This window comes from Phaethon aethereus (genome assembly GCF_964289735.1).
Source record: "Phaethon aethereus genome assembly, chromosome: W".
Taxonomy (NCBI): domain Eukaryota; kingdom Metazoa; phylum Chordata; class Aves; order Phaethontiformes; family Phaethontidae; genus Phaethon; species Phaethon aethereus.
Window position 1 is genome coordinate 21,544,200 of NC_138581.1, and position 72,089 is coordinate 21,616,288.

At 43.7% G+C, this 72,089-nt stretch overlaps 1 protein-coding gene and 1 pseudogene across 2 annotated transcripts; both read right to left on the reverse strand.

The window, feature by feature from the left end:
• Window positions 1-34,276: 34,276 nt before the first annotated feature.
• On the reverse strand, window positions 34,277-38,201 carry LOC309415097 (molybdopterin synthase catalytic subunit-like; annotated as a pseudogene). Its single transcript has 4 exons — window positions 38,081-38,201; window positions 37,125-37,276; window positions 35,553-35,676; window positions 34,277-34,345 (listed from the first exon to the last, which is right to left on the reverse strand). The product of its transcript is annotated as a molybdopterin synthase catalytic subunit-like (transcript).
• Window positions 38,202-39,319: 1,118 nt separating this feature from the next.
• On the reverse strand, window positions 39,320-57,376 carry LOC309415169 (molybdopterin synthase sulfur carrier subunit-like; the record flags this gene model as incomplete). Its single annotated transcript, XM_082012607.1, has 3 exons — window positions 39,320-39,443; window positions 56,833-56,954; window positions 57,365-57,376. The coding sequence occupies 3 exons, from the start codon at window positions 57,374-57,376 to the stop codon at window positions 39,320-39,322; spliced, it is 258 nt and encodes an 85-aa protein (XP_081868733.1).
• Between the last annotated feature and the right edge of the window lie 14,713 nt (window positions 57,377-72,089).

Genomic DNA, 72,089 nt, shown 5'->3' on the forward strand with positions numbered 1-72,089 from the left:
TTTTTCGAGGTTTTATTTTGCCAACAATTCCTTCCAATTATACTCGTTTGGAGTACCCATTGTTGTTTCCTATTACCCTTTCCCATTGTTTTCCAAACTTGGGGATTACTTATATTGCTCTCCATAGCTTCCCATGGCCATCGTTCACCTTGATTTGTTCCACCACAAACATCAATGTTTTCAGAAAGATTTACAAATAGATTTTTAGCAACTGTGGGAATTTCATGTTTCACTCCTGTTTCTATTACAGGAGTAGCCACAATAAAATTCCCACAGCAATTTAGTACTTTCCACTCCTTCACTGGACCTCTCACTCGCGACACATGTGTCCATCCTTTTTCAGCAGTTCTCACAGCTGTTTCTGTAGTTAATAAAACAAGAAAAGGTCCTTCCCAGAGGGGAGATAGGTTTCCTTCTTTCCATGTTTTTATTAGAATTTTATCTCCTGGTTCTAACTGATGAATTGCAAATCCTAAAGGTGGTGTTTGGGCCACCATCCCAATCTCTCTTAATTCTTTTAATCTTTTTCCAATGGTAATTATATATTGTTGGATACTATGATCCTCAATTACATTGTTCCCTAGAGGCATTCCTTGAAAATAAGGCATGCCATATAACATTTCATATGGCGATAATCCAGTCTCACTGTATGGTTTCGTTCTTATGTTTAAACATTTCGTCCAAGGCATTTGTGTCTCAATCATTAATTTAGCCAATTGTTGTTTTATTGCTTGATTCATTCTTTCTACCTTCCCCGAGCTTTGTGGGTGCCACGGAGTGTGGTATTCCCACTGAATACCTAATGATTGACATAAGTAAAATGTGTGCCCTGGTCAGAATCAATGCACTGGATTATCCCATATCTAGGTATCAAATGTTCCAATTTTGTTTGTTCTTCTGGGGTAAACTTCTTCTCTCTTTCCTCTCGTCCTTCTTTGCTGGTGTCCTCCTTTGTTTGTATTACATTAATTTTGGCAACTTTAGTCCTCAAGGCTGCTTCCTGGGCCTCTTTATCTGCTAAATTATTTCCTCTAGTTCGGTAATCTAATCCCTTTTGGTGTCCCCTCACATGTACCACTGCTATCTCCTTTGGTTCTCTTAACGCCTTTAAAATTTTTACTATTAATTCTTGATGTATTAAATTCCTCCCTTGAGTATTAATCAAACCTCTTTCTTCCCAAATTTTTCCGAAAGTGTGGACCACCCCATATGCGTTAAATATAGTCCCGCTCCTTCCTTTTAATAATTCCAGGGCCGTACACAGGGCATACAGCTCACAAGCCTGAGCTGACCATGATGGACTCAAAGGTCCTGATTCCACAAGTTCTAAGTCCTTATTAATTATTGCATATCCCGATTTTCTCTTCCCTTCTACCACTCTGGAGGAGCCATCTATAAACAGCGCTTCTCCATTTTCCAACTCAGCATCTCTTAAATCTGGTCTCACCTTTGTCTGGGTCTCAATTACCTCTAAACAGTTATGTTGTAATACCTCTGATGGTTCTCCAAACAAAAATTGTGCTGGACTCTGAGCAGAAGTCACCGTCAGTTCTAAGTCAGGGGAGTCTATTACTATTGCTTCATACTTTAGGATTCGGCTGTCCGTTAACCATTTTTCCGCTTTTTGTTGTAAAACATTTCTGACATTGTGTGGGGTATACACTTTTAAAGGAGAACTAAAGGTATTCTTCCTAACTTCTTCTATTAATAATGCTGTAGCAACCAAAGCTTGGAGACAAGCAGGCCATCCTCTGCTTACTGGATCAAGTAACTTAGAACAATACCCCACGGGTTTTTTGATTCCTGCCCAGTCTTGAGTAAGAACTCCATATGCTGTCTGGCTTGATGTATTCACAAAGAGATAGAAAGGTTTTTCTAGATCTGGGAGGCTCAATACAGGTGCTTGTATTAATGCCTTTTTAACTTCCTCAAATCTCTGATCATCTTCAATAAACCACTTAAGTTGGTTATTAGTTAATTTTTCATATAGGAATTTTACTTTTTCACTATAATTTTCAAGCCATGGTCTACAATATCCTAATAATCCCAGTATTTGCCTAATTTCCATTTTAGTTTGTGGGGGTCTTAAGGATAGAATCCCAGATACCCTATCAGGATCTAACTTCTTCCTTCCCTTACTCAGCCAATGTCCTAAGTATTTTACTTCTTGTTCTACAAACCGTAGCTTTGATCGGGACACCTTTAATCCCTTTTCCCCTAGAAAATTTAACAATTTAATGGTGGCTTTTCGGGTCCCCTCTTCAGTTTCTCCTGCTACTAATAAATCGTCCACAGACTGCAATAATGTTACCTCCTTGGGTATTGTGAAATCTTGTAGAATTTTCTCTAAAGTTTGTCCAAATAGATTTGGTGACTCTGTAAACCCTTGTGGTAACACAGTCCATCTTAATTGTTGTTTTCGTCCTGTTTCGGGGTCCTCCCACTCAAAGGCAAAATAATCTCTGGATCCCTCATCCAGAGGACAGGCCCAAAAAGCATCTTTCAAATCTATTACACTATACCAAGTAAGTTTGGGAGATATATGACTCAATAAAGTATAAGGATTTGCCACCACAGGGAATTTAGTGATTGTTCGCTGATTTACAGCTCTTAAGTCCTGCACCATCCTGTATGACCCGTCCGGTTTCTTTACGGGAAGAATGGGCGTGTTATGAGGTGACATATATGGTTCTAGGGTTCCTTTTTCCAAAAGTCTGTCAACTACAGGTTTTAATCCTTTTCGACCCTCCATAGGTATAGGGTATTGCTTGATTCTAATTGGGCGGTGCGGATCTATTCTTTGAACCCTTATGGGGTCCATTTTTATCTTTCCAGTTTCCCCTTCCTTATACCACACTGAGGGGTTAATAGCTTCTTCATCCTCTTGTGTTAAAGTGTATAATTTAATCTGCAATTTGTCCCCTTGACTCTGAATGCTCAAGTTTAACTTCAAAATCAAATCCCTTCCTAATAAATTGTATTCCGCTTCAGGGAGCAAAAGTAAATCATTAAGACAAATTTTCTTTTCTGTTTCTACCTCTACATCTTTCAATATACTTACTTTAAAAGGCTCTCCTTTTGCTCCTACTACTGACATGTAACTCTTCCCTTTTTCCATTCCTTTTGGAAATTTTTGAATGGTTGACTTTTTGGCCCCTGTATCCACTAAAAATAAAACTTCCTCTTTATGGGGACCAATTAATAATTTTATCAAGGGCTCTGTTGATGTTGAAGTCCCCAGAAGATAGAGCCCCTGACACCCCTAATCTTCTTTGAACATCTTCTCATCTTGTTCCTGCTTCTTCTGAACATGTCCCCTCTTGTTACAGTAGTAACAGACGGGAATTGTAAATCTTTCTCGATCTTTTGCTTTTTGTTTTTCTTCGTCCCTCCTAACATGGACTTTCTGGGCTTCTCTAAGTCTTATATCCCCCCAGGATTTAGCTACAAATTGTGTTCTAAGGAGTGCGGTCCCAGCCACTGTATTCGGCCTCGGGGAACCTCTTCCCTTATTCCCTGTATGATTATTTAATGTGACTGCCACAAACCCGATGCCTCCCTGATTGCCTCCGAGGGGTACTTCTCATAAGGGATATAGAGAAGCTCCCTCAGATACAGCAGTCCTACTTCTCGTACATGCAGCCGGAGGTCGATCTAATTCCGGTGCTTTTGGTGGTGGAGGTAGGGGCAACGGTGGTACAGATAGAGTTACTACGGCCACCGGAGGAGGAGCCGCCGCCGAAGATGGATTATTAGGATATGGAGGCGGTAGGTTATCCAGTGGCTCCCATTTATCATCTTTTTCTTTTTCCTTTTCACTTTTCTCCTCTTCCTCAAACTTTTTATCTGTTTTTAATGTAAATAGTGAGGCATAATCGCTTTCCTCCTGACTAAAAGGTTCCTTCAAATTAACAGAATCACAGAATCACAGAATCACTAGGTTGGAAAGGACCTTCAAGATCATCAAGTCCAGCCATTAAACCAGCGCCACCATGTCCCCTAAACCATGTCCTGAAGCGCCACATCCACACGTTTTTTGAACACTTCCAGAGATGGCGACTCCACCACCTCCCTGGGCAGCCTGTTCCAATGCCTGACCACCCTCTCAGTGAAGAAATTTTTCCTAATATCCAATCTAAACCTCCCCTGGCGCAACTTGAGGCCATTTCCTCTTGTCCTGCCACTAGTTACTTGGGAGAAGAGACCAACACCCTCGTCGCCACAACCCCCTTTCAGGTAGTTGTAGAGAGCGATAAGGTCTCCACTCAGCCTCCTCTTCTCCAGACTAAACAACCCCAGTTCCCTCAGCCGCTCCTCATAAGACTTGTGCTCCAGACCCCTCACCATCTTTGTTGCCCTTCTCTGGACACGCTCCAGCACCTCAGCATCCTTCTTGTAGTGAGGGGCCCAAAACTGAACACAGTATTCAAGGTGTGGCCTCACCAGTGCCGAGTACAGGGGCACAAACACTTCCCTGCTATATAAATATATATATAAATATAAATAAATAAAAATATAAATAATAAATATAAATAATAAATAAGAAATAAGAAATAAATAAAATAAAATAAATATAAATATAATAATATATATATTAACATATATATTTAAAGCCTGGCAGACCCAGTCTTCAAAAGATCCAAAAACAGGCCAAAAGACATGTGGTCTCAAAGGTTCTTTTGGCCATTCTACCATACAATATTGAGCTAATTTTAATTTACTTTTCCTTTTCTGGGGCCCCTATCATTCCAATTTTTAATTATTATTCCTAATGGACTCTCCGGAGGTATGTCTAGTAATTTGCTCCCTTTCTTCTGGTCCTGGGTTCTCGATTTCGTCTGACCCATCTAGGAATTTTTACTGTGGCAATTCCTACAGCCCTTGGCTACCAGTAAGAGTGTCTTGCAGGGGGTTTAGGACCTAACACCCACCCACAAATCCCATAGGAATCGCTTCGGTCCTTCACCGGCCAAGTCCCTCACGGGAGATTGGAACCGCGGTTAGAAGACCTCCACAATCGCTTCGGAACTAGGTTCCGTCTCAGTCACACTCTTACACACACAGGCAACCGAATCCCACCCAACCGAACGGTATACACCTTAAATACTTACGACTCCGTCATCTTCGTTCGGATCTTCGCGCGCAGAATTACGGGCAAAATAAACTGCTGCAGCCGGCAAGGGAGCTCATAAAAAAAATCAAATTCTTTGCTTGCCCCTATCCAGGTTCAGGATGGCGTTAGTCCCGACCCGACCCGATCAGGAGCCACCAAATGGTGAGGCGCCCCTCCTAGATCAAGTCAGAATTCAGGAACCAAGACCATCCCGGACGAGCCCCCAATTGTGATAAATGATTTAGTCCCAAACAGGATTCCAATTCAAGTTTACAATTTATTAAATGAATAGAGGCAAGCAAACAGCGCTGGGTGCACCGGGAGTCTCTGCTCCACCAAGACGCACACGGTACAGTTCCTGTTCTTGGTTTATATCCTGTCTGCTAATACATATTCATGAATAGGCGTGTCTTCTTCGGCGCATGCCCTCTTCTCCTTCTAGAGTCTTCTCGAATCTTCCTCAGCGTGATCCTGTCTGCTAATACATATTCATGAATAGGCGTGTCTGCTAGTACATATTCACGAATAGGCGTGTCTTCTTTGGCGCATGCCCTCTTCTCCTTCTAGAGTCTTCTCGAATCTTCCTCAGCGTGCCCCCAGGATGACCTCAAACTTTATGCATGCACTTTACAAGTTTCTCTTTACACAATACTATGCGGTCAGTGGTCAAACTGGTATGAGCTGATATACCAGCAATGTAGTTTACTCAAATCTCCTGTAAAATACCCCTTTTTATGGTGCAGGAGAAATCCATAAAAGTACAGAAGGTTACACTTCATCACACGAATCAGATGAACATATTTCATATTACCAAATTTAGGATTTAAAGATGTCTTCTTACCAGAGGGTCTTTGTCTGTTCCTGCCGTGATCCGACTGAGAACAGGAGTCTCTCTGGAAAAGATCTCCAGGGGTACCCAAGAAAATCCCAGACTCATCGGGTCCCACAGCCAAGTAGAGGAGGTCCCACCAGAGTCGCCAAATGATTCAAAAAAGTCAAAGAAAATTAAACTCAATAACGTCAAAGTGTTATTAAGCAGACATCTTTATTGCAGCGCCCGACGCATGGGGGAGATCTCCTCCTAACATGCGTGCGCTGAAACAAAAGTTCATCCTTTATATACCTTAAAGACATGAATATTCACACATTTTCCAAGAAATCTCCGCCTCCTTGCTTATCTACTACATTTACGTAATGCTGGCCTTGCAAAACTACACTACGCATGCGCGGGTGTCTCGGGTGGTCATTGGTGGTCGTTTGGGGAGTTAGCCCCCTACTCCTTTTTCCCCTTGTATGGTCACAGGTCTCCTGAGGATAATTTCTTCTCCTTGGATGTTTGCCCCTTCTGTTGTTTGGCCAAGCAGTTCCTTCTTATCCTCCTTGTTTGAGCACTCCTGCCAGTCTGTCTCTACGCTCAAGGTTAAGATATCTTCTCTGTTCTCTTTAATCTCTCAGTCCTTGCTCTTAACTCTTCTTTGTTTTAACTTTCATGAGGCCTGCTTTCCTTGTGATTAACTGTTCACACATAGTTAAAATGTTAGCATTGAGGCGAATATAGCCTAAGGACTATATTTAGTATAGTATATATATACACTATATATATACACTATATATATATAGAAAGAGTAGGCTGTTAAATATAATGACACAGTTATTAGGCTAAAGAATTCTATAATAAAGAAATGTAATCAATAACCTTCCATATATTAAGAAATTTGCAAAACTTGCAGTTGATTAGTGACACATGCTAAAACCTTATAATTGTTTTAGATCCTTGTTTCACTGGGAAGGGCAGTTTGTAAGGAGAGCCAGTTGGGTGGGCAGGGGCAGAAAGACAGGCAAAAATCCTTTTAAGACTGATCTTTATTTCATGCCACTGAAACCTCTTCTCTTCAGCCCTGGAAACCCCCAGTGATCTGGGATGCACTGAAACAGTAATTAGTCTGTTACTGTTCCAAACAAGAATATCTTCAGTTACAGTTTAACTTAAATTAGAACTGAAACAAAAATACACCGGTTTGACTCTTGGATCAAGATAGGATATTTTACTTTTCATGAAAGAAAAGATTTGTTTATCTTTCCCAACTACTAAATTTCTAGGATAAACTATATGCAGTTATATTTGATGCACTTGGTCAGCAATTCTTGGTGGAAAAAATGCTTTTGCATCCTAAAGCATTCAAAAATTTGTAAACATAAACTGTTAGAAAATAAATAGCAATTATTCAAAAAATGACAGAAATGTGAAAAAGAGGGAGCTGCTTAAAAATGCACAGCAATGATGAATTTGGGAAATGAATACTCAAAGACCACTGTAACTACAAGAACTGTCGGTTGCATGCAATGACTTGAGCTGGAATAGGGAGCACAGTACAGAAGCTTCCTGTTGTGGTTTAACCCCAGCTGGCAACTAAGCACCATGCAGCCTCTCGCTCACTCCCCCCATGGCAGGATGGAGGAGAGAACTGGAAGGGTAAAAGTGCGAAAACTCGTGGGTTGAGATAAGGACAGTTTAATAGGTAAAGCAAAAGCCACACACGCAAGTAGAGCAAAGCAAGGAATTCTTTCACTACTTCCCATACGCCATAAGTCCAAACGTTACCCCCTTCCTTCTTCTTCCCCCAGATTTATATTCTGAGCATGACATCGTATGGTATGGAATATCCCTTTGGTCAGTTGGGGTCATCTGTCCCAGCTGTTTCTCCTCCCAAGTGCTTGTGAACCAGCAGCCTGCTTGCTGGTGGGGTGGTGTGAGAAGCAGAAAAGGCCTTGACTCTGTGTAAGCACTGCTCAACAATAACAAAACCATCTCTATATTATCAACACTGTTTCCAGCAAAAATCCAAAACATAGACTCATACAAGCTACTATGAAGAAAACTTACTGTATCCCAGCAACAACCAGCACATTCACCACTCCTTATTCCACACCATTAATGTCATGCTCAGGTACCACACCATCCAATACAACCTCATTTACCGACAGTTCCCTTCCCATCCTTTGATAAAATACGAAGATATCATTGCCTTAGTCTGTGGACCACCCCTGTAAAGTGTCCATACAATGCCCATAAAATGTCCACAAAATGTACACTGAGCTCATTTAGTCAGTGACTTTGGGCTCCATCTCTTATGGTGGTCACTCAGGACAGGAGAGGTGGTGTGTTGCATGGAGTTGCTGAGCACCAAAGCCAGTTCAGGTCAGGTCACTGCTGCACTTGCACCGCTTCTTGTAAGGCTTGTCCTCCACTGGTTCAGGTGGTTCCTGCTATAGCAATTCCTATAAACATGCAGCTCAAATCATGGGTTACAACAATTTAAAGGTATTGCCATTATAATCTCCACTCCTGGTCCCTGTGGGCTAGACCATAGGGTTTAACATTGCAATGAACTCCTCCCCTTTGCCCCTGCTCCGGCTTGGACTTACCTAAGGGACTGCAGTCCCTTAGGGGAGTACCTGCTCCAAGTGGAGCCTTATATACGAGCCACAGTCTCTCCAGGAGTATACCTGCTATGGCATAGACTTATCCACAGCCACAGTCGCTTTGAGGTGCACCTGTTTCAGTGCGGTGTTATTCATGGGCCATAATGCCTTCAGAGATGTACCTGCTCCAGCGTGGCCGTACCCACAGCCACGGTCCCTTCAGAGGTAAATCTGCTCCAACATGGCCTTACCAATGTCTCCAGTCCCACCAGGGGTGTACCTGCCCTGTTGTGGGCTTATCCATGGCCACCTACTTTGAGGTGCTCCAGCATGACCTCATGCACAGCCACTGATGCTTTGAGGTATACATTCCCCAGCATGGTATTATCCTTGGGCCACAATCCCTTTAGAGGTATACCTGCTGCGGCACAGGACCTTCTCCTGCCTGGACACTCACAAGCCTATGGGGCCAGAAGGGATGCACCCAAGAGTATTGAGGGAGCTGGCAGAGGAGCTTGCCAAGCCACTCTCCATCATTTATCAGCAGTCCTGGTTAAACAGGGGAGGTCCCAGATGACTGGAGGCTTGCCAATGTGACGCCCATCCACAAGAAGGGCCAGAAGGAGGATCCTGGGAACTACAGGCCTGTCAGCCTGACCTCGGTACCGGGGAAGATTATGGAGCGGTTCATCTTGAGAGTGCTCACGGGGCATGTGCAGGACAATCAGGGGTCAGGCCCAGCCAGCACGGGTTCATGAAAGGCAGATCTTGCTTGACCAACCTGATCTCCTTCTATGACCAGGTGACCCGCCGAGTCGATGAGGGAAAGGCTGTGGATGTTGTCTACCTGGACTTCAGAAAAGCCTTTGACACCGTCTCCCACAGCATTCTCCTGGAGAAAATGGAGGCTTGTGGCTTAGACAGGTTTACTCTTCGCTGGGTAAAGAACTGGCTGGACGGCCGAGCCCAGAGAGCTGTGAATGGCGTTAAATCCGGCTGGCGGCCGGTCACAAGCAGTGTTCCCCAGGGCTCGGTTCTGGGACCGGTCTTATTCAATATCTTTAGAGATGATCTGGATGAGGGAATTGAGTGCTCCCTCAGTAAGTTTGCAGATGACACCAAGTTGGGAGTGAGTGTTGATCTGCTGGAGGGTAGGAGGGCTCTGCAGAGGGATCTGGACAGGCTGGATCGATGGGCAGAGGTCAGCTGTATGAGATTTAATAAGGCCAAGTGCAGGGTCCTGCACTTCGGCCACAACAACACCATGCAACGCTACAGGCTTGGGGAGGAGTGGCTGGAGAGCTACCCGGCGGAAAGGGACCTGGGTGTGCTGGTTGACAGCTGGCTGAACATGAGTCGGCAGTGTGCCCAGGTGGCCAAGAAGGCCAACAGCGTCCTGGCCTGTATCAGAAATAGTGTGGCCAGCAGGAGTAGGGAAGTGATCGTGCCCTTGTACTCGGCACTGGTGAGGCCGCAGCTTGAATCCTGTGTTCACTTTTGGGCCCCTCACTACAAGAAGGATGCTGAGGTGCTGGAGCATGTCCAAAGAAGGGCAACGAAGCTGGTGAAGGGTCTGGAGCACAAGTCTTATGAGGAGTGGCTGAGGGAACTGGGGTTGTTCACTGTGGAGAAGAGGAGGCTGAGGGCTAGACCACAGGGTTTAACATTGCAATGAACTCCTCCCCTTTGCCCCTGCTCTGGCTTGGACTTACCTAAGGGACTGCAGTCCCCCTCACAGTAGTGCATAACATCATATGGTATGGAATATCCCTTTGACCAGCCTGGGTCAACTGTCCTGGCTGTGTCCCCTCCCAGCTTCCCAAGCACACCCCACCTTCTCACTGGCAAGCCAGCATGAGAAGCTGGACAGTCCTTGACTGCTTAGCAACAACTGAAAACCTTGGTATATTATCAACGTTTTTCCATCTCAAATCCAAAACACAGCACTATGCCAGCTATCAGGAAGAAAATTAATTCTATCCCAGCTGAAACCAGAACAACAATCTCCCTTAAGTTACTAAAATGTTTTAATTTCATCTGACTGCTATATAAACCAGATATAGTTAAAATCTGCAGATCTCAAATAGATTGTAGAACTATCAGCAAAACTCAGTTAGAAACTTCTGAAATTCATTTACCTTCCTGTTCATGAAAAGATCAAAATTTGGACTTCTTTCTGCAACAGAATTAATTGTTGTAGATAAATGAGCTCTGGGAAACATTTTACCAAATCTGATTTGTAGTCTTACTTCTGTAAGTGTATTTGGTTTGATGTTTGTAGACAGATGTTTGGCACAGGTCTCCAGCAAATATACTTTATCTAATTTGTAAAAGAATGTGGAGTATTTTTTGCATTTGGAATGGCTGTCATATGGACAACATAGACACAGCTAATCTCAAGAAAAGTCTCCAAACCACCACTTTGTTAGTCTAGAATCCTTCTCCCAAGGTTTCCATCCACTATATACAAACATAAACAACACTTGAAGAATACATTAGTGCTGTGGTGGTATTGTAATAAAAAGATACCTTGTTCTCTTGGCCTATCTAGAGAGGAATGCACTTCCATTTGTAATACTATAAGTTTAGTTTTATTTTTACAGGATTTACCAGTCTGTTTTATTCATGAAAACAACCAAGGCCTTTGAAGACCAAAATGCAAGTTAGTAAGGGAGTCAAATATATGTGTGAATGTGTAGCATAGCCTATTCACAGGCAATGAAAAATCCAATTAAATATGTACAAAAGCAGTTATTGATTAACCTGTCTCAATGTGGAAATAAGACCATAATTCAGTACTATTTTTTTTGGTCATTGTTTTCTCATGGACCACTCCATTTCTTGTAAAGAACCTCTAAATAGACCCATTTGTATTCAGGGAAACCTCTAGTGCCTGAAGAAGTAAACAGAGTATATGTGTAGTTCTGGAAATAATGCCATGGTTTTGCAGAAAAATTACATACCTGTATTTGAAGTGTGCCAAGTGCCTCATCTTTGTTGCATGGCATTATTTCTGCTAGGAGATGAAACTCATTAATACACAATGCAAATATTCCAATTAATTGTACAGGCTTTTTAGGTAGCTCATAAACCATGTATTACTGGGAATTTTTCCACAGTTGGACCATGATACTGACAAACTTACATTACCAGCAGTTCTGTTGGTGTTTTCAGGAGAACCAGAATATGAATAATTATTCAAATGACCGTTGATTAAGTCAGTTGACAAATAAAAGGTAATTCCTGAGCCAGTCATTGAAACATCTGCAGCTGGGACACTTATAGCTCCGAGGCAGTGGCTGAACAGACCCAGAAAGTTATCCACAGGTCTCCTAAGAAACACAGTGGCTTTTGGTGAGACTTACAGCTTGATCCTTACTCGATAGCCTCTTGCTCTGTGAGAAGTGTTGGCAAATGTACCAGCTGATAGAGGCACATGCTCCCTAGGGCAGACAGTTTCCTTTGCCACTTCAGCAATGAAGTCAGTACCCACTGCACATACTTCTTGGCAGGCCAGAAGTGCCCTTCACACTTCCTTGGGAATGGGACAGTACAGTAGCAATCTGAGTGTTTCCCTACTTGCCCTGTTATTTTAGACCAGTAATTGGATTGGCAGGATTCCTCCAACTTGATATCTACGTTAATCATCCACATCAGAGTTAGCCCTTCTATAAATGCTAATCTATAGAAAGAATAGGTATTTCTGACATGTAATTCATCTCATCTTAAAGATGATTCTAAAAAATAGGTAAGGTGAATTATGCCCTAAAAGAACCTATCCTTCTGCAATGGAAGCCAAGAGTCTATACTGTAGATATAACACTAGATGATGTGAATCCCAGTCGTGGTATCTTACTGACCACAGTTTTACTTTAAGACATTTGTTCTTAGGCATAGATTTACCTCTCCAAAAGTGCCACTTCACTGTTAATGGAGAAAGCATTACTAGGCAAACTGCACATACATATGAGATTAGCTCTTTAATTTGGATGAGCTAGGTTGCCGTGTAGCCAAATGAATTAATATTGCCTTGTGATAGTATGTGGGGAAGCTGCTTAGATATCTTCGCATAAAAGCTTTCAGATTTTTTCCAAGTTGGAAAGGACTGACAGCTGGAGGACAGAACATTAACTTGCTAAAATCATCATTATGGCCATTTGGTTAGAAAATACACAAAGCCCACCTGCCTCAGTGAAATGAGTACATATAGCCACACCTAGCACAACACTGGAGCCTTCTAGCAGAAATTACTTAAATCACCAAGATGTCAGTCCAGTGCAAGTTTCCCAGAAAGCTTAAGACTAAAACCCTTAAGACTAAGGCTGGAAGGAGGATCCCGGGAACTACAGGCCTGTCAGCCTGACCTCGGTACTGGGGAAGATTATGGAGAGGTTCATCTTGAGGGTGCTCACGGGGCATGTGCAGGACAACCAAGGGATCAGGCCCAGCCAGCATGGGTTCATGAAAGGCAGGTCCTGCTTGACCAACCTGATCTCCTTCTATGACCAGGAGACCCGCCTCAAGCTGCACCAGGGGAGGTTTAGATTGGATATTAGGAAAAATTTCTTTACTGAGAGAGTGGTCAGCATTGAAACAGGCTGCCCAGGGAGGTGGTGGAGTCACCATCACTGGAAATGTTCAAAAAACGTGTGGACATGGCACTTTGGGACATGGTTTAGTGGGCATGGTGGTGTTGGGTTGATGTTTGGACTTGATGATCTTGAAGGTCCTTTCCAACCTTAATGATTCTGTGATTCTGTAAATTACACCAGACAAATACACTAAGAAAGTAAACCACCATGACTTCTTTTATCATGTTTCAGGAAGGAAAAAAACCCCTTCATGCTAAATCTATGTCATTCCAAGATTATGTCCAAATATTTTGTTGTCCCGAAAGTGTGATTGTATACCCAGTGTGCAGCGCTCCAATATACACACAGAGTAGAGGCATTTTATTTATAGCATATATGTGCAGACATGGGTGCTAGGTGGTATTCCACAAAGCTAGCACCCCACACAAAGGAATCACCACATATTTATCCTGTTACGCGATTAGCGAAAATAGAGAACCTCCCAAATTTACATTCATTGGCTAGAAATTACCACATTGCTTATTATTGGTTACACATATTTAAATTATCATGCATGCTCCTAGAAAGAATGGGGGGATAATTTGTATAGTCCCTCAATTGAGTCGGTGGTCGCGATCTCCCCCTGCCACCTTCATCTTTACCCTAGTTACTGTGGATTCTGCTGATCCCATGACAGTTACATTTTTCAAGAGTAAAAGAACAACTCAGTCTTCATGGTTTACTGCTTAAGTACAACTACTTCTTCATCTTCTTGACCACTAAATCCAGGTTCATTAATCTTTTTTAATTGTATTGTCTCCTACTGACCTGCCCCCCTAGAATCTTTCATTTCTCTCCGACATCGATTTGACAGTTCATAAATATTAGACCAATGTCTCCCTGAGCAACTATATAGTTGGTCATACCCAATCCAACTAAATAGGGTATCACCTGAAAACTAACTTCCAGACACTATATGCTGTTCTGGGAGCTCTCTGGCATTGCTTGTAGTTCAGGAAGCATAGGTATGCTAGAAACACTCCTGTTTGACCCATATATCTTACTGCAAATTCTTGCAGTTGACTCGGGAGAACACAGATTAACATGAGAAGGTCTAACAAGTTATTAGTGGTTTCCCAGAAGGTAGAAACAGCAGGCAAAGGAGACGGAGGTACCTGCCTGGCAGGAGGGGAGAAATTTCAGCAGACGCAGTGAGTGCATGATGGTGTCTGGCTTCCATGATTTGTGTTGCCTTCTACAGCTGCTCACCACAGATAACAGGCTCTGATAATGTTCAGTTGGAAATAGTTCTTCTCCAGCTGATGCAGCAAAAGTCTGTTTTGAGCAGATGGGGCTCTACACCAGGCTATTCCCAGCCTGCATGTAAGCACATCTGGTTTACCTAGTGATGGTGCATCTGTGCACTATGGGGACAACTCTGAAACTCTGAACTATGGGGACAACCTGTTAATGGAGAGGCAGAAAGCTGGCAGGAAGAGATTGCTTCTCTGCCTCTTGTGTATGGCCAAGAATGATGAGGGCCCCTAATCCTTAACTGGCACTGCCATGTGCCATGGTGCTGCAATCAGGTACCTGTGGAAACCAGTGAAAGGGCTGTAATTGCCTGGTGTGTTCCAGTCATTGATCCTGAAATGTGTGCAGTCCAGTTGATTTTGATTAGTGAAGTATTTGGTTTACAAATCCTACTTTATATACAGTTAACATTAACCCTTAACACACAATCTGTCTGCTTTCAAATCCCAGTTACAATAATGAAGCTGGATAAGAAAGCTGAGATACCAGTTGGTTGTGTGATTGGCAGTATATTGGCTGGACTCCTCTTGCTGTTAGTATTGGTTGCTGTTTTGTGGAAAGTAAGTAGGTGTTTATATTCTTAAAAAGAAAAGTAGAAAGGGATAAATACATTTGGGCTATTTTCTTTGGAATTTCTCTCCTCTGGTGCTGAACAAAACAGCACACACAGTTTGGCAGTAAGAATAATACTGCATTGGTATTACACTCTTGATGGGAGCATTTATAAGTGCTTTAAAAATCAAAATTCTAAAATGAGTCCCCATAGAAATTGGCAACATGAAGATGATAAATGAGTTGCCAATGGCTCAAAACAGAGGCAGTGGCATTTTTTTTTTCTTTTGACACTGTCTGCCTCCTTCCACAACTCTCCAGCTGGGCTCTGAACTCCCATGATATTCCCAGTGGGCAAAGCTGGGGAATAGAAGAAAGGAGATAAGATATACACTGAACAGACAAAAAGAGAAGAGAGAAGGGTGAGGGCAAAAAGTCATTTACCAAGGATATCTAGATTAAGGGGAGGGAAAAGTTTTTCTGTGTGCCAGGGCATTGGTGCTTGAAGGGCTCCTTGGCACATTAAAGCAGCCTGGAGATGCCTGTATTTTGGCAGAGAGACAACTGGCTACTCAGCGCTGCTGTTCTGGCATTTAGTTGCACCGGGCAGGAGTTTAAAGCCCAGCTCCTTTCATTTTACAGTTAGGAATTGCCTACAAATCAAATATCATATGTGTGTGTGACATGCGGAAAACAGACTCCACAATCTGTAAGATTGTAAAGTAGGTATGTTTATTCAGCGCTGGGCAGCACGGGAGGGTAGTCCCACCAAAAACCATGCGCGCCCAACGCGGCACTTACTTCGAATATATACAGCAAAGTGCTGCATGTACATAAAGTTTAGCAATATACCTATACATATGCATGATCTGTCCCCGCTTCGTATTAAAATGAGTTCTCCTCCCATTTGCGCTTGCGTGTTGCCTCCTGGTGGTGGTCGTCGAGGGTCGTGGGGATGAAGGCCGGTGGTTCCTCTTCGTCACTGCTAGTAACCTTTTGCCTTTGCGCAGGCTCCGTTGTTTTTTGGCTTCTATCCAAACCGCAGGGTCAGTTTTAGCTAGTTTCTTGAGGTAAGTTCTTAATTCTTATCAGGGACCGTCCTTGTGAGGAGCCACAAATCTTCTTGCTCCTTTCAGTTTATCAGGACCTGTCTTTGGGAGGAACTACAGTTCTCCTGCTTTAACTACTTCACACAATAGCTAACAAGATTTCAAGTCTTATCTACTAATTAACTGCTAAGACTCCCTTAACCCCTTCTCTCAGTCCCCCCTTTTCTAAAAAGTTAGTAAATTTTTTTAGTAGATTTATTTCTGATACTATTTCTGGAGCACAAGTCTTATGAGGAGCGGCTGAGGGAACTGGGGTTGTTTAGTCTGGAGAAGAGGAGGCTGAGAGGAGACCTTATCGCTCTCTACAACTACCTGAAAGGGGGTTGTGGCGACGAGGGTGTTGGTCTCTTCTCCCAAGTAACTAGTGATAGGACAAGAGGAAATGGCCTCAAGTTGCGCCAGGGGAGGTTTAGATTGGATATTAGGAAAAATTTCTTCACTGAGAGGGTGGTCAGGCATTGGAACAGGCTGCCCAGGGAGGTGATGGAGTCGCCATCTCTGGAAGTGTTCAAAAAACGTGTGGATGTGGCGCTTCAGGACATGGTTTAGGGGACATGGTGGTGCTGGATTAATGGTTGGACTTGATGATCTTAAAGGTCCTTTCCAACCTAGTGATTCTGTGATTCTGTGATTCTAATACAGTGTTTCTTTATCTAACATTTTCAAAGTACTTGTTAGATTCCAATTTGCGTCGTAATTGGTTTTTCTTCCATTCACTATAAGAGTCTCCTGTGTTCTGAAAACACCAGAGACCACATCGAACTGTAATACAAAGAGTTATAACCAAAAAGATAATCGCAATTATCAGAACAAATAATTGTCTTAACCAAGTCAAGTTTGGGAGCCAAGAAGTCAACTTATTCCAAAGATCAGAGAAACCCAGTGAAGTGTCATCTAGTGTTACTGGGTGTAATATTTTTGACTGTTTCCAAATTTGGTTATGTCTGCGGCAATTCTTTTACTCTGATCAATATAAGAACAACAACTACTATTAATCACTGCACATGTTCCTCCCTGATTAGCAAATAAAATATCTAAGGCCATCCTATTCTGTGCTGCAAACTGTCGCAAACTCTCTATTTCTTTTTGCTGAGACAACAGGGCATCTCCTGTTGCATTTAAAGACAATTCCATTGTTGCTGATATGTTTAGGATAGCTTTTTCAAGTTCGCTTACTCCTAACCAAGGGAGGAACCATCGAGCGAAACTGTGAAAACTAGTAGGTCTATCTATCAATGGGTTATTCCGTTTTACTCGTACCCAGGGGCTCCTCAGGACTCCTGAAGGTACCTCAGTTTGATTAACGATTCTATATTGTGTTGTGAGATACCCAAGAGTACAGGTCCCTTGCCAAGCTCTAGGTAATATCTTTCGTGCACGTCCATCTCCACATAACCACCAAGTCCCTTGAGGGGTTGGACATATAGGTACTGGGCTTGCCGCGTTACTCCTTCTTTGGGCAGTTATATTAAGATAGATTCCATTCAGAGTCACCTGTAGGTTGTCATTAACCAGGTTACTTAAGGTTCCGATTGATGTCCTGTTCTGTAAATCAATGATAGTACAGTTTATGGTGCTCAAATTAAAGCTTCCAAATTGAGGGGCGCTAATACATGCTTCGGAGCTCTTGTTCTTACATCCCTCAAAAAATATTCCTCCCTCCAAGACCTGAAGTTCAAATTTAGGTCCTCTTTCTCTAGTTGTCACCTTAGTTTGATACTCTAGTTTGGATGTGTTTCCTGACTTCCACATGTCCACCCCAGTGACTTCATTAATTATAGACCAATTAGAAGACATGACTCCAAAAGTGGGTATCTCCATCTGACCTCTGGGAAGAGCTATGCACACCCAACAGCTAGACAAGTTCATGTTATCTACTATTGATTTAGTCATTTGTACATACATATTTTGGTCCCATGTACACACAACTTTTGCCCATAGTCCCATTATACAAACGATCAAGGTTCATCTTTTCGTTGGAGGCGTAATTTCAAAGGTCCAGCTAATGTTGACTTCCATGGTAGCCGAGGAGCTTTCTTGACTCTGGTATGATGAATCCAAGTGTTTTGTTCTTTAATTTTAATTGCTGTAAAAGAGGTAAGGAGCACTTGGAAAGGTCCTTTCCATTGTGGCTCCAGAGTCTTTTCTGCAAGAGATTTTACATATACGTAGTCTCCTGGTTGTATATTATGTACAGGTCCATCCAAACCTCTCCTCCTAGTCCCAATTACATGCTTTCTAATATTATTGAGTTGTTTTCCTAGGGCAACCATGTAAGAGGTCATGATTTCGTTTCCAGCTTGTATGGATATTCCTCTCTGTATTCCATGTGGTTGTCCATACAAGATTTCAAATGGGCTCAGTCCCTCCTTCGCCCTTGGCCTAGTTCGTATACGCAAGAGGGCTAAAGGAAGAGACTGAGGCCAGGTTAGATTTGCTTCCTGTCCTAGTTTCACAATCTGTTGCTTGATTAGGTGGTTCATTTTTTCTACTTGGCCACTCGACTGGGGATGGTATGGGGTATGAAGTTGCCAATCTATGCCTAAATGGTGGCTAACTTGTTGTACTATTTTTGAAACAAAATGTGGTCCCCTATCAGAGGGCATTATCATTGGGACCCCAAAACGTGTTATTATCTCTTGTATTAATGCTTTAACTACTTCTCGAGCCTTAGCGGTTCTAGTTGGAAATGCTTCTGGCCAACCTGAAAAGGTATCAGTTAATACCAATAAATATCGATACCCCCCTTTTCTTGGAAGTTCTGTAAAATCAATCTGCCATTGTTGCCCAGGCCCATTGCCTTTCCCAATTTGGCCCATTTCTAGCCTGGGAATATTCTTGGGATTAATCTGGAGGCAAAGATCACATTGCTGAGTAACCTGTCTCACCGTAGTATATAAATTTCTGGCCACAATTTCTCTAATTAAATGTTTATATAGAGCCTCTATTCCCCAATGCCTCTTCCTATGTTCCTCTCTTACCAAATGCCATATTAGGCAAGAGGGAATAACTAGTTTTCCTTGTGGGGTATAAGCCCACCCCTCTTCATTGTATAATCCTTCCAGATCTGTAATAAGTTTTTGATCTTCCTTGGTATATTTTGGCTTACCTTCTAAAGAGATTTGCCCGTCGGGGACTAAAGCTCCTTCTGTTTTTACCTCTGCTTTGGCTACCTGTTTTGCCTCTCTATCCGCCAGCTCATTTCCTCTTTCCAATTCTGAGCTTACTTTCTGGTGTGCCTTAATATGCATAATCGCCACTTTCTCAGGAAATTGGATTGCTTCCAACAGTCTCAAAATTTCTTCTGCATGCTTAATATTTTTCCCTTGAGAGCTCAAAAACCCTCTTTCTTTCCAAATTGCTCCATGCGCATGTACAACTCCAAAAGCATGTCTTGAATCTGTATAGATATTCACAACTTTGCCTCGGGCCAACTCCAAGGCACGGGTCAGAGCAATTATTTCTGCCTTTTGTGCAGAAGTATTTATGGGTAAAGGTCTTGACTCTATTATTTCTTGACTAGTGGTAATGGCATATCCCGCGTGTCTTTTACCACTTAGGACATAGCTGTTTCCATCTGTGAACCAGTTTTCTCCGCTTTCCATAGGGCTGTCTTTCAGATCTGGGCGGCTTGCATACATTGCTTCAACAGTCTCCAAGCAGTCATGATGCACTGGTTCTCCCGTGTTTCCACTGAGGAAAGAGGCTGGGTTGACAATGTTAGTAACTACGATCTCCACATCATCCTGTTCTACCAGTATAGCTTGATACCTCAGGAATCTTTGTGGGGAAAGCCAATGCCCACCCTTCGCTTCCAACACTGCGGATATGGTGTGAGACACTAAGACGGTCATTTTCTGGCCCAGAGTAAATTTTCGGGCTTCTTGTATATTCAATATTACAGCTGCAACTGCTCGCAGGCATCCAGGCCAACCTTTCGCAGTTGCGTCTAACTGTTTGGAAAAGTATGCAACCGCTCGTTGATAGGGGCCCAGATCTTGTGCTAATACTCCCAGAGCGATTCCCTGTTTCTCGTAGGAAAAAAGGAAAAACGGTTTACTCACGTCTGGGAGCCCTAGGGCCGGAGCCGACATCAGAGCTTTCTTTAGTAGCTCAAAGGCTCGTGTGGTCTCCTTGTTCCATTCAAGGTGTTTCTGTTCAGTGGTTGTTAATGCATACAGTGGTTTAACAAGCAGTCCATAGTTATATATCCACAGTCGGCACCACCCAGTCATTCCCAGGAAAGTTCGTAATTCTTTTACTGTCTGAGGTCTCGGGGTTTGGCATATTGCTTCTTTGCGGGCTTGTCCCAAAGTTCTCTGTCCCGCACTAATTTCGTAGCCCAAATAGATCACTTTCTGCTGTATTACTTGGGCCTTCTTCTTAGATACCCGATACCCTTGAAGCCCCAAAAAATTTAGTAGACTCACCGTCCAGGTCATACAATCGTCCTCTGTTTTGGTGGTGATCAGGGTATCATCCACATATTGTAACAGTTTCCCTTTTTCAGACGGGGCTTCCCAAGATTCCAAGTCTTTTGCGAGTTGATTGCCAAAGATGGTGGGACTGTTCTTAAATCCTTGTGGCAACACCGTCCAAGTGAGCTGAGTTTTGTGACCAGTTTTGGGGTTTTCCCATTCGAATGCAAATAATTTTTGGCTGGCTTCATGGAGAGGGAGGCAAAAGAAGGCATCCTTTAGATCTAAAACAGTAAACCAAGTTGGCTCAGGTGTCAATACAGTCAACAGGGTATATGGATTTGCCACTACGGGGTAAAGGTCCTCAGTTATTTTATTTACAGCCCGTAGATCCTGGACCACGCGGTATGACCCGTCAGGCTTACGGACAGGTAATATAGGTGTGTTAAAATCAGACTCACATTCTTTTAATAATCCTAGTTGTAAAAATTTTTCAATGACTGGTCGGATCCCTTCCCTATCCTCCTTCCTCAAGGGGTACTGTTTAACCCTTACGGGTTGCCGACCTTCTTTGAGTTTAACTTCAACGGGTGGGGCATTCTTTGCCCTTCCAGGTACATCAGTAGCCCATACCCCAGGATATACTTGATTTAGGATCTTTTCACTAATCTCTCCTTCTCCAGGAAGACTGGTTAGGAATAGGCTCAGTACTTGAATATAATCATGGTCTTTTATCTCTAGAATAATCTCTCCCTTTTTAAATGTAATTTTTGCACCCAATTGTTCTAACAAATCTCTTCCCAAAAGGGCCTTTGGGGAGTTAGGCATATATAAGAATTTATGGATCCCCCATTGTTTTCCAAATTTATACTTCAAAGGTTTGCAAAAATATGCCTTTTCGCTTTGGCCAGTCGCCCCTTTTACTATGACGTAATCATTCCCCAGGGGTATCAAGGCTTGATTCAAAACCGAGTAGGTTGCCCCTGTATCAACTAAGAACTCCACTTCCTGTTGTTCTTTCCCTAGCCTCATTATAACCAGTGGATCCGCTAGGGTAGATTCCCCGGGTCCCCGTCAATCTTCTTTTACATGGGCTACCATCTTCCCAATCTGGTAGCCCCGTCTCTTTTCCTTGTTTGGACATTCTCTTTTCCAATGACCAAATTTCCTGCATAGTGCACATTGGTCTTTGCCTAACTGAGATGGTTCTCGTTTGTACCTTTTTCCTTCCTCTTCTCTGAGAGCCGCTATTACTTTCCGCTGTCCTTGTCTATATCCTTCTTCTCTATTGCTGAACACTCTCCATGCCTCATCTAACAATATTTCCAGATTCCTTCCTTCTGTAGTGCGTAGCTTCTGAAGCTTACGCCTGATGTCCCCTGTAGATTGACCCAGGAACAGAGAGACTAATTGTTGTATTCCTATTTCTGACCCAGGATCTAGCGGTGTGTTACATCTCTCAACCGATCCAGGAATTCAGATGGGGACTCGGAGGGGCCCTGTTTGACTGCATACAAAGCTGACCAATTTATTGTTTTGGGGATAGCTCTTTCCATTCCTCTCGAAATCCATTCCTGATACCCCTGCAATCTTTCCATATGTGAGGATTTGTTAGGATCCCATTTCGGATCTTGGAGAGGAAAATAATCTTTGACGTCCCCTCCTATACTCTTATAATGATCTTCGGCTAAATTCCCTGCCGTCTTTAAAATCAGCTGTTTTTCTGTCTCAGTCATATATTCTAATAATAACTGTATATCTTTCCAGTCACAATAAATTGAAAATGCCTCATTACTCTCACTGGATCAGCTCTGTAATCCTTCGCAGCCCCTTCCCATCCTTGTAAGTCAGCAATAGAAAAAGGCACTCTGATTAGCATTGTCCCACCTTCGGGTCCTACCGCCTCTCAGAGAGGTGCCTGTAAGGCCACTGGAGCAGACTTCCCCCTAGTGCGGGAAGATACGGGGCTATCTGGGGGGGTGGAGGTTTTGTCCGAGTCCACATCCCGTTCCTGAGATCGAGGGGGAGGCTTAAATAGGTCAGTTAAATCTGGTTCCAGTGCCTGATGGGTTTTGTTTACTTTAATGCATCTTTGTCCAATGCTGCACGCCGAGCAACATCGCTTTAATTTACCTCTAAGTTCTTTATTATTTTCCCGCTCAAGTGCGAGTACCATGGGGTCCTGTGGTGGGCACCATTCCACAGTCCCTTTGCCACTCCGGATGGTTTCGGAGGGTGAAAAACATGTCTGCATATGAAACTTCATCCCATTTCCCTTCTCTCCTTAAAAATAACATCAATTGTAAAAGGGTATTATAGTCTATAGATCCATTAAGTGGCCACTTAGCATCATTCTCTAACTTATACAACGGCCACCACTGATTACAATATTTAATAAGGTTTTTTTTACTTTCTGTTCCCCCAGTCCCAACAATGTTTTTCCAATGAGCAAGCACACAGCCCAAGGGACTCTTCTTCAACGCTCCCTTTTGAACGTTTCCCATTTTGTAATCTCGTTTATTAATAATTTTCAACTTTTACTGGCTTCTAGTAAGTTTCCACGCGAATCGTTTCTGGCACTTCCTTATGGTCTTTTCCCAGTCTTTTTCCCTCACTTCCCAAATTTCCGGGATTAGTTTTTCCTTTCCACACACCAATTTCACTATTTCAGAATCTTGTCGGACTCTTTCCTGTCGTAAAACTGTGAGGTTCAGGAAAGCACTTAAAGCACTCTGTTTTTCGCTTACTAGAAATACAGTACCATTTCTCCCCACACGATTTATACTTCAACAAAACCCAAGCCTGGTGCCAGGATTTAGATAGCCCAGGAACAAGTCCACACACAAGACAGGGAACCACGGGAACCACTCCTTTATATCTACCCACGTGGGGGTTTGTAAAAATATCAGGTTGCTCCCAATCCAAGGTCACTTTTCGCCCTGTGGAAGTTACATACTCTCCCTTTAGATAAAATAGTTGGTCTCCCCTTCTTATCCAGTGTCCTCCTTCATTTAAATAATCCCAAGGTTCGAGCCCAAACCACCGAAGGAGTGATTCCCCCACTATTATTTAAAGACATTCACCATACTTCAAATTCTCCCATTCACTTCGTTCGTCTCCGGCCGTTCTCCCCACGGAGACACGGAGCCGCGGATCGGAACTCTACACTTGCTTCGCAGCTATGCTGCGTCTCAATTGTTCAACACAGACATTCAGACGCACAAGGGCCCGTTACAATCACTCATGCTTATAGACAATTACTTCGATTAATACTCATCTAGCAGCTGCAAATATTGAAAGATGACCCTATCGCAATTGCGAGGAGGTCCGCTTACCCTTCTCCTGCTTCTTATATACCAGTCATTAGCAGGTCCATCCTGGCTCCCGACACTGGGATGCAGCGGTGACCTCGGATTCGCTTGATCCCCTTATTCCCATACAGGGTACCCTCCTCCTATACGGGGACTCTGCTGCACGCCAGACGTCTCCGCGCGATTTACCAGCTGCCCCAGCCACGCGTACGACCTACAGGCTCCCCTCATAAAACATACCGTTTTCTTCCGCGGCTTCAGGAGGTTGTTGTCTGCTCCCGTGGTGAGCGGCTGGCAGCGGAGTCCCCTCCGAGGAAAGTGCTCGAGGCGCGCCCAGGGGCATCCGCTCCACAGCCGATCCTGTGGTTAAGCAGAGAGTCTCCTGGCTGGCTCGCCAAAACTGACGTGCGGAAAACAGACTCCACAATCCGTAAGATTGTAAAGTAGGTATGTTTATTCAGCGCTGGGCAGCACGGGAGGGTAGTCCCACCAAAAACCATGCGCGCCCAACGCGGCACTTACTTCGAATATATACAGCAAAGTGCTGCATGTACATAAAGTTTAGCAATATACCTATACATATGCATGATCTGTCCCCGCTTCGTATTAAAATGAGTTCTCCTCCCATTTGCGCTTGCGTGTTGCCTCCTGGTGGTGGTCGTCGAGGGTCGTGGGGATGAAGGCCGGTGGTTCCTCTTCATCACCGCTAGTAACCTTTTGCCTTTGCGCAGGCTCCGTTGTTTTTTGGCTTCTATCCAAACCGCAGGGTCAGTTTTAGCTAGTTTCTTGAGGTAAGTTCTTAATTCTTATCAGGGACCGTCCTTGTGAGGAGCCACAAATCTTCTTGCTCCTTTCAGTTTATCAGGACCTGTCTTTGGGAGGAACTACAGTTCTCCTGCTTTAACTACTTCACACAATAGCTAACAAGATTTCAAGTCTTATCTACTAATTAACTGCTAAGACTCCCTTAACCCCTTCTCTCATGTGCATGCACATGTGCATTTCTACCATCACACTATTAAGCTTAACTGAGAAATGTAACTCTTGATGACTGACTGTGATGTGGTGTTATTTTAATACTTCTCACAATTTGGCTTCTTCAAGAGACAGTATGGGAAAATGACACAAGATCTAGAAGATATCGATGAAATTACAGAACTCACAAAGGACAAAGACTGAAGATGATTTATGTGGATAAAGAGAGAACTGAGCCACCAACAGTAGTTGTGATCCAGTTGGTTCTTCAGCTGGAGTGCCTTAAAGCTTAAAAATATTTAAACATTTCTAATGAAAGTGTCTTTTTTAATAGATTAAAATATTTTACAGATTCTACTCTATTATAAGAGTAGCTGCAGGACAGTTTATTCTTTTCAAAAATGATTTATGATGCCTTTTCTTATAATTTTTTGCCTTTCAAACAAACTTAGCCCTTAGAATTGGCAGGTCCAGAGTTTACAGTAACATATTGTGCCAGCAACCCTTCTCCTGATCCACTGCAGAGTGAAACAATTTATTTCAGATTATTGTGGAACAGCATCAGTTTGTAATTCAGTTGACAATTACCATATGTGTAAAGGACATTTTCTATTAAGTTGATGATGAATGTGTAGTGAATACTGCTTCCAGACTGGGAGAAGAAAACTCATTTTTTCATTGACTAGATCCTTATTGTTTTAGAGAAATGATTTGCACCAGCAAACCTTTGTAACCTTCTCTCCGAGAAGAAAATATTATTTTTGTTACCACTTACAGCATGTTCTCCGCAGTGTTATGACTGCTTTTCAAATTTCATCTTGAGAAGCACTACCAATACTGTTACACTGGGCTTTATTTTGTATCTATGAAATGTTATGTTTTGGGGTGGGATTTTTTTAACATTATGAAAAACAATCTAGATTCTAATCTCGATTGTCAAACAAGATTGTTGCCATCAGCTGAGTATGTGACCAAAACAATTATGTAAAAAGTAAAAAAAAAGGTAGTAATTGCATAAATCTAATGAATAAGCTCCTGACTTGTAATTATGAACCTTGAGGGCAAATGCTCTGACAATAAAGATAAAAATTTGTCTGTCTCAATTCTTGTATAAACTTGTGAGGAAGAAAACAAACCCTACACCCTACATGTGGGAAGCTCTTACATAACTAGGGTCATGCACTCCAGGCCAGAGGGAGAATTTCACAACAGAGCAGATGGCAGCATCTTTCATTTCTGGTGCTGCTTGCAAAGAAATTTAGGCATTCAACCAGATTTCCTTCTTCCACCTTAGGTGGGAGGTTGTCCTGGTTTCAGCCAGGATAGAGCTGGTTTTCTTCACAGAAGCTAGTGTGAGACTGTGTTTTGGATTTGGGATGAGAAACTGTTGATAAGGTGCTGATGTTTTGGGTTGTTGCTGAGCAGTCAAGGACAGTCCAGCTTCTTGTGCTGGCCTGCCAGCAAGGAGGCTGGGGGTGCATGGGGAGCTGGGAGGGGACACAGCCGGGACAGCTGACCCAGACTGGCCAAAGAGATATTCCCTACCATCCGACGTCATGCCCAGTACATAAACTGGAGTTGGCCAGGGGGCGGAAATCACTGCTCGGGGACGGGCTGTCGATCACCGGATGGTGAGCAATTGCTGTATTGGGCATCACTTGTTCTTGTACATGCCTTTGTTGTTTCCTTCTTTCTTTCTGTCCTATTAAACCGTGTTTATCTCAACCCACGAGGTTTTTTTCCTAATTCTCTCCCCTGTCCCACTGTGGGAGGGGGAGTGAGTGAGCTGCTGTGTGGTGCTTAGTTGCCGGCTGGGGCTAAACCACGACAGAGGTACAGGTCAATATCTGACATCCATCTTCTTGGGGGATTTAACAGTTTATCAATTAGGCAGCAATGATTCAATTCATTAGTCTTCACTGGGTTTCATTTTGTCCCAGACAACAGGATTTTCCTCACAGCCTGGACATAATACTTTTCCCAAAATAAATGGAAGGCATAGCAATGGGTTTTGTATCCAAACTATTTCAAGTTACTGGTTTTATTTTTCTTTTACAATTAATACTTAAATGGCTAATTCAGTTTTTGTAATGGGTGACTTTATTGCACTTTTAGTTGGCACAGCTGCAAATAATGCTGGAAATATGTATATTTTGTATTATGCATAAGGGTTTTTTGGTTTAGTTTTTTAAAACAGCATGTTACAGGTGAAATAATATTCTGAAGTGCTGAGCTTCAGGCATGTGCTTCTGTTTGTGCTTGCAGCAAGAGAAGTCAGGAATACCTTAAGCAAACTCAAGTTATATATGATTCTGGTCTTGAATCTAGCTGCTGATTTCCTGAAGTACTAGAATAAAGTCCAAACTCAGAGTTTGTTTCATATGGGCCTATGTATAGATTTGGGATGTACAAGAGAGTTTGATTATAAACTGACTTCTGAAAGCTAGCATGTAAGCTCTATGGGAACAGGGACTGTATCTCTGTGGTGCCTACCTGAGGGCCTAACAGCATTACTACAATAAAAACAAGAATACTGCTGAACATGGCATTTATTTTTAAATAGCACCCTAAAGAGAAGTCATGCTACTGAAAAAAGCACTATATAAAATGGGGCCAAATATGTCTTTGTTCCAGTAGCACACAGTGAAAGCCTTAAGGGGATGACTCTGCTAGGTATACAAAGAAGCTGCACTTAAAATCTTGTAGATTATAGTTATGAGTAGAACACTACCAGTAAGCTATATTGTAGTATAAGTCAGCTCGCATAGTGCAAAATATCTATTTGGAGTGCAGCTATGTTGGTGTTAAAACCTTACCACCATGGTCAGGCCTTCCCATAAACATGAGGTTATCTTCACTGGCATTTAAAATTACACCATATTCTGCCAGCCCCATGCCCTGCAATTTATACTATGTACAGAATTGGTTGCCAGTAGCACCTCCTGACACCAGCTCTGACTATTCCCCACCATGCGTTGGAAAACCAAATGCAACATTTCAGAAGGAACATGGTATGGGAGGAACTTGGCTGTGAATAGGAAGACAGTCATGGCAGTAACTGCCACCTGAAAACTAGCCACTTTCATGGAGCTTCCTCTATTTTTTTTTCCCCTCCCTTTCAACTCCTCCATATTTTAACAGTGGTACATAAAGTTTCAGGCTACCAACTTTAACACTTCTATAATACAGAATCAGATGACCCTAATCTTAAGGCACAAAACTCCATCTTTCACCAAGTCTCAGTGTTCTGCAGAATTGAAAGATAGATTCCTTATATCCCAACTTGTGTGTATTACTCTTTATATCCAAAACTGAGGTGCAACAAAAGTTTGCATATTAAAGACTAAAGAAAATGAAAGTATGAAAATGCATATCAAAATTCATAGCTAATTGCCTCAACTTTTTATTGCCTTTAAAAGTAATAAAGTGTACATAATTTTCACAGCCTCAGAAAAGTTGAGTTCTAATGTTTTTGATGGAGCAAATTAATGTGTTAGTCTATAAAACTACAAATTCCCTGAACAGCTACGGGAAAAGTGAGCTGAGAGACAAGCCAAAAAATCTAGTTTAAAGTTGAGCAGTGTAAAAGCTTCATTCCTGAGTGCAACTGTAGCAGTTTCGTGAGTGATAGCCGAAGCCAGCACCTGGGCAAGCCGAGCAGGCTGGGAGCCGCTCCTCCCGCACAGCCATCTCTCGGCTGCCATCTCCTGGGTAGGCTCCCTTTAACACCCCCCCCCCCCCCCCCAGTTTATTTCATGGCAATCTTCCATCAGTTACTGTTTTCATAGTATGCATCAGGCTGAGCTTCTCTTGAGAACAGAACAAATGAAAGATTTTGAGCCAGAAAACTCTTAAGAAATGCTGATATATGGACATTCTGCCGGACAAAGGGATCTGTGTATTCAAAATACTGCCAGCCAAGACAAAGACATCTTTTCAGAAAGACAAATTCTTGCTCTCAAGACATGCACTTCCCTCCCACAAACACCACTCATCTGGCAGATCTCTACTCAAGTCACATGTTTACCCTCTGGTCTGCAGCATCTGTTCCTGGGAACATCTGTCTGTACCTGGAGCCACCACCTCTGCAGCACATTGTGACACAGCTGGAAGAGCCACAGAGGGGTGGGATTAACCTCCCAAGGTTAATAGCCAAGGCAGAGAAACAGCTGGACTCATGCCAGAAAGCTAGGACTGCATTGTATATTGATCTGCAGCTGCCTATCATCCCACTCACGGACCTCACTAGAACACAAGGTAGTCCTCATCCAGCAGCCTAGTCCTGTGTGTGTAGAAACCAGGACATGTACAGCCACATCGTTCCTTGACATGCAGTCAGACGCAGCTGGGATTTATCCCCTGGCCTGGAAATTTGGAAGCACTTCTAGATAGAGCCTTAGGCAGCTATCTTAGAACAGAGTAATTTGCTCTCTAATATCTCCCTAACAGAGGTAGCCCTACAGAGGGAAGCTGGAGCTTGGAGTATGGACTTAAATTTCAGTGAGATATATTTTACCTCTATTTATGCACATCATCCCTCCTAGGGGCTTTTCCATTTCACTTTTAGATGCCAGCTGAAGAACTCAAAGTTACACAATACTGATATATCATTGTTCCAGAACAAAGCAGTACTCGCCTCATGCACAGCTAGGGGCACAAAATGACATTTCATTGTTTTGACCATGGCAGCGTACACACATTGTAACACTCAGCTGTGACTCAGTACATCATCTCTTCCATTCATTGTTCCTGGTCACTGTGGGGAAGTACACCATTATTCTTTCTCTTCTTTTATGCACCATCCTTCCCAGCTGCATTGCTGATGGAGAAGGTGCACTTAAGGTCACCCTGGAGAAGTCTTCCAGGAGACTGCAGCACTAGAGAGGCATTAGTGCAACACAGTAAATCCACAGGAATTGCCCCTGATCATAGGGCAAATACAATTTAACTGTTCTAAATACCACTAGTTTCCTGTATCAAAGCACAGCACCAGTATGCAAGCATTGCATAGGTTTTACTTCATTCCTAAACCATCCACCACAAATCAGGCATTTATTTTTGTGAAATTAATACACTAATTAGTTGCATGGTAACAACAAACATGAACATGGAAAAATGAACACCAAAAATGGGAAACAGTTTGCATATTAGTTTTCTTTTTTTTCCCTCTAAAACCAAAAAGAATTATTTGACAGGGGAAGTGATCTGTACTCAGGATTCTGTAAAATTCCCAGTAAAAACGACATTCAAATAGTAGAGGGCTTTTCTCTGAAAAGCTTCTTTGGAAGCTGTGTATGTGTATGCACACGAGGAGAAGCTGCTGTCCTGCAGAGCAAGGACTTGCTCACTTCCATTGAGGAAAGTGCATCAGTAAGCTAACAAGCACAGTTTAACCATGCTTCTGCTTGAAGTTGTGTGTTTCACTGGATTTTACTTAAGCCAGTGTCCTGGTTTCGGCTGGGATAGAGTTAATTTTCTTCCTGATAGCTGGCATAGTGCTGTGTTTTGGATTTGGGATGGAAAAACGTTGATAATATACCAAGGTTTTCAGTTGTTGCTAAGCAGTCAAGGACTGTTCAGCTTTCCGTGCTCTGGCCTGCCAGTGAGAAGGCAGGGTGTGCTTGGGAAGCTGGGAGGGGACACAGCCAGGACAGCTGACCCAGGCTGGCCAAAGGGATATTCCATACCATACAGAATCACAGAATCACTAGGTTGGAAAGGACCTTTAAGATCATCAAGTCCAACCATTAATCCAGAACCACCATGTCCCCTAAACCATGTCCTGAAGCGCCACATCCACACGTTTTTTGAACACTTCCAGAGATGGCGACTCCACCACCTCCCTGGGCAGCCTGTTCCAATGCCTGACCACCCTCTCAGTGAAGAAATTTTTCCGAATATCCAATCTAAACCGCCCCTGGCGCAACTTGAGGCCATTTCCTCTTGTCCTATCACTAGTTACTTGGGAGAAGAGACCAACACCCTCGTCGCCACAACCCCCTTTCAGGTAGTTGTAGAGAGCGATAAGGTCTCCCCTCAGCCTCCTCTTCTCCAGGATGAACAACCCCAGTTCCCTCAGCCGCTCCTCATAAGACTTGTGCTCCAGACCCCTCACCAGCTTCGTTGCCCTTCTCTGGACATGCTCCAGCACCTCAACATCCTTCTTGTAGTGAGGGGCCCAAAACTGAACACAGTATTCAAGGTGCGGCCTCACCAGTGCCGAGTACAGGGGCACAATCACTTCCCTACTCCTGCTGACCACACTATTCCTGATACAGGCCAGGACGCTGTTGGCCTTCTTGGCCACCTGGGCACACTGCCGGCTCATATTCAGCCGGCTGTCAACCAGCACACCCAGGTCCCTTTCCGCCGGGCTGCTCTCCAGCCACTCCTCCCCAAGCCTGTAGCGTTGCATGGGGTTGTTGTGGCCAAAGTGCAGGACCTGGCACTTGGCCTTATTAAACCTCATACAGTTGGCCTCTGCCCATCGATCCAGCCTGTCCAGATCCCTCTGCAGAGCCCTCCTACCCTCCAGCAGATCAACACTCCCACTCAGCTTGGTGTCATCTGCAAACTTACTGAGGGAGCACTCAATTCCCTCATCTAGATCATCTATAAAGATATTGAACAAGACTGGCCCCAGAACCGAGCCCTGGGGAACACCACTCGTGACCGGCCGCCAGCCGGATTTAACGCCATTCACCACAACTCTCTGGGCTCGGCCATCTAGCCAGTTCCTCACCCAGCGAAGAGTAAACCCGTCTAAGCCACGAGCCTCCAGTTTCTCCAGGAGAATGCTGTGGGAGACGCTGTCAAAGGCTTTACTAAAGTCCAGGTAGACAACATCCACTGCCTTTCCCTCATCCACTAGGCGGGTCACCTGGTCATAGAAGGAGATCAGGTTGGTCAAGCAGGACCTGCCTTTCATGAACCCATGCTGGCTGGGCCTGATCCTTTGGCTGTTCTGCAGATGCCCTGTGAGCACTCTCAAAACCAACCGCTCCATAATCTTCCCTGGAACAGAGGTCAGGCTGACAGGCCTGTAGTTCCCAGGATCCTCCTTCCGGCCTTTCTTGTAGACGGGCGTCACATTGGCAAGCCTCCAGTCTTCTGGGACCTCCCCTGTTAACCAGGACTGCTGATAAACGATGGAGAGTGGCTTGGCAAGCTCCTCCGCCAGCTCTCTCAGTACTCTTGGGTGGATCCCATCAGGCCCCATAGACTTGTGGGTGTCCAGGTGGCTTAGCATGTCCTTGACTGCTTCCTCCTGGATTATGAGGAGTACATTGTGCTCTCCATCCCCGTCTTCCAGCTCAGGGGGCTGAATATCCTGTGGATACCTGGAGTGGCTATTAAAGACTGAGGCGAAGAAGGCATTAAGTACCTCAGCCTTGTCCTCGTCCTTGGAGACAATGTTCCCCGCCATATCCAGTAGGGGATGGAGATTCTCCTTGCCTCTCTTTTTGTTGTTAATATATTTGTAAAAACATTTTTTATTATCCTTTACGACTGTAGCCAGACTGAGCTCTAGCTGGGCTTTTGCCTTTCTAATTTTGTCCCTGCTTGACCTAACGAGATCCTTGTACTCTTCATGAGTTGCCTTCCCCTTCTTCCAGAGGTGATAAACTCTCCTCTTTTCCCTGAGTCCCAGCAAAATCTCCCTGTTCAGCCAGGCCGGTCGCCTTCCCCGCCAGCTCTTCTTACGGCACATGGGGACCGCCTGCTCCTGCGCCTTTAAGATTTCCTTCTTGAAGACTGTCCAGCCTTCCTGGACCCCTTTGTCCTTCAGGACTGTCTCCCAAGGGACTCTCTCAACCAGTGACCTGAACAGGCCAAAGTCTGCCCTCCGGAAGTCCATGATAGCAGTTTTGCTGACCTCTCTCCTTACTCCTACATACAACGTCATGCTCAGTATATACACTGAGGGAGTTGGCTGGGGAGACGCCATGGCTCGGGAACTAACCGGGCATCGGTCAGCGGGTAGTGAGCAATTGTGCTGTGCATCACTTGTTTTGTATTTTCTTTTATCATTATCATTCTCTCTTTTCCCCCCTGTCCTATTAAACTATCTTTATCTCAACCCAGGAGTTCTACCCTTTTTCTTTTCCGATTCTCTCACGCATCCCGCTGCGGGGTGTGTGTGTGTGAATGGCTGCGTGGTTGTTTTAGCTACCTGCTGGGTTAAACCACAAGTCAGATACAGCAAACATCACTAAGTATTAAAACTGATTGAGATCACTGGGGAGAAAAAAAAAATCATTGCCTAATTTTCTGGTTTTATTTTGTGCAGCTAGCAGCTGTTTGTAGATTTTTTTACTGCAGACACAATGAAACGGATTATACAGCTGAGGCTTAAGTGTTGTGTGATGTAATGATATATAAGCTTGAACAAATCATTTTACTTCTCTTTGCCTCATTTCCCTTCCTTTATATATATCTTGTCTATCTACACTGATAATGAGCACTAGATAAAAACGCCATACACAATGGGACTTTGAACTTTTAGCATATAAACATTATCATAGCACAGAACAATAATATAAATAAAATTATCTTACTCGGATGAGCAGGTTTCAAAACAGTAAAAAGATAAAAACTGAACTAAAATCATAAATGCAAATATAAAAACATATATAAACTGGAAAAAGTTCAATAGATGCACTTGCCTTTGCAAAAACTAATCCATTTTGATGACTTTGAACCCTAACCTGTCTAAAGTCAAGCTTGTAAAACTAATTAAACTTATTCTTATAGTTGCTTTTTTGTAATAATAGCTGGCTTTTTTTTCCCCTGCAGCACCATACAATTACACAGCCAAAATAGCTCCTTTAATATTAATCATGTCTAGACATCATTAAGTAGTTACAGGTTTGTGTGTTATTGCTAATCCAAGTTTGCTGCTGGTAGAGTATTAGATCTAACTTTGAATCTGTGTTACTGGAAAGTAACCACTAATAAAAAGTGAATAACTCTGGGGTATAGTTTATATTTTCTTCTCTGTCTGTACCAAAATGTTTAGTCTACTTCAAGTAGCTTTCATATTACAAGAATGTCAAAATAGCATAAAGCTTGCAAACTAATTCTGCATTTATATAAAATTAAACTCAGGATTTTAAGATTAAAAAAAATAAAATCCAATTGTCCTGTTGTGACCTCCCATGCAGACAGTGAACACAGATTACCAATATAAAGGCATTAAAGCTGTACATATCACAGAGGACTAAATGCCTTACAACCAAGAATTTTAGTGAAGATTGTTTTTAAAACTGACTCCATATTAAAAAGCATAGAGATGATTTCAAAGGAGAGTCAAGAACACTTAAAAACCCTACTTATTACTCATTCATTTCATTCGGTCCTAATTAAATTGTTCAGATTGAAATGTCTATTATAACTTCTTAAAGACATATAGATTCTCTGTAAAAACAATTCAAAGCTAAACCACCATGCTCATTAGGAACAGTAACACTTTATTTTAAAAAAAGCACAGTTATTTTTCTGAATTTGCCCAAAAGCATTCCTTGTTTTCTTTCCAAGAATATTAATCCTCATAAATCTTCTGGAACTATAAACAAAGAATGGGAAATACTGTGGGAGTCTGCTACATACAGCCACAAGCCAGGCCAAATAACTCAACAGCCATCCTGCTGTTATTTACTGAACACAACAGGACTACACAGCACTTAGCTGGCAAACAGAAGAGAGGACAGCATCCTTAGAACATACTGACTTACATATAGGCAGATCCTGAACCTTGGGCTGAACCCTATTAAATTTAGAAGGGGCCATCTATGCTGAAGTCACTTCAGGAAAGAGATCTAGAAGAAATTATGTAAAAGCTGTAGAGTATACAGCACTCGTGTCTGAAACACTGGCCTTTTTAACATGTTGCTATATTAACCTACTGTACCATCATATTTAGGAATGGGATTATTTAAGTGTATATAAAATGTCGATATTAAAAAAATAAAAATTACAACAATACCCAAAATACAGTAAGTATTACATCTTCAGGACAGACTGGACTACTCATCAGCAGTCCGGTCCTAAGCAGCAAATCCAGCAGGGCTCTGAGCCCCTGATTATTCTTTCTGAGACCACAGAACTCCAGTCTCCTGAAGGAATAATCAGAAAAGTGGAGCAATACAGAGAACATCACTGTTACCACATGCCAAGTTTTGCCTGGGAGAGAAGGCAGAGGTAATGCTCATTACTTACATGCAACACTGTTGTTATGCAATGAGACTCTAGACATGGGCTGGTCTCTCCACACATTGTTGTGTGCCCATACTAGCTTTGGGACCTCTGCACATCCCTGCATTGTGTGCTGTTGCTTAATGCTTTGTGCTTTCTCAAGGCCATGGGGATGAGGGGAAAACGAAAGACAAGAAATGCCACTTTTACTTGCAAACTGCAACGCTGTCCAAAGTGGAGCTGACTCAAGGCTCTTTCACAAGCCTGTGCAGAACTGAATTTTTGCCATCCAAAAGAGGAGAGCTCAGGGCTCCTTCACTTTGATCCCAGGATGGAATTAAGAAGAAAAGGAGATGGATGGTACAGGCAAGGGAGGACCTCCCAGGTGCCCTACCTGCCACAGATGGGCCTGGCTGCATTAGAGGAAACTCACTGGTACTAGACAATGGCATCCGATCAGGAGCAACTGCTGTCCATAATGCTTCATCTCCTTCCCTTAAGAGCAGTAGCAGCCTCCAGCCCAGCCATCTAAGACTGGCACAAGCCTAGAACCGAATTTGTCCCAAACATACATTTTTCCACATTGTGAAGGACGCTTTTAAGGTGTCGATGCAGTACATTACAGCTTCAAGGGATCCTGCTCTGTGTGGAGAGGAGACTACAATAATTACACTTGCTTCAGTTATTGGAACCACACTAGGGAGAGAAGAGGAACAACAGCAGCTTTAGCTAATGCTTAACATTACATTAACAGAGCACCCAAAAGTTGTGGCCATGTCACATCAGTATTCTGGCCACATGCTCTCCTAACTCATACTGAGCAAGTGTCAAGCCACGTCCAAAAGATTATACACTTTTTAAAAGAAAGAAAACCACAATCAAAATCAGTACCAGATGTGAGAATTCCATGCTTTAGAATAAATCCACCAGCCATAGGTTTTTTTGGTTGTTTTTTTTTTTAAATAAAGTCTATGGAATTAAGGAGAAAAATGCTAACTTGCAACAATGCATAGGAAACTCACTGGAAGCTGGCTTAATAATGAAAAAAAGTCAGGAACAGCCAGTTCTTATCTGAAAACCTGAGAAGTCATGTCAGTTTGCACAAGAATTTGTGAAAGAAGAAATTAAGTGCCTCAAACTATGCAGATTTTGCAATGAAACTTAAATTTTGACAAATTCTGATTTCAAATTATAAAGTTTTTTCTGTTTGATGTGTTGTTTTTTCCAAACTTGGTTAACAGAAGTAGCACAAGGTTTTGTTTTGCTCCTTACAAAGGTAGCATTCCCAAAAGCTGCCTCCCAACCCTCCCTCTATAGTAAGGCTCCCCTCTGGCAAACAGCTCAGAGGAGAAAAATCTAAGCTTAAATGCTTTGAGTTGCCCTTGAGAGAATTGCTCTCTGTTGACTGTAGAAGAAATCTAAGGAAACTACCCCTCAGAGGCTAAAATTACCCTTTTTAATCACCTCCTAAGTTCCTTCTGCTGAGAGAAAAGGAAACAAGCATTTGCAACACACTCTGCAAATCCTGCTAGTTTCAGTGAGAAATCTGATGAACAGTGAAGGGTCAAGAGGATGTCAGACACTAGTATTCCATGTTTTAAACCCACCAGAAAATGCTTATCCAAGACTCCAAGAACAACAGGAGATTCTCCTACAAGCATGGCTAGCAATTACCATGCCTCCCCCCCTCCCCATAGTCCAAGCTTTCAGGTTCCCTATGGCATAATTTAACTTAAATGTGACAATAAGAAATCAACATTCTGTGGCACCTCAATGGAAGAAAGAAAAAAACCCAAAGTGGTGCCAACTTCATGTCTTAAAAAAAAAAAAAAGACAAAAAACTAACAGCACCCCCTTCCCAGCAACGAGATCTCAATCCCTTCTCCACACCTTCAAACCATCACACCAGCATCAAGGTTCCTGCAGTCTAAATATGGATTCCAGCAAACACTACCAAAACACACATTTTGAAAAAGACTATTTCTGAAACTTAGCTGTGCAGTGAGAGCTTGATCCTGCAGCCAGCTTTACTGCATTACAGTTTATATAGACTCCTGCACATCCTGCAACTATGTAAACACAACCATGCACCAGACAAGGATTAATATTCCACTTGCAGAAGGATGTGGTCTGGCCATACATACCCAAGTCTATGGTGCACTGCAATATGTTTGACTGATGGCTATTTCTAACATCTCTGCAGATTTTCTTTATTTTGGCCTCTGCCATTGAAGTATATACTTCACACTCTAAAAATTAATCACTTTTTTCCCTTTGAAATTATTTATTGTAGTACCTAAACACAAATAAGTTATCAACCAGAAGCACCAATAAATACTGAGTAAAACCCAGGATCTCCCACTACGGCCAAGGTCAGCACTGTGCAAACATAAATGACCTCCCACAATCATGGCTGCATAAAGAGATTCTTTGAACAAGAGAAATCTATAATATACAAGGAAGAATTTAGTCTACAGATTACACAAGTCTGCAATCTGTAATGCCCAAGGCTGAGACATCTTCTGTGGTAACTGCTAAGGTGCTATTATTGCATTTGCCCATGCAATGTTTAAGTGCTCAGTATTTAGGAGCTCAGTGGCACTAAGGTTTGAGCACAAAGGGGTTTCAAGATCTGTACCATGTACATTAAACAACAGGACAGAGCCATCAGCCTTGACCTTCACCAACCCATAGGTAAAATAGTACTTTGCTTTCAACCAAGATCTGATTTGCATCAGCTTTCATACAGGTATGGACCTGTGGTTTGCATAGCCACAGCATCCCACTTCAAACTTTGAATAAGCTGTGTCCAAGGGGATGGGAGAATAGCTCCCAAGCAGTCCTGTACTCCAGAGCTGCTGTTCAGCCCTAGGATAGCCACACCAGCAGGGAAGCTTCTCACCACTTTGTCCCAATGCAACTGTTTAAGACCCACCATGGTCTTGTACTAAATAATTCAAAATGTGTTTTCTAAACATCCTGGGTTCAGTCCAAGAATTTATTTATTTGAGAAGCATGAGTTTAGGGTGTGGACAATCTAGGTTCTATTTATTAGACTATTAACACACCCAGAGATCCAGCTCAGAAACATTAAACTCACCGATGAACAGAGACACTGCCCCACAGTATGGTGAAATGACCAGCTCTGACACTTCATCTACAGAGAGCTTTTCAGACTTGAGCTGGATAAAATCTTTTGGCACATCTTCGCTTACACCCATAGCTCACTAGAAAGGCTGAAATCAATCATTTTTGGCGATACTAGCATTTGCCAAATGCCTTTTATTCAGTACTGATGCCCCAATTTATTCAGAAAACATGCACCATCTACTTACCCCAAGAGACCAATCTCCATGGCAAATTCACTTCTCAACAGACTTGCTGAGAGAATATTAACTGCAAATACCAAGTGATGACCTGTTTTTTAATGCATATGGGTTCCTTCCTGGTAGGAAAGTCTGGTCCAGTAGGATGAAACTAGAACTAGTGTGAGGCCCCAGTTTAACAGTACAATCAACCAACATGGACCACTGTGCTAGTAAATCTGTGGTAAAATTGTCAGCCCCTCCCTATCTTATCTGAAATCAAACACAGTTTAAAACAGAGATTTCTGATAAACACAGATTAGGGTTCTAATCCTAAAGTTTAATATGCTCTCCAGGACATTCAGGTCCTCATACTATTGGTCTGTTTCAGTGACACAGGAGACATTTCTAATTTCTCTGAGTAGAAACCAGTTATCAGTTCATCTAAGAATGAGGAGGAAAAGAAGTACTTTCAGCAGCAGCAATGGAACAAGCTGCAGTAAATACATGCACTGGCACTTGAAAGCATGTAAAGAAATGAAACTATTCTAAGGACACCTGTTCCTTTGACAGCAACAACTTTTTTTTTTTTAAGCAACAGCCAATTCTTTTTCTGTATCATCTTTTCTGTGGCAGGAGGTTTTTCATTATTATCTTATTTAGGCAAGCTGGATAGACAGAAACAACTACTGAAGAATAACAAGACCTAAAACCCAAATTCAAAACAATGCCTGACCTCTCTGGCAATTTTCTACCATTTACTACATATGCGTTAATCATTTATTGGTGCACCAGCTTATAGGTTTTGGTCAGCACAATGGTTCTCTCCAGCAGGAAACACAAATTATGCTCTCTCAAAAGAGTACTGGGGGCGGAGGGAAAGAATTGCAATCACATCTCTGAACCTAAACAAACAAACAAACAAACAAAATATAGGAAGATTATACAGAACTCATGGGATATTTTAGCACAGGATAACACTCCATAGGAAACTAAGCAAGAAGTGATACCTACCTAACAGAGCTTGGACAGATTCATCCTCCACTAATTGGTGGGATGATGGCAACCTTGTCTCTGGGTTGCAGGAACAGCAGCTGATCTCCAAGAAGCACATACTCCTGCCAAACAGCAAAAAACACTTGATCCCGGACAACAAGCCTGAGGGAGATTGGCAGGAGCACAAATAGGTTTCTAAATAGTGTTTGCATTTAACCATGAGATTTCATTAAACAACAAACGCGCACAGTCTAGGGCAGTGGAGGTAACTACCACTGAGACTTACGCAACTCTGCTTCCAATATACTTTCAAAAATATGACAAATACTCCTACACTTGTATTTTCTTGCAACACAGTATAATTTTCAGAAGTCAGGTATTGGATTTGTCATAGGCCTTTATAAACTACATCAGAACCAACCAATGTATACCAGACCCACTTTAAAAGCTTCTAACAAAGTAGTAGGTAACTCAAGAGGATACAGAATCACAGAAACATTAAGGTTGGAAAAGACCTTTAATATCATCAAGTCTAAACATCAACCCAACACCACCACGCCCACTAAACCATGTCCCAAAGTGCCACGTCCACACGTTTTTTGAACACTTCCAGTGATGGTGACTCCACCACCTACCTGGGCAGCCTGTTCCAATGCTTGACCACTCTCTCAGTGAAGAAATTTTTCCTAATGTCCAATCTAAACCTCCCCTGGTACAACTTGAGGCCATTTCCTCTTGTTCTATTGCTAGTTACTTGGGAGAAGAGACCAACACCCACGTCGCCACAACCCCCTTTCAGGTAGTTGTAGAGAGCGATAAGGTCTCCCCTCAGCCTCCTCTTCTCCAGGATGAACAACCCCAGTTCCCTCAGCCGCTCCTCATAAGACTTGTGCTCCAGACCCCTCACCAGCTTTGTTGCCCTTCTCTGGACATGCTCCAGCACCTCAGCATCCTTCTTGTAGTGAGGGGCCCAAAAGTGAACACAGTATTCGAGGTGCGGCCTCACCAGCGCCGAGTACAGGGGCACAATCACTTCCCTACTCCTGCTGGCCACACTATTTCTGATACAGGCCAGGATGCTGTTGGCCTTCTTGGCCACCTGGGCACACCGCTGGCTCATATTCAGCTGGCTGTCAACCAGCACCCCCAGGTCCCTTTCCGCCAGGCAGCTCTCCAGCCACTCCTCCCCAAGCCTGTAGCATTGCATGGGGTTGTTGTGACCCAAGTGCAGGACCTGGCACTTGGCCTTATTAAACCTCATACAGTTGACCTCTGCCCATCGATCCAGCCTGTCCAGATCCCTCTGCAGAGCCCTCCTACCCTCCAGCAGATCAACACTCCCACCCAACTTGGTGTCATCTGCAAACTTACTAAGGGAGCACTCGATCCCCTCATCCAGGTCATCGATAAAGATATTGAACAAGACCAGCCCTGGAACGAAGCCCTGGGGAACACTGCTTGTGACTGGCCGCCAGCTGGATTTAACGCCATTAACCACAACTCTCTGAGCTCGGCCATCCAGCCAGTTCTTTACCCAGCAAAGAGTACACCTGTCTAAGCCACGAGCCTCCAGTTTCTCCAGGAGAATGCTGTGGGAGATGCTGTCAAAGGCTTTACTAAAGTCCAGGTAGACAACATCCCCAGCCTTTCCCTCATCCACTAGGCGGGTCACCTGGTCATAGAAGGAGATCAGGTTGGTCAAGGAGGACCTGCCTTTCATGAACCCATGCTGGCTGCGCCTGATCCCTTGGTTGTCCTGCACATGCCCTGTGAGCACCCTCAAGATGAACCTCTCCATAATCTTCCCTGATACTGAGGTCAGGCTGACAGGCTTGTAGTTCCTCAGATCCTCCTTCCAGCCTTTCTTGTAGATGGACATCACATTGGCAAGCCTCCAGTCGTCTGGGACCTCCCCTGTTAACCAGGACTGCTGATAAATGATGGAGAGTGGCTTGGAAAGCTCCTCCACCAGCTCCCTCAATACTCTTGGGTGGATCCCATCAGGCCCCATAGACTTGTGGGTATCCAGGTGGCATAGGAGGTCCTTAACTTTTTCCTGATGGATTATGAGGAGTTTATTGTGCTCTCCATCCCCATCTTCCAGCTCAGGGAGCTGAATACCCTGCGGATACCTGGTCTGGCTATTAAAGACTGAGGCAAAGAAGGCATTAAGTACCTCAGCCTTATCCTCATCCTTGGTGACAATGTTCCCCCCCATATCCAGTAACGGATGGAGATTCTCCTTGGCTCTCTTTTTGTTGTTAATATATTTGTAAAAGCATTTTTTGTTATCCTTTATGACCGTGGCCAGATTAAGCTCTAGCTGGGCTTTTGCCTTTCTAATTTTGTCTCTTGCTTGACCTAACAAAATCCTTGTATTCTTCTTGAGTTGCCTTCCCCTTCTTCTAAGGGTGATACCTACTATCCGATTTAAGATTAGAAGGAAATATTCCCCTGATTCAGTCTGGCCGACTAGACAGTCATTTTCTTACACAGCAAGAAGTGATGTGGGATGCTGTTCTGAAGTTCTCATGAAGATTTGGTGGTCAAAGAGTTGCTTTTGTTGTGTAACCTCACAGTTTATGAGGCTTTGGGTCTTTTGTACTGAACAGGTCTAAAATTTGCTATTGATAAGGAGTAGCAACAGAGCCAAGAGATCAGATATGGTTTTCTGGCAGATCTTCTATATGTTTTTTGGTCTTCACATCTGTGAGATGTTTTTGTGAGAGTCCACAGCTCTGGATACCACGAGGCAGGGAGTTGCTTTCACAACTAAGTGCAATCATACAATGAGTATGAGGGCAACACCAGTAAGACAACAGAAAAAGAATGCCAACATTTTACTTCATAAGATGCAAGCATGATAACTGTTATTGTTCAAGACTACAAAATTTGGCACAGACAGCAGAGAACCGTATTGCATAGAAACAAGCAAGCACACCAAAAGTGTACAAGTAAAAATCATCTTATTTCCTACCAGCCAGATAGAAAAAAGCAGGCAAAGCACAGGCTGAACAAAACACAGTAGCACTGACTCAGAGGGCAGGCTGAAGGGAGGAACTGTATAAAAGTAAAGCAAGCAACTGCAGAAATGAGCACTACTATGGAACTGAAGTGCCCATTAGATGGTTTCTAATTAACGTCACTTGCAAGTTAATTAATTGGGGAAAATGGGTGGAACAGAAAAGCACTGTCAAGTACACTCAAGCTGCATTTTGAATATCCATTAGCAATGTGAATATAAGTCTGTGGTCAGTGCCCTACAATTATGTTGAGTTTTTCCAGAAAAGCTAGAAACAGAAGCATTTTCCAAGACGGCCAATGTGAAGTATCTACAAATACAATATGTACTGCTCCAAGTCATCATTCATAAAAGGACAAAGTTGACAAACTATAGCAAAGTAACCAAAAATGCTGCTGCTTCTGACACCAAGTAATAGGCTGCAAAGTAAAATACACTCATTCCTTACTGCCTCCTTCCCCAAAACACACTTGGTCTCATTCTGTGTGAAGAAAAGGCCCCTGATCTAACATTTGGTTAGAGCTCCTCATTTGGAAACACCTACCATTGCTAAATAGTTGGCTTTTTCATAGCCTTTGAGAGGCGATCTAATAAAGAAGGGTGGTGCCTAAAGGAAGGCTTTAGCACCAAAGTCCAAACTCCAGTGCATTCAGCACTAAATCCTGAGGACTTCAATCTCTGTTATGCCTTACTTCTTTTTTTTTCCAAACAGTGCTGCACCTTTGTCCATCAGACTCATTCTTGATACAACTGAGCACATTCCCTCACCTGAAGGGAACCTTCTGCTGACACCCACAAAGAGTATCAGTGCTGCAGGGATCCTTACAGCATACACCTAGCACGCTCTCAGGACCACACTCCCTATAAAACACAACCAACAATGCTTTTTTTTCAAAGTGGAGGAAGTTGAAAGTAGCTAAGCCTATTTCCTATGTAAAGGCTGAGTGGCTGGAAACCCATGGCAGAGCTTCATTTCCCTTCTTGACCTGCCTTCCAAAGGATGCCATAAGCTCAGACTAATGACTAACAGTAGTTAAAGATAAGTGATCAAAAACACCTGCACATTATCATGAATTTCTTATTTATTGCCTTGGCTATGCTAGATCCCTTCTTGAGACATTTCATGTTCTTCATAGGTACTAAACACAGCTCAGGTATTCTGTTTTCACATGCAGTGGAGTTACCACACTGTGGCCCTCCTGGATGATAGGCGACATATCTTAAACTATACCTCATACCCCAAATTTTGGGTATGTTTATTGGACCTAGTCTTTCCTAGCATATACATAAAGCTATAGCATTTGCTGATAAATTTATGTACTTTCTGGAGGGTTACTGATTACATGATTAGTTTAACTCTTGTACAGATTTCTTTAGCCTAACAACTGTGTGATTATGTTTAACAGCCTACTCTCATAGTCCTTAGGCTATACTTGCCTCAATGCTAACCAAGAGGCCTCATGAAATCAAAACAAAGAAGAGATAAGAGCAAGGACTGAGGAAATTAATGAGTACAGAGAAGATATCTTAACCTTGAGAATAGAAACATCCTAGCAGGAGTGCTCAAAGAAGGATGATAAGAAAGAATCACTTGGCTGTACAACAGAAGGGGTGAACATTCAAGGAGAAGAAATTATCCTCAGGAGACCTGTGGCCATAAAAGGAAAAAGGAGTAGGGGGCTAACTCCCCAAACGACCACCGACAACCATCCGAGACCCCCGCGCATGCATAGTGTAGTTTTGCAACGCCAGCATTACATAAATGTAAAAGATAAGCAAGGAGGCGGAGATTTCTTGGAAAATGTGTGAATATTCATGTCTTTAAGGTATATAAAGAATGAACTTTTGTTTCAGCGCACGCATGTTAGGAGGAGATATCCCCCATGCGTCGGGCGCTGCAATAAAGATGTCTGCTTAATAACACTTTGATGTTATTGAGTTTAAAATTCTTAAGTTTGGATTTCTTTGAATCATTTGGCGACCCAGATGGGACCTCCTCTGATTGGCTGCAAGACCCGATGAGTCTGGGACTCTCTTGGGTACCCCTGGAGATCTTTTCCGGAGAGACTCCCGTTCTCAGTCGGATCACCGCGGGAACAGATAAAGACCCTCTGGTAAGAAGACATCTTTAAATCTTGAACTTAGTAACGATCGATCGATTTGGGACCGCCTATAAGACGTGCAGACATGCACGCAGGTTGGCATATACCGGGTTGCTAACACCTTATAGGTATACATTTGGGGGACTTATGTCCCATTTGGCAGGGGATTACATCCCCATTTGGAGGGGCTGCGTCCCCATTTGGAAACAGGATTGATTAACTGTTATCTAACTTTTGGCTAATGCATTTCGGGTATTGATCACTGGTTTGTCATTTATCGGATTTTGGTTATTAACGGTAAAATTTACATTAGATATGGGGGGGGTCACAGAGTAGCGGAATTCTAAAGAAAAGTCCATTGGGATGTGTTTTACAGCATCGGAAAGTTCTGGGGGGGAGTGCTGGGAGGAAGTGTCAATAGAAAAACTTTAATTAAGTATCGTAATCAGTGGTGGCCTCTCTATAAGTTAGATGATGGAGAAAAATGGCCATTTAATGGGACATTAAAATATAATACATTGTTACAACTAATGTTGTTCCTTCGGAGAGAGGGAAAATGGGATGAAGTGGTTTATGCAGATATGTTTTTGTCCTGGTTTCAGCCAGGATAGAGCTGGTTTTCTTCACAGAAGCTAGTGTGACACTGTGTTTTGGATTTGGGATGAGAAACTGTTGATAATGTGCTGATGTTTTGGGTTGTTGCTGAGCAGTCAAGGACAGTCCAGCTTCTTGTGCTGGCCTGCTATCAAGAAGGTTGGGGGTGCACGGGAAGCTGGGAGGGGACACAGCCGGGACAGCTGACCCAGACTGGCCAAAGAGATATTCCCTACCATACAACATCATGCCCAGTACATAAACTGGAGTTGGCCGGGGGGCAGAAATCGCTACTCGGGGACGGGCTGTCGATCACTGGGTGGTGAGCAATTGCTGTATTGGGCATCACTTGTTCTTGTACATTCCTTTGTCAGTATTATCATTGTTGTTTCCCTCTCTCTTTCTGTCCTATTAAACTGTGTTTATCTCAACTCACGAGGTTTTTTTTTTCCTAATTCTCGCCCCTGTCCCACTGTGGGAGGGGGAGTGAATGAGTGGCTGCGTGGTGCTTACTTAGTTGCCGGCTGGGGCTAAACCATGATAGTCCTTTTTGGCGCCCAACGTGGGGCACAAGGCTTGAGATAATAACGGTTGCAGGTCACAATATCAGTTTATTTGATTTGCATTATGCTCTCATCTTTGCCGTACATGTTAAGGATCGGTGTTGGTTTCTGCGGGCTGCTGTACTCTGCGATGATTAGTAATGTCTCGCCTGCAAGATTTGTTTTTAGAACACAGACCTTGAGCTCTGTACTAAAGCCGTTACTGTATTTTGGCTACAGTCTTGTGGAGACAATTAGCAATTATACTTCTGCCTCTGAAAGGCTGTTTATGGAGGAAATGCAGAATGGTACCTTTGCTACCCTCTATCATAATGTTTCCTCCTTCATCACAATAACTTTTCCGTATTTTGAACACCCTTGGGTAGTTAAAATACCTCTGTTGCTACTTCTGGGGAACATTGTTTCGGTTTTGTCTAAGGTTGGCAAGCAATTTAAGAATATCACCCGGAGATCTGCCCCAAGGCTGGATAGTTATGAATGGCAGGGCGTGTGGAACAGCATGGGCAAATGCCTGGGGTGGTGGGCACCTCCGGTGTTTTGGAACTTCACGCCCGAACAAGTGCAGAATCCTGATAAACTAGCAGAATATTTGGAAGAAGTATGCTGTCAGCCTGGCAGCTCCAAGGAGACACAAATCATTGCAATGTGCTGGGGCCTGGCCCATGCCTACCGAGCTCTATTTAACACTATGCAAAGGGGAGAGAGGCTCTCTGGATCTGATGGCAATGTGGCAGGCACTGTGACTACTCCAATCCCCGTGATGGGCACTGTGACCACTCCAACCCCTGCAACGGGCACTGTAGCTACTCAGACTTGTTGCAGCTGAACCAGAGAACCAGCCCATCCCGGTATCAGTTGCCCCTATACAAAAGAAGAAATCTTGGAAGTGGAAGTCAGCTCGTTTAGTAAGGGACGAGGAAGATATTTCTAAGAAGGAGCCAGAGGAAGAGAGTCAGGAGGCAGAGTGCTCTGAAGCAGGGCCATCACAAGCACGGAAGAGGGAAGAGAGAGAGAGTCATCGCTTGAAGAGGCGGAAGAGGAAGAACTCATAAAAGAGACATTAACTACCCGATCTCTATCCCTGAGTGAACTGCGAGTTATGCGAAAGGATTTCAGCCATCGGTCCAGGTGAGCACATTGTCACCTGGCTGCTCTGATGCTGGGATAATGGGGCCAGTAGCCTGGAATTAGAGGGTAGGGAAGCCAAGCAGCTGGGATCCCTTTCTAGGGAAGGGGGCATTGGCAAAGCAATTGGAAAAGGTGCACGAGTCCTCAGCCTCTGGAGACGACTCCTGTCGGGTGTGAAGGAAAGGTATCCCTTCAAGGAAGATGTTCTATGTCACCCAGGCAAGTGGACCACCATGGAGAAAGGTATCCGGTACCTGAGGGAGCTAGCTGTGCTGGAAGTGATTTATGGTGACTTGGACAATGGACAATCATCCAAAGATCCAGATGAAGTCAATTGCACGCTACCTATGTGGCGGAAGTTTGTATGGAGTGCACCATCATCATATGCCAACTCATTAGCCGTAATGGCCTGGAAAGATGGAGAGAGACCAACGGTGGATGAATTGGCTGGCCAACTCCGGCAATACGAAGAAAGTCTCTCTTCCTCCCTACGGGCCTGCGTCTCTGCTGTAGAGAAACTGTCCCGGGAGTTCTGGCAATTCAAAGAGGATATGCCCTACCCTCCACCCGTATGGACCAGTGTCTCAGCCATTAGGAGTAAGCGCTCTTCTGTTCAAGAGAGAGGATATAGAGGATACACACCACGAGCCACCCTGTGGTTTCAACTGCGTGAGTACGGAGAGTACATGAGGAGGTGGGATGGAAAACCTACCTCGACCCTAGAGGCACGAGTATGCGAGCTGCAAGGAAAAACAATTACAAAAGGGGGTTCAGGTTCCTCCAGAAAAATCGTCGCTCCACTTTCCAGTGGGCAGCTTCCCAGAAAGAATAGAAGAGCTGATCTCACCTCTGATCCTCTTGAAGGGACTTCTGATTCCTATGTACAAGAAGTGGGTAACGAGTACTATGACCAGGACTAGAGGGGCCCTGCCTCCAGCCAGGCGGAGGAGAGGGACAACGGAGTTTATTGGACTGTGTGGATTAGATGGCCTGGCACATCAGACCCACAGGAATATAAGGCTTTAGTGGACACCGGTGCACAATGTACCCTGATGCCATCAAGCCATATAGGGGCAGAACCCATCTGTATTTCTGGAGTGACAGGGAGATCCCAACAGCTGACTGTGCTGGAGGCCGAAGTGAGCCTAACTGGGAAGGAGTGGCAGAAGCACCCCATTGTGACTGGCCCAGAGGCTCCGTGCATCTTGGGCATAGACTACCTCAGGAGAGGGTATTTCAAGGACCCAAAAGGGTACCAGTGGGCTTTTGGTATAGCTGCCTTGGAGACGGAAGAAATTAAACAGCTGTCCACCTTGCCTGGTCTCTCAGAGGACCCTTCTGTGGTGGGGTTGCTCAGGGTCAAAGAACAACAGGTGCCGATCGCTACCACAACAGTGCACCAGCGGCAATATCGCACCAACAGAGACTCCCTGATCCCCATCCATGAGCTGATTCGTCAGCTGGAGAGCCAAGGAGCGATCAGCAAGACTCGCTCACCCTTTAACAGCCCCATATGGCCAGTGCGAAAGTCTAATGGAGAGTGGAGACTGACAGTAGACTATCACGGCCTGAATGAAGTCACGCCACCACTGAGCGCTGCTCTGCCGGACATGCTGGAACTTCAATATGAACTGGAGTCAAAGGCAGCCAAGTGGTACGCCACCATTGATATTGCTAACGCGTTTTTCTCAATCCCTTTGGCGGCAGAGTGCAGGCCACAGTTTGCTTTCACTTGGAGAGGTGTCCAATACACCTGGATTCGACTTCCCCAGGGGTGGAAACACAGCCCTACCATTTGCCATGGGCTGATACAAACTGCACTGGAACAGGGTGAAGCTCCAGAGCATCTGCAATACATTGATGACATCATCGTATGGGGCAACACAGCAGAAGAAGTTTTCGAGAAAGGGAAGAAAATAATTCAAGTCCTTCTGAAAGCTGGTTTTGCTATAAAACAAAGTAAGGTCAAAGGACCTGCACAAGAGATCCAGTTTTTAGGAATAAAATGGCAAGATGGACGTCGACAGATCCCAACGGATGTGATCAACAAAATAACAGCTATGTCTCCACCAACTAGCAAGAAAGAAACACAAGCATTTTTGGGCGTTGTGGGTTTCTGGAGAATGCATATTCCAAATTACAGTCTGATTGTAAGCCCTCTTTATCAAGTGACCCGGAAGAAGAACGATTTCAAATGGGGCCCTGAGCAACGACAAGCCTTTGAACAAATTAAACAGGAGATAGTTCATGCCGTAGCCCTCGGGCCAGTCCGGGCAGGAAAAGATGTTAAAAATGTGCTCTACACGGCAGCCGGGGAGAATGGCCCTACCTGGAGTCTCTGGCAGAAGGCACCAGGAGAGACTCAAGGTCGACCTCTAGGGTTTTGGAGTCAAGGATATAGGGGATCTGAGTCCCGCCATACTCCAACTGAAAAGGAGATATTGGCAGCATATGAAGGAGTTTGAGCTGCCTCAGAAGGGACTGGTACTGAAGCACAGCTCCTCCTGGCACCCCGACTGCCGGTGCTGGGCTGGATGTTCAAAGGGAGGGTCCCCTCTACACATCATGCGACTGATGCTACGTGGAGTAAGTGAGTCGCACTTATTACACAGCGGGCTCGAATAGGAGACCTTAATCGCCCGGGAATCTTGGAAGTGATCATGGACTGGCCAGAAGGCAAAGATTTTGGAATATCACCAGAAGAGGAGGTGGCACGTGCTGAAGAGGCTTCACCATATAATGAACTGCCAGAGAACAAAAGGCGATATGCCCTGTTTCCTGATGGGTCCTGTCGTATTGTAGGCAAACATCGAAGGTGGAAAGCTGCTGTATGGAGCCCTATACGACGAGTCGCAGAAGCTGCTGAAGGACAAGGTGAATCAAGTCAGTTTGCAGAGGTGAAAGCCATCCAGCTGGCTTTAGATATTGCTGAACGAGAAAAATGCCAATACTCTATATGTTGCGTTAAGAGGCAGAGCAATTTGGCAGAAACTAAACCCCGTTGCTTTCCAGTTGATCCTCAGATATCAGAGGGACTGGGGGCGGCTGAGCTTAGGTTCTGAATGATGCCCAAAGTTAGCGTTAGTAGTCTATCGCGCCCCACACCTTCGTTGGACTATCACGGGTCCGGATGCACTACTAACATCACACTACCTGCTCAGCTGGACACCTCCTGAACTAACACGGCTGCACTCAAAGGTATGGTCGCGTTCAGGGACAACACACACACGGCTGAGTCAATCAATAGTGCGATTTATTGAAGCAACAGATACATAGGTTCTTTGGATTGCCGGTGATAAATTCACTGTCTGCAAAGCATGTGCAAATACCAAAAATATGAGTAACACTGCTTGGCTATAAACGCGTTAAAAGATGTAAAGTGACTCTATAGAGATTTCTAAGTTTCCCAGGGAGGCACTTGGTATGACCAAGTGTTCGAATCTTACCCAACGGTGTCCCGATGGGGGGGAACAGAGGCTCAGCCCATCGACTGATCCCAGAAGTTAGAACAGTACACGACAATGGTATCTTCCCTAACATCTAGCTCTTAAAACACTATTTTATAGTGTTTTACTTTGCAGGTGGAGCTTGAGTGACTCTAGTCATACATACCTTTATCAGGATTGGTGCAGAATTCTCTTGCTTCGCGTTTAAAGGTACAGACTAGGAAAAATTCAGTGCGCACACTCATTGAGGAGGGGTCGCACCTTGGGAGGGTGGTAACTTTTGAGAGGGGTGTGCGTTTTAGTATTATAATGATATTATAATTAGCAAAGTTCACTCTAAGTACAGCACTTCATCAAAGTTGACAGGTCCTTGGCCCAGGACATTGCAAGCGCAGCTTATCAATGTACATCCTGTGCATCCCTAAACTCCCCTGTTCACAGAGCGTGGCCGCGAGGTCTCCACTCCGCTCCACCCTCCATGTAATCTCTCCCAGAGTCAGCACACCAGGTGCCCCTGATGTTGCCAACATCCAAGGCCGTCCAGGGAGTCTCCATGGCACAGACCCGTTGTACATGAGTGCTACGTTCTACCTGGTTTCAAGGCTGTTCTTAGAGGGTAAATTTCCAAAGTACCCCTCAGCGATTACTCCACACTATACTGACTCATGGATGGTGGCAAATGCTCTATGGGGGTGGCTACAGCAATGGAAGCAGAGCAACTGGCAACGCAGAGGCAAGCCCATCTGGGCTGCTGAATTATGGCAAGATATTGCTGCCTGACTAGAGAATCTAGTCATAAAAGTACGCCATGTAGATGCTCACGTACCCAAGAGTCGGGCCACCGAAGAACATCAAAACAACCATCAGGTGGATCAGGCTGCTAAGACTGAAGTGGCTCAGGTGGATCTGGACTGGCAGCATAAGGGTGAATTATTTATAGCTCGGTGGGCCCATGACACCTCAGGCCATCAAGGAAGAGATGCAACATATAGATGGGCTTGGGATTGAGGGGTGGACTTGACCATGGATGCTATTGCACAGGTTATCCATGAATGTGAAATGTGTGCTGCAATCAAACAAGCCAAGTGGTTAAAGCCCCTCTGGTATGAAGGACGATGGTTGAAATATAAATATGGGGAGATGTGGCAGATTGACTATATCACACTTCCACAAACTCGCCAAGGCAAGCGCTATGTACTTACAATGGTGGAAGCAACCACCGGATGGCTGGAAACATACCCTGTGCCCCATGCCACCGTCCGGAACACTATCCTGGGCCTTGAAAAGCAAGTCTTATGGCGACATGGCACCCCCGAAAGAATTGAGTCAGACAATGGGACTCATTTCCGAAACAACCTCATAGACACCTGGGCCAAAGAGCATGTCATTGAGTGAGTATATCACATCCCCTATCACGCACCAGCTTCCGGAAAAATTGAACGATACAACGGACTGTTAAAGACTACACTGAGAGCAATGGGTGGTGGGACATTCAAACATTGGGATAAACATTTAGCCAAAGCCACCTGGTTAGTCAACACTAGGGGATCTACTAATAGAGCCGGCCCTGCCCAATCAAAACTTTTACGTACTGTAGAAGGGGATAAAGTCCCTGTGGTGCATGTGGGAAATATGCTGGGGAAGACAGTCTGGGTTACTCCTGCCTCAGGCAAAGGCAAACCCATTTGCGGGATTGCCTTTGCCCAGGGACCTGGGTGCACTTGGTGGGTAATGCGGAAGGATGGGGAAGTCCGATGTGTACCTCAAGGAGACTTGATTTTGGGTGAAAATAGTCAATGATTTGAATTGTATTATGTTAATTGTTACACAATACAGTATGACATTACTACTATGGCTGCTATCTACCATATCAACAGTATTATAGTAAGAATCACCCAGACTGATGAAGAATGAGCTTCACTGAAACCAAGCAACGTGCAGCAGTGATGGAACCAGAACTGGCTTCAGCAGCTTGCGCCCAACAATTCCCTTGAGACCGACATCTTCGACCTGCAGATCATGGACATGGACCGTGCCAGATGACAATCCAACACCACATACCATCTCCCCTGCCTTGAGAGACTGCTATGATGGATGAAGCCCAGAGTCATGGACCGAATGAACTCCACAGACTTTTTAAAGTGATGGCCCATGGACTAAGAGAATGGTATCTGTGTGTATATATTAAAAGACAGGAAGAGTAACAATGAATAACTGGAATGTATTGAAAAGTATAGGACCTGGGCATGACGTAAACGGTATGGAATAAGGGGTGGATACTGTCCTGGTTTCAGCCAGGATAGAGCTGGTTTTCTTCACAGAAGCTAGTGTGAGGCTGTGTTTTGGATTTGGGATGAGAAACTGTTGATAATGTGCTGATGTTTTGGGTTGTTGCTGAGCAGTCAAGGACAGTCCAGCTTCTTGTGCTGGCCTGCTATCAAGAAGGCTGGGGGTGCACAGGGAGCTGGGAGGGGACACAACCGGGACAGCTGACCCAGACTGGCCAAAGAGATATTCCCTACCATACAACGTCATGCCCAGTACATAAACTGGAGTTGGCCGGGGGGCGGAAATCGCTGCTCGGGGACGGGCTGTCGATCACTGGGTGGTGAGCAATTGCTGTATTGGGCCTCACTTGTTCTTGTACATTCCTTTGTCAGTATTATCATTGTTGTTTCCCTCTCTCTTTCTGTCCTATTAAACTGTGTTTATCTCAACCCACGAGTTTTTTTTTCCTAATTCTCTCCCCCGTCCCACTGTGGGAGGGGGAGTGAGTGAGCGGCTGCGTGGTGCTTAGTTGCCAGCTGGGGCTAAACCATGACAGTTTTTTACATTGCGAAATCATCCAGAATGGCAGAAAGATTGTGGAATCAATATAGCCCCTTCAGAGCCCTTTGTCCTGTCTCTGGAGAAGGAAAAAGGGAAAGAACTGGGAAAAGTGAAACGATGCTGTTCAGTGTGTAGTATAGGACAAAGATGCCTTAAGTTAAAAGAAAAGGGAGAGTCAGAGGAAAGACTGGAAGATTATATTACACCACCGCCGGCTTCGGTGCCGGTCTCTCCCTCCCCCTTAAGGAATGCAGATACTTCTGATGAAGAATCTGCTTCTGCCTCTGGGAGTGCTGCTTTGGGTCCTGTAACCCAAAGCAGAGTCCGACCAAGGATACAAGCCCCTCTCAGACAAGCTATGGGGCCAGAAGGACCGACTCAAATTAAGGTCCCTTTTTCAATGAGTGATTTGGACATGTGGAAGGAGGTAGTGAGAAATTATAGGGATGACCCAATAGGAGTGGCGAAAAGATTTGACTTGATAGTTAAAAATCAGGATCCTGACTGGAAAGATATAGATTTAATGTTAGATGCAGTGACGGAAACAGAGAAACAGCTAGTGGTTAAAACTGCTCGAACACATATAGAAGCCCTTATCACTGCAGGAACATATACTGGTAGAGTAGATAATCATGTTCCTCTCACCGATCCGAACTGGGATCCTAATGATCGTATGGAATATAAGCAATTGCAGTCATATCAAAAGTGGATAAAAATTGGACTCGAAAACGGAATTCCAAAATCAGTAAATTGGTTAAAATTGTTTAAGGTAAAACAAAGTCAGGATGAAACCCCCTCAGACTTTTTGGAACGGCTAAGGAAAGCCATGCGTAAAAGTACAACTTTAGATCCTACCTCAGATGTGGGACGACAACAATTATTTTTGTTGTTTTTAGGACAGTCATCAGAGGATATAAGGAGAAAGCTTCAAAAATTAAGAGAGCCAGATGTAAGAGATTTGGAGAAACTAATAGAGGAAGCTTGGAGAGTATACAGGAATAGAGAAAATACTGAAAAGCAGAAATTAGGCAAAACAATTGCAAAGGCTACCATGGCAGCTTTGAATCATCAGACTCAGGGTAATCAAAGATTCACCAGAGGAAGGGGTCGAGGAGGATCTAGTAGAGGTCGAGTGGGAGATTTCCGGCAATCTTTAAGAAAGGATCAGTGTGCTTATTGCAAGGAACAGGGACATTGGAGAGTGTCCCAAATTGCCGGGAAATAGGCTGTCCACTACCATAGCAGAAATGGAGTGACGAGGACCTGGGGAATCTATCCTGGCAGATCCACTGGTTAGACTGAAGCTAGGGGAACAGAAAAAGGAGGTAGAATTTTTAGTAGATACGGGAGCCTCGTATTCTGTTCTGAATCAGCAAGTAATACCCGTAGATGAGGAATTTGTAAATGTAGTAAGTGCTACAGGTCAGAAGGAAAAGGCTTTCTTCCTACAACCACTTAAGTATAAATTAGGAAAGCATATTGGAACACCCAGATTTTTGTATATGCCTGGGTCTCCTAAACCGCTTTTAGGAAGGGATTTGCTAGAACAATTAGAAGCTAAGATTATTTTTGAGAAAGGAAAAATCAATTTTAGAATTAAAGAAGATCAACTGATAGAAATTTTGAGCCTAGCTTTGATTCAAATAGAAGGAAAGAACCAGATACCCCAAGAAATTTTGGATCCGTTTTTTTCCAGGGGTATAGGCATCTGGCATTCCCGGAAGGGCTAAAAATGCCTTTCCGGTAGAAGTTAAATTAAAGTCCGAGGCCAGACCAGTTCGAATCAAACAGTATCCCCTAACGAGGGAAGGCAGAGAAGGAATAAAAGGGATAATTAATGATTTTTTGCAATTCGGGTTATTGGTAGAGTGTGAATCCGAGTATAATACTCCTATCTTGCCAGTGAAAAAGCCAGACGGGAAGAATTACCGTTTAGTGCAAGATTTAAGAGCCATAAATAATATAGTTGGGGATTTACATCCTGTTGTGGCAAATCCATATACGTTACTAACAAAGCTACAGGAAAATCAAAACTGGTTTACCGTTTTGGATTTAAAGGATGCTTTTTTCTGTTTGCCGCTTGCCAAAGAGAGCCAGAAAATTTTTGCCTTTGAGTGGGAAAATCCCGATACTGGGAGAAGAACCCAGCTAACTTGGACAGTGTTACCACAAGGGTTCAAAAATAGCCCAACAATGTTTGGGAACCAGTTAGCTCGGGAGCTTGAAGGATGGAATCCACCATCTCCAAATGGGACATTATTACAATATGTAGATGATTTATTGGTTGCTACGACAACTAAAGAAGAATGTATTCAATGGACTGTTAGTTTGCTGAATTTCCTGGGACTGAGTGGTTACAGAGTATCTCAGCAGAAAGCCCAGTTGATCCAGACACAGGTAACCTACCTTGGATACAGCATTTCGAAAAGACAACGAGAGCTGGGGACAGAACGAAAGGAAGCCATCTGCCTAACACCAAAGCCAACTACGGCAAAAGAATTGCGGATCTTTCTTGGAATGACAGGTTGGTGCAGATTATGGATTTATAATTATGGGATATTGGTGAAACCCTTGTATGATTTGTTGAAAGGAAGCCCTTCACTGTTAGCTTGGACTGGAGAAGCAGAAAGAGCCTTTAAATTGTTAAAAACTGAATTAATGAAAGCACCAGCCCTCGGACTTCCCGATGTGTCCAAACCATTTTGGCTCTTTCCACATGAAAAACAAGGCATTGCTTTGGGCATATTGGCACAGCGATTGGGGCCATACAAGCGGGCAGTTGCATACTTCTCTAAACAGTTAGATGAAGTAAGCAAAGGTTGGCCCAGTTGTTTGAAAGCCGTAGCAGCAGTAGTGCTTAACATTGAAGAAGCCCGCAAATTTACCATGGGCCAGAAGATAACTGTGTTGGTGTCACACACAGTTTCAACAGTGCTGGAACAGAAGGGAGCACATCATTGGTTATCACCCTCTCGGTTCCTTGAAATATCAGGCCCTTTTAGCTGAACAGGATGATGTCAATATAGTAACAACTAATATTGCGAATCCAGCATCTTTTCTCAGTGGCGAAGTCACCGAACCAGTAGCCCATGACTGTCTGGAGACAATGGAAGCGGTTTATTCCAGTCGACTTGACTTAAAGGAAGAACCGCTGGAGGACGCCTAAGAAAATCTGTTTACTGATGGAAGCAGTTTTGTGAAGCAAGGACTTTGTAAGGCTGGTTATGCGGTAACCACTACTTGTAAGGTAATTGAAGCTAATCCTTGACCTGCAGGAACATTGGCCCAAAAGGCAGAAATTATTGTCTTAATCTGAGCACTAGAAATTTCAAAAGGAAAAAAGGTCAACATATGGACAGACTCCAAATATGCCTTTGGAGGGGTACATGCTCATGGAGCTATTTGGAAAGAAAGAGGGCTGCTGACTGCTCAAGGAAAGCAAGTGAAACATGCTAGAGATCTTACAATTGCTGGATGCTGTGCTTTTACAGGTGAACCCCTGGAAGAGAAGTGGAACAGACCCTTCCAGGTGCTGCTAACAACCTTCACTGCTATCAAGATTAAGGAGTTTGGATTTCTTTGAATCAGAGCAGTCTCCTGTGCATCCAGCGCTGCAATAAAGAATGCCTGCCTTCTAAAACTTCAAAGTGTTAGAGGGTTTTCTTGCTGACTTTTTCGCTAACATTGCAACTGGCCAAAACATAAAACACTTGCTGCACATTACACGAACAAGGTAACTTCACTGTTTTTATGGTACTAAAGTACATGTTCCAGCTCAACTGTAAATGCTGAATTTTTATTTCTTTACTAAAAAAAAAGCAACCTATGTTAAACTTTGTGCACCTCAGCAGTAACTTTCCCAAATACCTTGGATGAATCTTAACGATCTCCTCCCAGAGTTGCAGAAAGGTGATCTGCTGTGACACCAAGAAGGTCTCAGAGCGCAGCCCTGCCTGCTCTGCGCTCCTGGTGAAATACTGCACAGCGACCTACTCGAGAAACGCCGTTCAGGGGAGCAGGGGCCTACTGAAGAAAAACTGCTATTGCACATTAACTTCTCCAAAAATAACAAAACAAATGAAACCAAACCAGCGTGAGGAAAAGCTTTCCCTAGCTTTTTTTCCTACGCCTACAAGCTCTGTCACGTTCCTCATGCTCTGGTTGTCAGGATGAGAGCCGGGGGAGGGGTGTGTAAGTCTGCGCGAATCCGTGCCCTGCTTCAGTCGTCCAGGCCTTGCCTGCCGTGCCCGCACGGCGCTTCCGCCCGCTGACCGCCAGCACCCCACCAAGGAGAGGGACTGAGGGAGCCCTGCCACCCTCCTCCCCCCGAGATCCGCCTCGCCTCTAACCGGAGCCCGCTCCCCACGGGCGCCGCCGGGCCGGGAACAGCAGCACCTACCTGGCAGCGCATGGAGCCGCAGTCCCCAAGCGGGCTGCCCTCCCGAGAAGCTTCGGGCTTGGACCACCCCCTGCGGCCTGGGCCGAGAACACGGCACAAGCCCGCTCAAGGGCTGTCAGGCCTGACTAGGCTGGGCCTAGCGGTGTGGCGCAACCCTGCTCCGGGGCCCTTCCCCCACCCTGAAACCAGGTGTTAAACGGGGGTGGATGACAGAGGCGTGAGACGGCCCTTAGAGGTGGTAGGGGAGCAGGGAAGCATGGAGTGGGAGACCGTGGCTTTGCCCCTCAAACACAGCCTGTAATTTTGGGAACAACACCTTAAAAGGTAGATTTTTCAAATAGGCTCAGTCCCTGCAATGGATGGGGATTGCAAATGATTGCAGATGTTACATGTCCACTGCCTTGCACACATTATACATCCACCACACATACACATAATAGGTATGCATAACACGTAAAAGCCAAAGATCCATCAAAATGCTGATACAGGATTTATGGGGTAGGTTCTGTTTTAGTGCAGAGACTGCCATGGCATGATGTCACCTGTCTTCCCGTGGACAACTGTACACCTTCAGCAATTGCATGCATGGAAAAATTACACCGTGGAAGAATGCTAGCTAAATTCATGCAGTTTGTCACTAGGGAAAAGAGGAAAGCAGCGTGGGGTATGTGACAGGTGCTGCAGAGACACCCACAGCAATTGTTCTGCAGGATACAACTGTGCCCCGAAACCACATCATCATGGGTGGCCAGGGTTATTTCTGTGCTGTTTACCAAGCAACACTTGTAACCTCACAACAGCAAAACAGTAACTCCTCCTATCACACTAACCAGAGGGAACTCTGGAATCGTTATCAGCAACATGGAGTTTGCAGTATGTAAATGAGCACTTGTGATTCAGGCAGGTAGTCAGGTGGAAAACATCCATCCTAGCTAGATGTAACACTGTCAGCAAAAAAAAAATGCCCTCAAAAGAAGAACTGCTATTCAGTCATTTCAAAGTTGAGAAGGGAACCAGACCTTTCTATGTAATTATTCTTGCCTCTGAGATAGAAAGACAGGGACAACAGCACAGTTTTCTACTGTGCAATGGAAGTTAAAGTGATAATATTTTTTAAAAAAAGTGCAACAGAAATTCAATTACTTCCATGGAGCATGTATTTTGTACCGGTTATCCAGTACACCGTGTCTTAGTCCTCTGCTGTGAGGAGCAAATTAGTTATTTCTTAAAACTGTATTCTTTTGTTTATGAATTATTAACTACTGTTACAAATCTAACTCTCTTCAAGACAGCATGTGTCAAGTGAATAAAATGATTTGTTTTCTTTTTTTCCTCTGGACTGTGTAATTTTGGATCTATACATCTTAAATAAAATAAATCAAATCAAAAGACAAGGTGTGTATGACCCAGCCAGTAGCTAGCAAGTGGCTGGCACATTTTCCAGTGCAAAAGATATGCCACAGGTGTCTGTCCTTAGTCAAGTGGGTGAGTGCTGGACTTAGCTGGAGCAAATTAGCCTCTCAGCTCAGAAAACAGTGAGCTCTCAAAGATTTATCCCTAGATTTAGGGTTGAATTTAGAGTTAGGTCCACTATGGAATAAAGAGAAAAGAGTTACTACTAGTGAGTTTTTAGATTTTCTTTATTTGAGCTCCAACTAATGACTCACCTAAGCCAATTCTTGAGCATTTTTCAAAGGATGGGTCAGTCTTCAGCCCTGTGTTGTGTGACTTAGTTAAAGGCCTTAGTTTGGGCCTAGAAGGAACAGGAATAGAGTAGGATTTGTGACTCTGATAATCAATTAACTGTGTTCTAGAACCGATAAAAAGAGGTTAAAAGTTCTTAAGAAACCAAAGCAGGAATTAAGCTGAGGTGTAATATGAATGTCCAAAACAAAAACTCTCCCTAAATACTTCTTAATTCTGGAGGTCGTCTTTGCCCAGGAACAGCAGCCTCAGAAACAGAGCTATGACTACTATGCTTCTTGGTTTGCAAGAATGAGTTTTCTTCAGATTGCTATTTTATTGTTTGGCTTAGTTTTGTGGATTTTTGGGAGAGTACAGGTACCTACATAAAATGAAATGAGAGAAGAGATGTTCCTACATCTCTGGAGAAGGTCTGTTAGCTCTGCAGAGAACGGTTTCAAAACCATCTCTTCTCTATGACTCCTATAGGCTAGCTCCACATGTTTTTCCCTTAACATATTTTCTGGTTTGGTTTCTTTTGGGCATCATTTTCTTCTTGCAGCTTTTGGTTTGGATTATAATTGTGAGTAGCTGCAACATATAACGTCCAGTTCTAAGTGTTATTTATTGAGTCTAATATTTTGAATTAAATCTTGTCCTAAGCCATGGCCTTTGCTTTAGTTAACAAGTGTGTATGCATCCTCCCACACCCATATGCATATTAGCCTCTTAGATTATATTTCTTTTGGAGGTCTTTAATTTTAAAAGCTCTGATAAAGCCCTCCAAAGCAGATATTTCCTATTCTGCTTTCCAACCTTTCTTTGTTTTATTAATATTTAATACTGAAAAAGTGTATATCTTACTGTACAGAATTCCCTTATACTACCAAAACAGAACATGGCTTAAGAGAAATTAAATTCCAGTAATACCAAGGAGAGGCAAATGGTGAGGACTTGTTATTCCTATTAATTTATTTCTTACCTGCCAGCAGCAAACTTTGAAGATCTAGCTTGAGTATACCCAGACACTAAGCTTACAGTCTAAGGTACTGATTATGCAGTGTGCTGTTGAATGGAGAGAACCACAGCAAAGTCAATTAAAGTTAAGTAGGTACACTAGTCTGCTAGTCCTAAACTATTTTTGCAATAACTTATTACAAGAATTTGTACAAAACATGACTGCATGCACTGGGAAAACCAGAGAGGAATGAACTGGAGACATATTATTTAATCTTCCTTTCTTTTTACCAACGATTTATTTAATGTCACTGCAGCAAAAGTGACTCTTTAGGACTGCACAAGATTGTGATTGTCTAACCTCTAGTAGATTTTCTGTTTCCTTCTGTTTTAATTTTAGACCTTTTCTTAGGACTAGCTGGTATAAATCATGGCTTCACCAAGGGCAAGTCCTACCTGACCAGCCTAGTGGCCTTCTATAATGGAGTGACCACATCATTGGACAAGGGAAGAGCTATGGATGTCATCGATCTGGACTTCTGTAAGGCCTTTGACACAGTCCCCCACAACATCCTTCTCTCTAAATCGGAGAGATATGGATTTGGTGGTTGGACTGTTGGATGGATAAGGAATTAGCAGGATGGTTGCATCCAGAGGGTAGTGGTAAATGGCTCAATGTCCAGATGGAGATAGGTGACAAGCGATGTCCCTCAGGGGTCCATATCGGGATCAGTACTTTTTAATACCTTCATCAATGACATAGACAGTGGGATTGAGTGCACCCTCAGTAGTTTGCAGATGACACCAAGCTGAGTGGTGCAGTTGACACATCTGAGGGATGGGATGCCATCCAGAGGGACCTGGACAAGCTTGAGGAATGGGCCCGTGTGAACCGCATGGGGTTCAACAAGGCCAAGTGCAGGGTCCTGCACCTGGGTCGGGGCAACCCTCAGTATCAATACAGGCTGAGGGATGAAGGGATCAAGAGCAGCTCTGCCAAGAAGGACTTGGGGATACTGGTGGATGAAAAGCTGTACACGAGCCAGCAATGTGCGCTTGCAGCCCAGAAGGCCAACCGTATCCTGGGCTGCATCAAAAGAAGCCTGGCCAACAGGTTGAGGAAGGTGATTCTGCCCCTCTACTCTGCCCTGGTGAGACCCCACCTGGAGTCCTGCGTCCAGCTCTGGAGCCCTCAGCACAGGAAAGACATGGACCTGTTGGAGCGGGTCCAGAGGAGGGCCGCTGTCCTGTTTTCAGCCAGGGTAGAGTTAATTTTCTTCACAGAAGCTAGTGTGAGGATATGTTTTGGATTTGGGATGAGAAAATGTTGATAAGGTGCTGATGTTTTGAGTTGTTGCTAAGTAGTCAAGGACAGTCCAGCTTCTCGTGCTGGCCTGCCAGCGAGAAGGCTGGGGGTGTACGGGAAGTTGGGAGTGGACACAGCCAGGACAGCTGACCCAGGCTGGCCAAAGAGATATTCCATACCATATAACGTCATGCTCAGTATATAAAGCTGGGACAAAGAAGAAGGAAGGGGTGGAGGGACGTTTGGAGTTATGGCGTCTGTCTTCCCAAGAAACCATTACGCGTGATTGAGCCCTGCTTTCCTGGAGATGGCTGAACACCTGCCTGCCCATGGGGAGCGGTGAATGGATTCTGTCGTGGTTTAGCCCCAGCTGGCAACTAAGCACCACGCAGCCGCTCGCTCACTCCCCCTCCCACAGTGGGACGGGGGAGAGAATTAGGAAAAACCTCGTGGGTTGAGATAAACACGGTTTAATAGGACAGAAAGAAAGAAGGGAACAATAATGATAATACCAACAAAGGAATGTACAAGAACAAGTGAGGCCCAATACAGAGATTGCTCACCACCCCATGATCGACAGCCCGTCCCCGAGCAGCGATTTCCACCCCCCGGCCAGCTCCAGTTTATGTACTGGGCATGATGTCGGATGGTAGGGAATATCTCTTTGGCCAGTCTGGGTCAGCTGTCCCAGCTGTGTCCCCTCCCAGCTCCCCATGCATCCCCAGCCTGCTTGCTGGCAGGCCAGCACAAGAAGCTGGACTGTCCTTGACTGCTCAGCAACAACCCAAAACATCAACACCTTATCAACAGTTCCTCATCCCAAATCCAAAACACAGTCTCACACTGGCTTCTGTGAAGAAAACCAGCTCTATCCTGGCTGAAACCAGGACAGATTCCTTGTTTTGCTTTGCTTGCATGTGCGTCTTTTGCTTTACTTATTAAACTGTCTTTATCTCAAACCATGAATTTCCTCACTTTTAGTCTTCCGTGTCCCACCGTGGGGGAGTGAGTGAGCGGCTATGTGGTGCTTAGTTGCTGGCTGGGATAAACCACAACAGCCACAAAAATGATCAGAGGGATGGAACACCTCTCCTATGAGGAAAGGCTGAGAGAGTTGGGGTTGTTAAGCCTGGAGAAGAGAAGGCTCCAGGGAGACCTTATTGCAGCCTTCCAGTACTTAAAGGGGGCTTATAAAAATGATGGGGACAGAGTTTTTAGCAGGGCCTGTTGCGATAGGACAAGGGGTAATGGTTTTAAACTAGAAGAGGGTAGATTTCGACTAGACATAAGGAAGAAATTTTTCACAATGATGGTGGTGAAGCACTGGCACAGGTTGCCCAGAGAGGTGGTAGATGCCCCATCCCTGGAAACATTCAAGGTCAGGTTGGACGGGGCTCTGAGCAACCTGATCTAGTTGAAGATGTCTCTGCTCATTGCAGGGGGGTTGGCCAAGATGACCTTAAAAGGTCCCTTCCAACCCAAACTATTCTCTGATTCTATGAGTTACTGGTCTGAAGTTCAGATATATATTTAGGGAGTCTTTAGAGAACTTATTTTACTCCAGTTTTACTGTTGTGGTGAATTTACTTATGTTGGTGTTAGACCTGAGTGCATCTGTGTTATATACCAGAGGTGTAGATATCAATGCATAACGCTGTATTTAGAAGAACGGACACAATCCCTTTACTTCGATCTTCCTGAAATAACCTGGAAAAATAAAAAATATCATGATCTGGAATAGCCCTTCATTATCTGTTGCACCCTTCATTTGTCTTGGGTGACCAGCCAGATCTAAAGTCAGTTTAGCATTAACCTCCTGCTACTGAGTTAATTTAAAAGAAAACAAAGCTGTTTGGAATAACCTACAAGGATCCAAAAGTGGGGCAGGTATAAGAGATATGTCACCATGAATTCCAGTCATTCCACTGAATTCAGGTCTGAATTTGGGCTCATGCATGTCAATGCTGGTAATAATCTGGAAAACATTTCCTTCCTGTTTTGGGAGGAGGGAGCGCTGTTCCTTGAGTTTCTTTGGTGGAAGAATGGGGAGAAAAAAGTGAAAATATGAATCTCTCTGAGGCACTATGACCTCTAGGATTCCCGTGTGTGAGTTATATGTGGCTGTTTGACCAATGTTTTTAACATTCCCCTTGGCAGTCTTTGAAATTGTCTATTACAAAACAGATGGTGCAGTAGTTACTTTTTGAAGGGCTAGAAGAGCACGATCACATCTGGGATTAATTTTTAGGTCCCTAAACCATTAGATCACCCAGTTTTAAGAGGGCCTTCCAATATAAATGCATTGCACAATTACAGAGAAAGAATACACAGCTTTAAGGCAGAGTGTAAGAAGTCTGGAACTATAATTCATAGGCACACAACTCTTTCTGTTCAACTGTCTCATTTATGGGCAAGTGTTTTCTATAATAATTTCTTTTTATTTTCATTGAGCAACATGTAAGTAAGTGAAATAAGTAACTTCTTAAATGAGATTTTAAAAATCCATAAATTTTCATTTTTTTATAAAGTATTTTCCTTTTCTGTTGATGGATACAGTATTCCTAAAGAGGTGACCTCTTTCATTTTCATACTGTCCTTTGCCCCAAAGGATAGCTAAAGATTATATTAAACCAGCATGCACACAGCATCATCCAAATAAAGCTAGCTATGGAGCTTTGGATGATTATTAAGCAGTATAACACATGCGCTGAAGAATGATGGGAAAGGGCATTAGGGCATTCAGTGATGATGCTAAGGTAAAAACTGTTTCTGCAGTCTGTGAAATATGAGGTTCTTTGGGATAAAGCTTGTGCTTTGCCTTGGTATCAAAGTGCCTGGTACTGAACTACCTGGCTAATATTTGATCTGGATAATCCTAATACTTAAAATTTCAAATGTGTTATCTGTCATTATGGAAAAAAATTGTATTGCCAAAAAATGCGTTACTTCCTGCAAAGACCTTGAATTCTTTTAACAAAGTCGTCATAAGGGCAAAGAATTTTGAATGCAAATCTACAAGTCATGTCTCTGATATTATGTTTAAAAAGATACAATTTCGCTCTTGTCTCTAGTATTTTGCTTGGCTTGCATGCTCTTCTGTCCTTCTTTTGTAAAGCATCTAGCACAGGGAGATCTGGAACGCCTGCAGATAAATAATACAGTGTTAGTTTATATTCCCAGATTAAATTGTTGGCCCTCTAATTAACATAACGTGTAAGAATCTGAAATGTTGCACAAGGTAAGAAATATTTCACAATGTGGATTTGCTGAAGCCAATGGAATCCCACAGGAGTTAAATCTGATCTGTGTGTGGCTGATGAAAATAAAACCAACCTCTTTACCCACCAGTTCAGAACTTGAGTTGAGGTAGAAACTTGTCGTATCAGATTACACGTTGCAGCTACTCTACCTATCGATTCTTTATAATCATTATAGCTGCTTTGCTCAGCTTGAAAATCGAAGTTTTGCTGAAGTTTTTACAGTGTTTCAGATCAGTATCTTTACCTACTTCTGGAAGCGCACACAGCACAATCATGATAGGATATCCTGAAAATGGCAATCTAGCTTAGTTTTAGATTCTGATTGTATTGCATGGTTAATTCTTTCAATATATGTGAAAGTATTCCAGTTTTTTTGTCTTCAATCTTTTCTTTATGCTTTACATGTAAAGGTTATATAGTTGATTCTGTAGAATGCTGGGCTTGTATTTAAACATCCTGATTAATTCTACACCTAAAGTTTAGCAGTTTTGAGTAATAGGGTCAAAAATGCACACACTTTTATAAGCACTCCAAAGAGACAGTGGCACAAGATGTTCTTCACAGATGAATCCTATTGGAGGCAATTAGACACTAGTGGTAGGTCTGCATTGACCCTAGCTGGGGGGTTGACTGCAGCTTGTAACGTGGCATGTTCCCATACCTACCTCCTTGCCATCTACATAGGAGCCTTGCTGACAGTCCACAGATGATCATCATACAGTCAATATATAAAAATGAATCAATATTCTTATTGGAAGTGTTGTATGCTTTTCACTCATCTGTTTTGTACATTTCCAGAAAAACATGGCTAGATCCTGACTGATAACATCTTCCGCTGAGGTTGATCAAACTTGAATTATTTCCACCAGCCTATATGCACTGTGCATATTAAACTCTTCTCTGTGCTGGTTGACAACTGGAATGCTTTCTTTGTAAATGTCCTGGTTTCAGCCAGGATAGAGTTGGTTTTCTTCACAGAAGCTAGTGTGAGGCTGTGTTTTGGATTTGGGATAAGAAAATGTTGATAACGTGCTGATGTTTTGAGCTGTTCCTGAGTAGTCAAAGACAGTCCAGCTTCTCGTGCTGGCCTGCTAGCAAGAAGGCTGAGGGTGCACAGGAAGCTGGGAGGGGACACAACCAGGACAGCTGACCCAGACTGGCCAAAGAGATATTCCCTACCATACAACGTCATGCCCAGTACATAAACTGGAGTTAGCCGGGGGGTGGGTATCACTGCTCGGGGATGGGCTGTCGATCACTGGGTGGTGAGCAATTGCTGTATTGGGCATCACTTATTCTTGTACATTCCTTTGTAGGTATTATTATTGTTGTTTGCTTCTCTCTTGCTGTCCTATTAAATTGTTTTCATCTCAACCCACAAGTTTTTTCCCAATTCTCTCCACCATCCCACTGGGGGAGGGTGGAGTGAGCGAGCAGCTGCATGGTGCTTAGTTGCCAGCTGGGGCTAAACCACGACAGTAAATAAGAAATGCATTTTTTTCAAGAAAGATTATATTCTGTTGAAATTTTTCAAACCCTGGAAAAAAGTTGTGTGATTAATTCTGAAAGCCAGTCACTTGATAACTTTTACTTTTTAATATGAATCAATAGGTTTTTTGTTGCGTTTTGAGATAGACTGTGGCTGTGCAGTTAAGAACGAGTTGAGTTTTGTACTTCAAATTTACATTAAGAGCCATGCTATATCCTGGCATCTAACTAGGAAATTCTGCTTACATCGAAGTAATATGGGATTGCCCACACTGCAAGCAAATAATGAAAGCCTGTCTTAATTAAAGTGTTCAAATTCTGTGTGCAAAACCAAGACACTAAAGTTCCAGTGGCTTTGTTTTGACTAAAAGTTTCATTTTCTTTTATATATAACAGCATACATATCCACATGAGGGCATCTTATTCTCAGACCAATGTGTAATCTGCTTGTGAAATGAACATGTCAATCAATGGCCACTCCATCCTTGATTGAACTGTTAAATGTGCCCAAATTTTGGTTTATTCTTTTTTGATTCTTAGGGCAGCAATATTTTGACTTTCCCAGCACTCTGTATTCAACAGAAATCTTTTGATCACATAGAGATGTGGGGATGTTAAGTTTTTTAAAGAAACAAAATGAAAAGCCTTTTTTTTAACCTGGCTGCATAATGGAATGTAAGTGAGATCTCATTAAAATCAGTAAAGTTTATTATTTCTTAGCTTTGAAAGGAGAAGAAAAATCCCAAGGTTTTAGCCTCATTTTTATTAAATCCACAGAAATATGCAGACAACACCCATTCCATTTGTAGAAGTTATACAATCTTTTAAAAAAGCAAAAAGCAATTACTGTTGCTCTTCTCTGGGTTAGACTGAGGTAAGGGGATGGTAGAAAGTCTTGGGTTAGAATATGCATCTGGGCTTTTGGGAGGAATGTAGAACCCCTGAATCCTAGTGGGGACCTGAGATGTGTGAGGTCTGCCTCCATGTGAACAACTGCACTGCACATCGCTTTGTGCTCCAGCCCCTCCACCCTGTTACAGAACAGAGTCCAGCCGTAGTTAAAAAATTATTCATGAGATTTTTTTCTAGGAAAAGACTTCAATCTGCTGCAAAGCAAGTCCTGTAGTGGTTTGGGACTCTCTCTGTCCCACTGAAGCTTTTGTGCATGAATAAGTGCAGTGGATCTGGTGCACTCCTTTTAACTGCTGAGCCCACATTTGGGGCCATCATGTATCTCGTTAGAGATAAACAGCATCTTTTAGCATTTTAAATTTCAATGTTTTTTAGAAGACATTTTGCTTCATCCATAAAATGCCATGAAATTAATATCCTGACTTTATATGCCAGACTGGCTAATAGAAGAGGGAACGAGATCTAGCAATAGTGTTTAGATCTTTGTCTTGGAGGATTCCTAGTTAGTCTCTGATCATCTATTTTTGTCTATGATTATTCCACTATTAACCTTGTTGTGATACCAGATTAATTTTGTAAACATGCAACTAGAGGTGGACCCAGTCCAGTCTGAACATTTGTGTGTATATTTGTGTGTTTATCTTTGCCTCTGTGAGGCTTATTTCCAAAGAATCCAAACCTGGCTCCAAATCCAAAGTCCTCATATGGTCCCTGTCACTGCAGAAGGCTAAACCAAAACAGCTAAGCACAGCTTTGAAGACATTTAGATTCTAAATCCTGATCCAAATGACCTGAATTCCTTTCCTTCTCCCATGCCTTTAATCTAGATTAAAGATAATATCTTGGGAGCACAGGAAAAAGAAAAGAGAATATCAACACTTGATATTAATTGCCCTCTATCAATCCCTGAAGAGTTCTCAAAATATTTAGACAATATGATGCAACAACATTAATAAACTAAATGTGAGAAAGAAAAAAAGTAAGTAATTACAGGAAAGTTTAAACATCACATCAGATAAGTAAAAAGGACCTCTAAATATAACAGATAAAAAAGATAAACCAGAAAGCATAGTAAAGAAAAAAAAAATCAAAGCATTGTTCTCAATGCCATAGGGGTCACATGAATTAAATAACTCTAATGCCTTTCCAAAAAGAAAACATCATTAAAAGTCTGGAAGAATTGAGTTCTGGATTAATTCTTCATCGACATTCAAAGCACTTCCCTTTCCCTTCCATCCTAGCATTTTTCCTAAGGTGTCTTGGCTGACCCATTAAAAACATGTAATTGTCATAAACAAAAAATAAACTTCTTACCATTAACAGAAGATTAAAACTTTGTAAGAAGTAGTGTGAAGTAATCAAACCTTGAGCCAAGAGTACATTCAAGTCTGAAAGAGGCTCTATAAATATGAATATATGGAATTTACCGATTTTATTATTATCATTATATAATGTGTTTGCTAATCAGTTTTATTTGTTAAGTGTCAGTTACTAGCAGATTTGTTTGATTTAAAGGTAAAATAGTTGTTAATTCTTTATGGCAGTTCTGCAAAGTAGTAGAACACAAATTTTTACCAAAAAAATCACAGTCAGTGCAATTTGAAAAAGCTTATGGTGGGTTAGCATAACCCAACTTTTTGGACAATAAAGTGGGTCATACATGATTCTTCTTTAACTGGACTTGAATGGACAGATGTCTTAAAACCACCTTTATTCCCTGCATACAAGGCATTGGGGCAGGTGGCTGTCCAGCATTCTCCACCCAGCACTCCCTTCTCCCTCCTGCTGGAACCTCCTCACCTTCCTTACTGCTTTACATCTGCTGATTTTCTTCTTTCATCAGTCATTTCTAACAAAGTGAAACAGCGGGGTTTAATATACTTCATTCTAGGGTAACAAGTATATTTTTTTCTGTGTTTCTTGCATTTTCTTATAAGAAGTTACATTTCAACGCAACCCTACAATATTTTCATTATGATGAAATACTGGGGGCGTTTCCATTGAGATGAAGGATATGTCACAATTTTAAGATCGTTTCTCATGTGATTCTTCAGTGACATATGTTTTCTTCCTGTAAAAAAAAAAAAAGCACAATAAAGAGAAATGGCCTGGGGAAAATGCCACTGAGATACTGTTAAGAACTCTGACTTAAAGCCAAGTAGCATTTGCAGACTGAATGCTCAGTCCACCCACTGTGCTTACAGCCACGGGGGGCTGAGAATAATACTATATGAGATTTTAACAAAAGTGTGGTAAAAATATTTTGGTATAGCTGCCTCAGTTTCTGAAATCAGACACCGTACTTTTTAATTTAATATATACTGTGTTTCTTTAATATAAGTTTTTATTTCTATGTGTATTGGGTTTGCGTGGCAAGGTTTTGGTAGCAGTGGAGGTTACAGGGGTGGCTTCTGCAAGAAGTTGCTAGAAGCTTCCCCTGTGTCCAATACAGACAATGCCAGCCAGCTCCAAGATGGAGTTGCCACTGGTCAAGGCCAAGCCCATCAGCAATGGTGGCAGTGCCTCTGTGATAATATATTTAAGAAGGGGAAAAAAAAAAGGCAGGCAGCATTTTGCAACTGGAGAGAGGAGTGAGAACATGTGAAAACAACTCTGCAGAATCTGCAGAGACCAAGGTCAGTGAAGAAGGAGGGGGAGGATGTGCTCCAGGTGCTGGAGCAGAGATCCCCTTGCAGCCCCTGGTGAAGACCATGGATGGGCAGGCTGGCCCCCTGCAGCCCATGGAGCTCCACAGTGGAACAGATATCCACCTGCAGCCTGTGAAAGACCCCACGCCGGAACAGGTGGATGCCCAAAGGAGGCTGTGACCCTGTGAACAGCCCGTGCTGGAGCAAGCTCCTGGCAGGATCTGTGGACCCGTGGAGAGAGGAGCTCATGCTGGAGCAGGTTTGCTGGCAGGACTTGTGACCCTGTGAGGAACCTATGCTGGAGCAGTCTATTCCTGAAGGACTGCACCCCATGGAAGGGACCCATGCTGAAGCAGTTCGTGAAGAACTGCAGCCTGCGGGAAGGACTCACGTTGGAGAAGTTAGTGGAGGACTGTCTCCTCATCCAAGGATGAGGAAAAGGCTGAGGTACTTAATGCCTTCTTTGCCTCAGTCTTTAATAGCCAGACCAGGTATCCTCAGGGTATTCAGCCTCTTGAGCTGGAAGACAGGGATGGGGAGCAGAATAAACTCCCCAAAATCCAGGAGGAAACAGTTAAGGACCTGCTATGCCACCTGGATACCCACAAGTCTATGGGGCCAGATGGGATCCACCCAAGAGTACTGAGAGAGCTGGCGGAGGAGCTTGCCAAGCCACTCTCCATCATTTATCAGCAGTCCTGGTTAACAGGGGAGGTCCCAGAAGACTGGAGGCTTGCCAATGTGATGCCCATCTTCAAGAAGGGCTGGAAGGAGGATCCTGGGAACTACAGGCCTGTCAGCCTGACCTCTGTACCGGGGAAGATTATGGAGAGGTTCATCTTGAGGACGCTCACAGGGCATGTGCAGGACAACCAAGGGAACAGGCCCAGCCAGCACGGGTTCATGAAAGGCAGATCTTGCTTGACCAACCTGATCTCCTTCTATGACCAGGTGACCCTCCTAGTGGATGAGGGAAAGGCTCATCCAGATGTAAAGCCTTTGACAGTGTCTTCCACAGCATTGTCCTAGAGAAACTGGAGGCTCCTGTCTTAGACAGGTGTACTCTTCGCTGGGTAAAAAACTGGCTGGACGGCCGAGCCCAGAGAGTAGTGGTGAATGGAGTTAAATCCAGTTGGTGGCCGGTTACAAGCGGTGTTCCCCAGGGCTCAGTTTTGGGGCCAGTCTTGTTTAATATCTTTATTGATGACCTGGATGAGGGGATCGAGTGCTCCCTCAGTAAGTTTGCAAACGACACCAAGTTGGGTGGGAGTGTTGATCTGTGGAGTAATAGGGCATGGACTCTGGCGGGGATTCAGGCCAAAGACCTTTATTGCTACAAGTGTCTGCTTTTTATGCAGTTACAGCTCTTTCACGTGCCACAAAATACGTCCTGGTTGGTTACCACACACAGTCCATGCGCTTCTCACATAGTCAGGATTCGCTGCCTGCAGGTGTCCACGTGCCCCTTTACTTCCTCTTAGTTGTTTATCACAGCTCCTTCTCCTCAAGGCCGAGCCGTGCAGATATCCAGCTGTTTACCAGCTTCTCAATGCCACAGCTCCTTCTCCTTAAGGTTGAGCCCTTGCAGGGTGATCCCAACATTGATCTGCTGGAGGGCAGGAAGGCTCTGCAGAGGGATCTGGACAGGCTGGACCCATGGGCCGAGGTCAGCTATATGAGGATTAACAAGGCCAAGTGCCAGGTCCTGAACTTGGGTCACAACAACCCCATGCAATGCTACAGGCTGGAGAGCTGTCCGGTGGAAAAGGAACTGGGGGTGCTGGTTGACAGCCGGCTGAATATGAGCCAGCAAAGTGCCTAGGTGGCCAAGAAGGCCAGCAGCATCCTGGCCTGAATCAGAAACAGTGTGGCCAGCAGGAGTAGGGAAGTGATTGTGCCCCTGTACTCGGCGCTGGTGAGGCCGCACCTCGAATACTGTGTTCAGTTTTGGGCCCCTCACTACAAGAAGGATGTTGAGTTGCTGGAGCATGTCCAAAGAAGGGCAACAAAGCTGGTGAGGGATCTGGAGAACAAGTCTTCTGAGGAGTGACTGAGGGAACTGGGGTTGTTCAGTCTGGAGAAGAGGAGGCTGAGGGGAGACCTTATCGCTCTCTACAACTACCTGAAAGGGGGTTGTGGCGACGTGGGTGTTGGTCTCTTCTCCCAAGTAACTAGCAATAGAACAAGAGGAAATGGCCTCAAGTTGTACCAGGGGAGGTGTAGACTTGACATTAGGAAAAATTTCTTCACTGAGAGGGTGGTCAAGCATTGGAACAGTCTGCCCAGGTAGGTGGTGGAGTCACCATCACTGGAAGTGTTCAAAAAACATGTGGACGTGGCACTTCGGGGCATGGTTTAGGGGACATGGTGGTGTTGGGTTGATGGTTGGACTTGATGATATTAAAGGTCTTTTCCAACCCTAATGATTCTGTGATTCTGTGTTTCTGTGGGAGGGACCCCACGCCGGAGCA